This window comes from Somniosus microcephalus, unplaced genomic scaffold, assembly GCF_052327205.1.
Source record: "Somniosus microcephalus isolate GS21.2 unplaced genomic scaffold, FLI_Smic_1.0 unresolved_chr1, whole genome shotgun sequence".
Lineage (NCBI taxonomy): Eukaryota > Metazoa > Chordata > Chondrichthyes > Squaliformes > Somniosidae > Somniosus > Somniosus microcephalus.
Window position 1 is genome coordinate 169216174 of NW_028225179.1, and position 65108 is coordinate 169281281.

The following is a 65108-nucleotide window of genomic DNA, read 5'->3' on the forward strand; positions in this document are numbered from 1 at the left end:
TGACCTCACTGCTCCCATTGTGTGAACAGTCCAAGTGATGACCTCACTGCTCCCATTGTGTGAACATTCCAAGTGATGACCTCACTGCTCCCATTGTGTGAACATTCCAAGTGATGACCTCACTGCTCCCATTGTGTGACCATTCCAAGTGATGATGTCACTGCTCCCATTGTGTGACCATTCCAAGTGATGACCTCACTGCTCCCATTGTGTGACCATTCCAAGTGATGACCTCACTGCTCCCATTGTGTGACCATTCCAAGTGATGACCTCACTGCTCCCATTGTGTGACCATTCCAAGTGATGACCTCACTGCTCCCATTGTGTGAACAGTACAAGTGATGACCTCACTGCTCCCATTGTGTGACCATTCCAAGTGATGACCTCACTGCTCCCATTGTGTGAACAGTCCAAGTGATGACCTCACTGCTCCCATTGTGTGACCATTCCAAGTGATGACCTCACTGCTCCCATTGTGTGACCATTCCAAGTGATGACCTCACTGCTCCCATTGTGTGACCATTCCAAGTGATGACCTCACTGCTCACATTGTGTGACCATTCCAAGTGATGACCTCACTGCTCCCATTGTGTGAACATTCCAAGTGATGACCTCACTGCTCCCATTGTGTGAACATTCCAAGTGATGACCTCACTGCTCCCATTGTGTGACCATTCCAAGTGATGACCTCACTGCTCCCATTGTGTGACCAGTCCAAGTGATGACCTCACTGCTCCCATTGTGTGACCATTCCAAGTGATGACTTCACTGCTCCCATTGTGTGACCATTCCAAGTGATGACCTCACTGCTCCCATTGTGTGAACATTCCAAGTGATGACCTCACTGCTCCCTTTGTGTGAACAGTCCAAGTGATGACCTCACTGCTCCCATTGTGTGACCATTCCAAGTGATGACCTCACTGCTCCCATTGTGTGACCATTCCAAGTGATGACCTCACTGCTCCCATTGTGTGACCAGTCCAAGTGATGACCTCACTGCTCCCATTGTGTGAACAGTCCAAGTGATGACCTCACTGCTCCCATTGTGTGACCATTCCAAGTGATGACCTCACTGCTCCCATTGTGTGAACATTCCAAGTGATGACCTCACTGCTCCCATTGTGTGAACAGTCCAAGTGATGACCTCACTGCTCCCATTGTGTGACCATTCCAAGTGATGACCTCACTGCTCCCATTGTGTGACCATTCCAAGTGATGACCTCACTGCTCCCATTGTGTGACCAGTCCAAGTGATGACCTCACTGCTCCCATTGTGTGAACATTCCAAGTGATGCCCTCACTGCTCCCATTGTGTGACCATTCCAAGTGATGCCCTCACTGCTCCCATTGTGTGACCATTCCAAGTGATGACCTCACTGCTTCCATTGTGTGACCATTCCAAGTGATGACCTCACTGCTCCCATTGTGTGACCAGTCCAAGTGATGACCTCACTGCTCCCATTGTGTGAACAGTCCAAGTGATGACATCACTACTCCCGTTGTGTGACCATTCCAAGTGATGACCTCACTGCTCCCATTGTGTGACCATTCCAAGTGATGACCTCACTGCTCCCATTGTGTGACCATTCCAAGTGATGACCTCACTGCTCCCATTGTGTGACCATTCCAAGTGATGACCTCACTGCTCCCATTGTGTGACCAGTCCAAGTGATGACCTCACTGCTCCCATTGTGTGACCATTCCAAGTGATGACCTCACTGCTCCCATTGTGTGAACAGTCCAAGTGATGACCTCACTGCTCCCATTGTGTGAACATTCCAAGTGATGACCTCACTGCTCCCATTGTGTGAACATTCCAAGTGATGACCTCACTGATCCCATTGTGTGACCATTCCAAGTGATGATGTCACTGCTCCCATTGTGTGACCATTCCAAGTGATGACCTCACTGCTCCCATTGTGTGACCATTCCAAGTGATGACCTCACTGCTCCCATTGTGTGACCATTCCAAGTGATGACCTCACTGCTCCCATTGTGTGACCATTCCAAGTGATGACCTCACTGCTCCCATTGTGTGAACAGTCCAAGTGATGACCTCACTGCTCCCATTGTGTGAACAGTCCAAGTGATGACCTCACTGCTCCCATTGTGTGAACAGTCCAAGTGATGACCTCACTGCTCCCATTGTGTGAACAGTCCAAGTGATGACCTCACTGCTCCCATTGTGTGACCATTCCAAGTGATGACCTCACTGCTCCCATTGTGTGACCATTCCAAGTGATGACCTCACTGCTCCCATTGTGTGACCAGTCCAAGTGATGACCTCACTGCTCCCATTGTGTGACCAGTCAAAGTGATGACCTCACTGCTCCCATTGTGTGACCATTCCAAGTGATGACCTCACTGCTCCCATTGTGTGACCATTCCAAGTGATGACCTCACTGCTCCCATTGTGTGACCATTCCAAGTGATGACCTCACTGCTCCCATTGTGTGACCATTCCAAGTGATGACCTCACTGCTCCCATTGTGTGACCATTCCAAGTGATGACCTCACTGCTCCCATTGTGTGACCATTCCAAGTGATGACCTCACTGCTCCCATTGTGTGACCATTCCAAGTGATGACCTCACTGCTCCCATTGTGTGACCATTCCAAGTGATGACCTCACTGCTCCCATTGTGTGAACATTCCAAGTGATGACCTCACTGCTCCCATTGTGTGACCATTCCAAGTGATGACCTCACTGCTCCCATTGTGTGAACAGTCCAAGTGATGTCCTCACTGCTCCCATTGTGTGAACAGTCCAAGTGATGACCTCACTGCTCCCATTGTGTGACCATTCCAAGTGATGACCTCACTGCTCCCATTGTGTGACCATTCCAAGTGATGACCTCACTGCTCCCATTGTGTGACCATTCCAAGTGATGACCTCACTGCTCCCATTGTGTGACCATTCCAAGTGATGACCTCACTGCTCCCATTGTGTGACCATTCCAAGTGATGACCTCACTGCTCCCATTGTGTGACCAGTCCAAGTGATGACCTCACTGCTCCCATTGTGTGACCAGTCCAAGTGATGACCTCACTGCTCCCATTGTGTGACCAGTCCAAGTGATGACCTCACTGCTCCCATTGTGTGAACATTCCAAGTGATGACCTCACTGCTCCCATTTTCTGACCATTCCAAGTGATGACCTCACTGCTCCCATTGTGTGACCAGTCCAAGTGATGACCTCACTGCTCCCATTGTGTGACCATTCCAAGTGATGACCTCACTGCTCCCATTGTGTGACCATTCCAAGTGATGACCTCACTGCTCCCATTGTATGACCATTCCAAGTGATGACCTCACTGCTCCCATTGTCTGAACAGTCCAAGTGATGACCTCACTGCTCCCATTGTGTGACCATTCCAAGTGATGACCTCACTGCTCGCATTGTGTGACCATTCCAAGTGATGACCTCACTGCTCCCATTGTGTGACCATTCCAAGTGATGACCTCACTGCTCCCATTGTGTGAACATTCCAAGTGATGACCTCACTGCTCCCATTGTGTGACCATTCCAAGTGATGACCTCACTGCTCCCATTGTGTGAACAGTCCAAGTGATGACCTCACTGCTCCCATTGTGTGAACCTTCCAAGTGATGACCTCACTGCTCCCATTGTGTGAACATTCCAAGTGATGACCTCACTGCTCCCATTGTGTGAACAGTCCAAGTGATGACCTCACTGCTCCCATTGTGTGACCATTCCAAGTGATGACCTCACTGCTCCCATTGTGTGACCACTCCAAGTGATGACCTCACTGCTCCCATTGTGTGACCAGTCCAAGTGATGACCTCACTGCTCCCATTGTGTGACCATTCCAAGTGATGACCTCACTGCTCCCATTGTGTGACCATTCCAAGTGATGACCTCACTGCTCCCATTGTGTGACCATTCCAAGTGATGACCTCACTGCTCCCATTGTGTGACCATTCCAAGTGATGACCTCACTGCTCCCATTGTGTGAACAGTCCAAGTGATGATGTCACTGCTCCCATTGTTTGACCATTCCAAGTGATGATGTCACTGCTCCCATTGTGACCATTCCAAGTGATGACCTCACTGCTCCCATTGTGTGAACAGTCCGAGTGATGACCTCACTGCTCCCATTGTGTGAATAGTCCAAGTGATGAGCTCACTGCTCCCATTGTGTGACCATTCCAAGTGATGATCTCACTGCTCCCATTGTGTGACCATTCCAAGTGATGACCTCACTGCTCCCATTGTGTGACCATTCCAAGTGATGACCTCACTGCTCCCATTGTGTGAACAGTCCAAGTGATGACCTCACTGCTCCCATTGTGTGACCATTCCAAGTGATGATCTCACTGCTCCCATTGTGTGAACAGTCCGAGTGATGTCACTGCTCCCATTGTGTGACCATTCCAAGTGATGACGCCACTGCTCTCATTGTGTGACCAGTCCAAGTGATGACCTCACTGCTCCCATTGTGTGACCATTCCAAGTGATGACCTCACTGCTCCCATTGTGGGAACAGTCCAAGTGATGACCGCACTGCTCCCATTGTGTGACCATTCCAAGTGATGACCTCACTGCTCCCATTGTGTGACCATTCCAAGTGATGACCTCACTGCTCCCATTGAGTGAACAGCTCGAGTGATGTCACTGCTCCCATTGTGTGACCATTCCAAGTGATGACCTCACTGCTCCCATTGTGTGACCAGTCCAAGTGATGACCTCACTGCTCCCATTGTGTGACCATTCCAAGTGATGACCTCACTGCTCACATTGTGTGACCAGTCCAAGTGATGACCTCACTGCTCCCATTGTGTGACCATTCCAAGTGATGACCTCACTGCTCCCATTGTGTGACCATTCCAAGTGATGACCTCACTGCTCCCATTGTGTGACCATTCCAAGTGATGACCTCACTGCTCACATTGTGTGACCATTCCAAGTGATGACCTCACTGCTCCCATTGTGTGACCAGTCCAAGTGATGACCTCACTGCTGCCATTGTGTGACCATCCCAAGTGATGACCTCACTGCTCCCATTGTGTGACCATTCCAAGTGATGACCTCACTGCTCCCATTGTGTGACCATTCCAAGTGATGACGTCACTGCTCCCATTGTGTGACCATTCCAAGTGATGACCTCACTGCTCCCATTGTGTGACCATTCCAAGTGATGACCTCACTGCTCCCATTGTGTGACCATTCCAAGTGATGACCTCACTGCTCACATTGTGTGACCATTCCAAGTGATGACCTCACTGCTCCCATTGTGTGACCATTCCAAGTGATGACCTCACTGCTCCCATTGTGTGAACATTCCGAGTGATGACGTCACTGCTCCCATTGTGTGACCATTCCAAGTGATGACCTCACTGCTCCCATTGTGTGACCATTCCAAGTGATGACCTCACTGCTCCCATTGTGTGACCATTCCAAGTGATGACCTCACTGCTCCCATTGTGACCATTCCAAGTGATGACGTCACTGATCCCATTGTGTGAACATTCCAAGTGATGACTGTGGTAAACCACTGTTTTACCTGTCTGTATGTGTATGTGTATTCCACTAGGTACAGGTCTGTACATGCCTCGGCTGACTCCTCCCACTATTCCAGGTATATAAGTGACTACCTCCCAGTCCCTTAGTATTCTGGACGGGTCGACCACTCGAGACAAGACCTTCATTGTTTAGTTAATAAAAGCCTGGTTGTTACTCGCTTAACCTCAGTCTTTTGAGTAATTGATGGCGCATCAATGACCTCACTGCTCCCATTGTGTGACCATTCCAAGTGATGGCCTCACTGCTCCCATTGTGTGAACAGTCCGAGTGATGACCTCACTGCTCCCATTGTGTGAACAGTCCAAGTGATGACCTCACTGCTCCCATTGTGTGACCATTCCAAGTGATGACCTCACTGCTCCCATTGTGTGACCATTCCAAGTGATGACCTCACTGCTCCCATTGTGTGAACAGTCCAAGTGATGACCTCACTGCTCCCATTGTGTGACCATTCCAAGTGATGATCTCACTGCTCCCATTGTGTGAACAGTCCAAGTGATGTCACTGCTCCCATTGTGTGACCATTCCAAGTGATGACGCCACTGCTCCCATTGTGTGACCAGTCCAAGTGATGACCTCACTGCTCCCATTGTGTGACCATTCCAAGTGATGACCTCACTGCTCCCATTGTGTGAACAGTCCAAGTGATGACCTCACTGCTCCCATTGTGTGACCATTCCAAGTGATGACGCCACTGCTCCCATTGTGTGACCAGTCCAAGTGATGACCTCACTGCTCCCATTGTGTGACCATTCCAAGTGATGACCTCACTGCTCCCATTGAGTGAACAGTTCGAGTGATGTCACTGCTCCCATTGTGTGACCATTCCAAGTGATGACCTCACTGTTCCCATTGTGTGACCAGTCCAAGTGATGACCTCACTGCTCCCATTGTGTGACCATTCCAAGTGATGACCTCACTGCTCACATTGTGTGACCAGTCCAAGTGATGACATCACTGCTCCCATTGTGTGACCATTCCAAGTGATGACCTCACTGCTCCCATTGTGTGACCATTCCAAGTGATGACCTCACTGCTCCCATTGTGTGACCATTCCAAGTGATGACCTCACTGCTCACATTGTGTGACCATTCCAAGTGATGACCTCACTGCTCCCATTGTGTGACCAGTCCAAGTGATGACCTCACTGCTGCCATTGTGTGACCATCCCAAGTGATGACCTCACTGCTCTCATTGTGTGACCATTCCAAGTGATGACCTCACTGCTCCCATTGTGTGACCAGTCCAAGTGATGACCTCACTGCTGCCATTGTGTGACCATCCCAAGTGATGACCTCACTGCTCCCATTGTGTGACCATTCCAAGTGATGACCTCACTGCTCCCATTGTGTGACCATTCCAAGTGATGACGTCACTGCTCCCATTGTGTGACCATTCCAAGTGATGACCTCACTGCTCCCATTGTGTGACCAGTCCAAGTGATGACCTCACTGCTGCCATTGTGTGACCATCCCAAGTGATGACCTCACTGCTCCCATTGTGTGACCATTCCAAGTGATGACCTCACTGCTCCCATTGTGTGACCATTCCAAGTGATGACCTCACTGCTCACATTGTGTGACCATTCCAAGTGATGACCTCACTGCTCCCATTGTGTGACCATTCCAAGTGATGACCTCACTGCTCCCATTGTGTGACCATTCCAAGTGATGACCTCACTGCTCACATTGTGTGACCATTCCAAGTGATGACCTCACTGCTCCCATTGTGTGACCATTCCAAGTGATGACCTCACTGCTCCCATTGTGTGAACATTCCGAGTGATGACGTCACTGCTCCCATTGTGTGACCATTCCAAGTGATGACCTCACTGCTCCCATTGTGTGACCATTCCAAGTGATGACCTCACTGCTCCCATTGTGTGACCATTCCAAGTGATGACCTCACTGCTCCCATTGTGACCATTCCAAGTGATGACGTCACTGATCCCATTGTGTGAACATTCCAAGTGATGACTGTGGTAAACCACTGTTTTACCTGTCTGTATGTGTATGTGTATTCCACTAGGTACAGGTCTGTACATGCCTCGGCTGACTCCTCCCACTATTCCAGGTATATAAGTGACTACCTCCCAGTCCCTTAGTATTCTGGACGGGTCGACCACTCGAGACAAGACCTTCATTGTTTAGTTAATAAAAGCCTGGTTGTTACTCGCTTAACCTCAGTCTTTTGAGTAATTGATGGCGCATCAATGACCTCACTGCTCCCATTGTGTGACCATTCCAAGTGATGGCCTCACTGCTCCCATTGTGTGAACAGTCCGAGTGATGACCTCACTGCTCCCATTGTGTGAACAGTCCAAGTGATGACCTCACTGCTCCCATTGTGTGACCATTCCAAGTGATGATCTCACTGCTCCCATTGTGTGACCATTCCAAGTGATGACCTCACTGCTCCCATTGTGTGACCATTCCAAGTGATGACCTCACTGCTCCCATTGTGTGAACAGTCCAAGTGATGACCTCACTGCTCCCATTGTGTGACCATTCCAAGTGATGATCTCACTGCTCCCATTGTGTGAACAGTCCAAGTGATGTCACTGCTCCCATTGTGTGACCATTCCAAGTGATGACGCCACTGCTCCCATTGTGTGACCAGTCCAAGTGATGACCTCACTGCTCCCATTGTGTGACCATTCCAAGTGATGACCTCACTGCTCCCATTGTGTGAACAGTCCAAGTGATGACCTCACTGCTCCCATTGTGTGACCATTCCAAGTGATGACGCCACTGCTCCCATTGTGTGACCAGTCCAAGTGATGACCTCACTGCTCCCATTGTGTGACCATTCCAAGTGATGACCTCACTGCTCCCATTGTGTGACCATTCCAAGTGATGACCTCACTGCTCCCATTGAGTGAACAGTTCGAGTGATGTCACTGCTCCCATTGTGTGACCAGTCCAAGTGATGACCTCACTGCTCCCATTGTGTGACCATTCCAAGTGATGACCTCACTGCTCCCATTGTGTGACCATTCCAAGTGATGACCTCACTGCTCCCATTGTGTGACCATTCCAAGTGATGACCTCACTGCTCACATTGTGTGACCATTCCAAGTGATGACCTCACTGCTCCCATTGTGTGACCAGTCCAAGTGATGACCTCACTGCTGCCATTGTGTGACCATCCCAAGTGATGACCTCAGTGCTCTCATTGTGTGACCATTCCAAGTGATGACCTCACTGCTCCCATTGTGTGACCATTCCAAGTGATGACCTCACTGCTCCCATTGTGTGACCATTCCAAGTGATGACCTCACTGCTCCCATTGTGTGACCATTCCAAGTGATGACGTCACTGCTCCCATTGTGTGACCATTCCAAGTGATGACCTCACTGCTCCCATTGTGTGACCATTCCAAGTGATGACCTCACTGCTCCCATTGTGTGACCATTCCAAGTGATGACGTCACTGCTCCCATTGTGTGACCATTCCATGTGATGACCTCACTGCTCCCATTGTGTGACCATTCCAAGTGATGACCTCACTGCTCCCATTGTGTGACCATTCCAAGTGATGACCTCACTGCTCACATTGTGTGACCATTCCAAGTGATGACCTCACTGCTCACATTGTGTGACCATTCCAAGTGATGACCTCACTGCTCCCATTGTGTGACCATTCCAAGTGATGACCTCACTGCTCCCATTGTGTGAACATTCCGAGTGCTAACGTCACTGCTCCCATTGTGTGACCATTCCAAGTGATGACCTCACTGCTCCCATTGTGTGACCATTCCAAGTGACGACCTCACTGCTCCCATTGTGTGACTGTCCCCGACCCGACCTGTCCTGATGGCCGAGACTGTCCCCGCCCCTCCCCGACCCGACCAGTCCTGATGGCCGAGACTGTCCCCGCCCCTCCCCCGACCCGACCAGTCCTGATGGCCGTGACTGGCCCCGCCCCTCCCCCGACCCGACCAGTCCTGATGGCCGAGACTCTCCCCGCCCCTCCCCCGACCCGACCAGTCCTGATGGCCGAGACTGTCCCCGACCCGATCCGACCAGTCCTGGTGGCCGAGACTGTCCCCGCCCTTCCCCCGACCCGACCAGTCCTGATGGCCGAGACTGTCCCCGCCCTTCCCCCAACCCGACCAGTCCTGATGGCCGAGACTGTCCCCGCTCCTCCCCCGACCCGACCGGTCCTGATGGCCGAGACGGTCCCCCGCCCCTCCCCCGACCCGACCCGACCGGTCCTGATGGCCGAGACTGTCCCCGCCCCTCCCCCGCCTGACTACTCCTGATGGCCGAGACTGTCCCCGCTCCTCCCCCGGCCCGACCGGTCCTGATGACTGAGACTGTCCCCGCCCCTCCCCTGACCAGACCCGACCAATCCTGATGGCCGAGACTGTCCCCGCCCCTCCCCCGACCCGACCAGTACTGATGGCCGAGACTGTCCCCGCCCCTCCCCCGACCTGACGCGACCCGACCAATCCTGATGGCCGAGACTGTCCCTGCCCCTCCCCCGACGCGACCCGACCAGTCCTGATGGCCGACACTGTCCACGCCCCTCCCCCGACCCGACCTGTCCTGATGGCCGAGATTGTCCCCGACCCGACCTGTCCTGATGGCCGACTCTGTCACCGCCCCTCCCCCTACCCGACCAGTCCTGATGGCCGAGACTGACCCCGCCCCTCCCCCGACCAGTCCTGATGGCCGAGACTGTCCCTGCCCCTCCCCCGACCCAACCAGACCTGATGGCCGAGACTGTCCCCGCCCCTCCCCCGACCCGACCAGTCCTGATGGCCGAGACTGACCCCGCCCCTCTACCGACCCGACCCGACCAGTCCTGATGGCCGAGACTGTCCCCGCCCCTCCCCCGACCCGAGCAGTCCTGATGGCCGAGACTGTCCCCGCCCCTCCCCCGACCTGACCCGACCTGTCCTGATGGCCGACACTTTCCCCGCCCCTCCCCCTACCCGACCTGTCCTGAAGGCCGAGACTGTCCCCGCCCCTCCCCCGACCCGACCAGTCCTGATGGCCGAGACTGACCCTGACCCGAGCCGACCATTCGTGATGGCTGAGACTGGCCCCGCCCCTCCCCCGACCCGACCAGTCCTGATGGCCGGGACTTTCCCCAACCCGACCAGTCCTGATGGCCGAGACTGTCCCCGCCCTTCCCGACCCGACCAGTCCTGATGGCCGAGACTGTCCCCGCCCCTCCCCCGACCCGACCAGTCCTGATGGCTGTGACTGTCCCCGCCCCTCCCCCGACCCGAACTGTCCTGATGGCCGAGACTGTCCCCGCCCCTCCCCCGACCCGACCTGACCAGTCCTGATGGCCAAGCCTGTCCCCGCCCCGCCCCCGACCCGACCAGTCCTGATGGCTAAGACTGTCCCCGACCCGACCAGTCCTGATGGCTGAGACTGTCCCCGCCCCTGCCCCGACCTGACCCGTCCAGTCCTGTTGGCCGAGACTGTCCCCGCCTCTCCCCCGACCCGACCAGTCCTGATGGCCGACACTGTCCCCGCCCCTCCCCCTACCCGACCAGTCCTGAAGGCCGAGACTGTCCCCGACCCGACCAGTCCTGATGGCCGAGACTGTCCCCGCCCCTCCCCTGACCCGACCAGTCCTGATGGCCGAGACTGTCCCTGCCCCTCCCCCGACCCGACCAGTCCTGATGGCCGAGACTGTCCCCGCCCCTCCCCCTACCCGACCAGTCCTGATGGCCGAGACTGTCCCCGCCCCTCCCCTGACCCGACCAGTCCTGATGGCCGAGACTGTCCCCGCCCCTCCCCCGACCCGACCAGTCCTGATGGCCGAGACTGTCCCTGCCCCTCCCCCGACCCGACCAGTCCTGATGGCCGAGACTGTCCCCGCCCCTCTACCGACCCGACCCGACCAGTCCTGATGGCCGAGACTGTCCCCGCCCCTCCCCCGACCCGACCAGTCCTGATGGCCGAGACTGTCCCCGCCCCCGACCCGACCAGTCCTGATGGCCGAGACTATCCCCGCCCCTCCCCCGACCCGACCCGACCAGTCCTGATGGCTAAGACTGTCCCCGACCCGACCAGTCCTGTTGGCCGAGACTGTCCCCGCCACTCCCCCGACCCGACCAGTCCTGATGGCTGACACTGTCCCTGCCCCTCCCCCGACCCATCCAGTCCTGATGGCCGAGACTGTCCCCGACCCGACCCGACCAGTCCTGATGGCCGACACTCTCCCCGCCCCTCCCCTGACCCGACCACTCCTGATGGCCGACACTGTCCCCGCCCCTCCCCCGACCCGAGCAGTCCTGATGGCCGAGAGTGACCCCGCCCCTCCCCGAGCCGACCATTCCTGATGGTCGAGACTGGCCCCACCCCTCCCCCGACCCGACCAGTCCTGATGGCCGGGACTTTCCCTGCCCTTCCCCCGACCCGACCAGTCCTGATGGCCGAGACTGTCCCCGACCCGACCTGTCCTGATGGCCGAGAGTCCCCCCGCCCCTCCCCCAACCCTACCAGTCCTGATGGCCAAGACTGTCCCCGCCCCTCCCCCGACCCGTCCTGATGGCCGAGACTGTCCCCGCCTCTCCCCCGACCCTACCCAAGCAGTCCTGATGGCGGAGACTGTCCCCGCCCCTCCCCTGACCCGACCAGTCCTGATGGCCGAGACTGTCCCTGCCCCTCCCCCGACCCGACCAGTCCTGATGACCGAGACTGTCCCCGCCCCTCCCCCGACCCTACCGACCCGACCAGTCCTGATGGCCGAGACTGTCCCCGCCCCTCCCCCGACCCGACCAGTCCTGATGACCGATACTGTCACCGCCCATCCCCCGACCCGACCAGTCCTGATGGCCGAGACTGTCCCTGCCCCTCCCCCAACCTGACCAATCCTCATGGCCGAGACTGTCCCCGCCCCTCCCCCAACCCGACGAATCCTGATGACCGAGACTGTCCCCCCCCTCCCCCGACCCGACCAGTCCTGATGGCCGAGACTGTCCCTGCCCCTTTCCCGACCCGACCAGTCCTGATGACCGAGACTGTCCCCGCCCCTCCCCCGACCCTACCGACCCGACCAGTCCTGATGGCCGAGACTGTCCCCGCCCCTCCCCCGACCCGACCAGTCCTGATGACCGATACTGTCACTGCCCATCCCCCGACCCGACCAGTCCTGATGGCCGAGACTGTCCCTGCCCCTCCCCCAACCTGACCAATCCTCATGGCCGAGACTGTCCCCGCCCCTCCCCCAACCCGACCAATCCTGATGACCGAGACTGTCCCCCCCCCTCCCCCGACCCGACCAGTCCTGATGGCCAAGACTGTCCCCACCCCTCCCCCAACCTGACCAGTCCTGATGGCCGAGACTGTCCCCGCCCCTCCCCCGACCACATAGAAGACTGGTTGGGTCATGGAATATGTGGGTCAGTGGCAGCTTGGATAAGGAATTGGCTTAAGGACTGAAAACAGCGAGTTGTGGTAAATGGCTGTTTTTCAAACTGGAGGATTGTAGACAGTGGTCTTCCCCGAGGGGCAGTGCTGGGGCCACTGCTTTTTTTGATAAATATAAATTACCTGGATATTGGAATACAGAGTAGAATTTCTAAATTTGCCAATGACACCAAACTTGGAGGTGTGGCAAACAGTGAGGATGATACCAATCCACTGCAACAGGACATAGAAGAATAGCAGAATGGGCAGACAAGTGGCAGATGGAATTTAGTACAGAGAAGTGTGAGGTGATGCATTTTGGCAGAAGGAACAGGGAGAGGCAATATACACTTAATGGCACAGTTTTAAAGAGTGTGCAGGGACAGAGGGACCTGGGAGTTAATGTGCGTAGGTCCCTGAAGGTGGCGGGTCATATTGAGAGTGTGGTTAACAAAGCATTTGGGATCTTGTAAGGGGTTTTGTCCTCGGTCTCTCCTGTGAGACCTCTCTCTTTTACACAGTAATTTACCGAGAGTTTCGACCCACTCACCCCTTAGGTTCTGTACACTGGACTTTGAGGCAGGAACTACAATGCAGAGAATACTCTGTAGGCCAGGTTTAATGAAACGAAGTGAAATTTTATTGCATGAAGAAAAATTGGATGTAAGCCAATAAGGTACATGGGAGGGGAAAACAAATCATAATACAGTACTGACCAATATATCCGCAGGCATATTATACTTTACAAGGTTCAACATGAAATATTGGAAACACACGGAACATCGAGGGACAACAACTCATTGTTAATTATCCCTTAAAATGCCCACCCCCTAAACCTAGCTAGGTTAGATTAGGAGGGGCCAGAAACATGCTCACCAGTCCCAGTTAGAAAATAGAGGTTTTGAAGTCTGCGTTTTGGTCCTCTCAGGCGTCCTGTCTCCACGTGGTCAGCGGAACGCAGCGGGTAGTGACACACTCTTTTCTCCCTCGAGGTGATGGACACGGACAGGCTGGATGTTAGCAGGCCTGGACGTCGGCGTGGAGAGAGCCCAACTGTTTGACCATTTTCTTATAGGTTTCTTTGTGGAGGGTCGCCGTCTTTTGTCTCGTCAACGGCCCGGGGTTTATCGATGATCTCCCGGTAGCTACCCCGGGTCTGGACGCAGACTCTGCCTGGACCACCAATGCCTCTACAAAGCTCTCTTTCGATCAACTCCGTCGGTCATCTCCCGGATGCTCTCCCTTCAAGAAGTGCTCCCGATGATCTCTGATGGCCTTGATGCTCCCGATCCTTCCCGATGGCCTCAATCTCCGATGATCTCGAATCAATAGCCCCCGATGCCTACCCCGGGTCTCCAGTTATACTTTTCATTGAGGCCCTTATCTCCCGCCATATCAAGGTTAGTCTTTGTTTAACTTTTGATGGGCTTGTAGCACAGCGGGGTAGTCATTGTGTTTGAAGTACCTTCAGGATGGCCGGTAACTGCCATCTCTGGTCTGGAATGACCTTGTATTGTCTTTAATGGGTCTTGATGTCCCCCTTCGAACTTGAAGCTGTTTCCCTTTGTCTGGGTAAACAGTTTGATGGCATTTATCTACAGGCCGATCTGATTGGATCTGCATCCAATCTATATGTATGGGGTTCTGTCTGGTTTCGCATTCTCCGAAATTGCATTCCAGAACTTACTGTGGGCTGAATCCACAAAAGCTGTCTGTGGACTGCAGGAACCATTTAAAAATGTCCCAAAAAGCTGGTCACGGGGTCTGGTGGCCATTTTGTGTGCCCCTTTTCCTGGGCTTTGCAAACAGTCTTTAAAAAATTAAGGCCTTTTCTGCCAATAGACCCTTATAGGACAATGTTCAATTTTGCGAATCCTACAATCTTGGGCTTAATAAATAGAGGTATTGAGTACAAAAGTAGAGAAGTTATACTGAACCTTTATAAAGCACTGGTTAGGCCACAACTGGAGTATTGCGTCCAGTTCTGGTCACCACACTTTAGGAAGGATGTGAAGGCCCTTGAGAGGGTGCAGAGGAGATTCACCAGAATGGTTCCGGGGATGGGGGATCTTAGCTACAAGGACAGCTGGATTTGTTTTCATTAGAGCAAAGGAGGTTGCGGGGTGATTTGATCGAGGTGTACAAGATTATGACGGGTTTGGATAGGCTAGACGGGGAAAGGCTGTTCCCACTAATGGATGGTACAAGGACTAGGGGACACAGATTTAAGGTTTTGGCCAAGAGATACAGGGGGGACGTGAGGAAAAACTTTTTTACGCAGCCAGTGGTGATGACTTGGAACTCGCTGCCGACAGAAGTGGTGGAAGTGGAGACACTCAATGTTTTCAAGGGGAGACTGGGTAGGCACTTGAGGGAAATAAACTTGCAGGGCTACGGGGATAGAGCGGGGGAATGGGACTGACTGGATTGCTCTACAGAGAGCTGGCACGGACTGGATGGGCCAAATGGCCTCCTTTTTTTGCCGCTGTGACTCTATGACCTCTACCACCTAGAAGGATAAGGGCAGCAGACGCAGGGGAACACCACCACCTCCAAGTTCCCCTCCATGTTACACACCACCCTGACTTGGAAGTATAGCGGCCGTTCCTTCATCGTCGCTGGGTCAAAATCCTGGCACTCCCTCCGAACAGCACTGTGGGAGTACCTTCACCACACGGACTGCAGCGGTTCAAGAAGGCGGCTCACTACCACCTTCTCGAGGGCAATTAGGGATGGGCAATAAATGCTGGCCTTGCCAGCGACGCCCAGATCCCATGAAAGAATAAAATAAAAACGACCTCCCTGATTTTGTCCGTATATTTTCTTTTCCTGCTCTTTCTCTTCCTGCCTTTCCTCTCCACATCTCTCTCTAATTGGCTGCTACATTACATTCCTACATGACCACACTTCAGAAGTCCTGTAATTGCTGCACAGCGCTTGGAGATGTCCTGAAATTGTGAAAGGTGCGATACATAGTCAAGATCTTTCTTCGTACTTACCTTCCCCTCTCCTGTCTGATTTTTGAAATGTCAATGTTTCTTATCATCACTCACTTTCTCCTCCAATTCTTCTCTTCTCATCTCCTTCGTTTGTCTCTTTCTTACTTTGATCTTTAGTTTTTCTTTCCTTGTCTCTCATTTATTTCTAATGTCTTGTTTCACTTCCCTTATTACTCTCACTATTACCTCAGTGCTAATCAATCGGGGGGAAACTCTCCACTGGCTGGAGTCAGACCGAGCACAAAGGAAGATGGTTGTGGTGGTTGGAGGTCAATCATCACAGCCCCAGGATATCGGTGCAGGAGTTCCTCAGGGCAGTGTCCTCGGCCCAACCATCTTCAACTGCTCCATCAGTGACCTTCCCTCCAACATAAGGTCAGAAGTGGGGATGCTCGCTGATGACTGCACAGTGTTCAGTTCCATTTGCAACTCCTCAGATAATGAAGCAATCCATGCCCGCATGCAACAAGACCTGGACAACATTCAGGCTTGGGCTGATAAGTGGCAGGTAACATTCGTGCCACACAAGTGCCAGGCAATGACTATCACCGACAAGCGAGCGTGTAACCACCGCCCCTTGACATTCAACAGCATTACCATCGCCGAATCCCCCACCATCAATATCCTGGGGTCACCATTGACCAGAAACTTAACTGGACCAGCCACATAAATACTGTGGCAACAAGAGCAGGCCAGAGGCTGGGTATTCTGTGGCAAGTGTCTCACCTCCTGACTTCCCAAAGCCTTTCCACCATCTACAAGGCACAAATCAAGAGTGTGACGGAATACTCTCCACTTGCCTGGATGAGTGCAGCTCTAACAACACTCAAGAAGCTCGACACCACCCAGGACAAAGCAGCCCGCTTGATTGGCATCCCATCCACCACCTTAAACATTCACTCCCTCCACCACTGGAGTACCGTGGCTGCAGTGTGTGCCATCTACAAGATGCACTGCAGCAACTCACCAAGGCTTCTTCGGCAGCACCTCCCAAACCCCCGACCTCTTCCACCTAGAAGGACAAGGGCAGCTGGTGCATGGGAACAACTGATAGAATACATAGGTCCCTGAAGGCAGCAGTACAGGTAGATAAGTTGGTTAAAAAGGCATATGGGATACTTGCCTTCATTAGTTGTGGCATAGAATATAAGAGCAGGGAGGTTATGATGGAGCTGTACAAAACGCTGGTAAGGCCACAGCTGGAATACTGTGTGCAGTTCTGGTCGCCACACCATAGGAAGGATGTGATTGCATTGGAGAGGGTGCAGCGGAGATTCAGCAGGATGTTACCTGGGCTGGAGCGCTTCAGCTATGAAGAGAGACTGGACAGGCTAGGGTTGTTTTCCTTAGAGCAGAGAAGGCTGAGGAGGGACCTGATTGAGGTGTACAACATTATGAGGGGCATAGATAGGGTAGATAGAAAGGAACTTTTCCCCTTAGTAGAGGGGTCAATAACCAGGGGGCATAGTTTCAAGGTAAGGGGCAGGAGGTTTAGAGGGGATTTGAGGAAAAACTTTTTCACCCAGAGGGTGGTTGGAATCTGGAACTCTGCCTGAAAGGGTGGTAGAGGCAGGAACTCTCACAACATTCAAGAAGCATTTAGATGAGCACTTGAAATGCCATAGCATACAAGGCTACGGACCAAGTACTGGAAAATGGGATTAGAATAGGCAGGGCTTGATGGCCGGCGCGGACACGATGGGCCGAAGGGCCTCTTTCTGTGCTGTATAACTCTATGACTCTATGACCACCACCTCCAAGTCAAACACCATCCCCACCTGCTTCAAGATGACATCGGTTATTCCAGTCCCCAAAAAAACAAAAGTAACCTGTTTAAACGACTACCGCCCCATAGCACTCACTTCTGTCATGATGAAGTGCTTTGAGAAGCTGGTCAAAACCCACATCGACTCCTTACTAACTGACACACTGGACCCACTCCAATTTGCTTACCGCCCAAAAAGATCTAGGGATGATGCCATCGCCACTGTACTGCACACTGCCTTATCACACCTGGATAAGAGGAACACCTATGTGAGAATGTTGTTCACTGATTATAGTTCAGCATTCAATACCATTATCCCCTCCAAGCTTGTCAACAAGCTCAGTGAGCTAGGACTTAACACCTCCTTATGCAACTGGATCCTGGACTTCCTGACGGGCAGACCCCAGGTGGTGAAAATAGGCAGTAACACCTCCTCAACACTGATCCTGAACACGGGAGCTCCCCAGGGTTGTGTGCTCAGCCCCCTTCTGTACTCCCTGTTTACTCACGATTGCGTGGCCACGCACAACTCCAACTCCATCATCAAGTTTGCTGATGACACTACCGTTGTAGGCCTGATCACAGATGGCGACGAGACAGGCTACAGGGAGGAGGTAAGAGCCCTAGCAGAATGGTGCAAGTATAACAACCTCTCAACATCAGCAAAACAAAGGAGATGATCGTGCACTACAGGAAGCGGCAGGGGAGGGACACACCCCAATCTACATCGAAGGGGCTGAGGTGGAGAGGGTCAGCAGCTTCAAATTCCTGGGTGTATTCATTACGGAGGACTTAACGTGGTCACATCACATCGATGTTGTAACCAAGAAGGCATGCCAACGCCTGTTCTTCCTCAGGAGACTGAAGAAATTTGGAATGGCCCCCCAGATTCTCACCAACTTCTACCGGTGCACCATCGAGAGTATCCTGTCCGGCTGCATCACGACCTGGTATGGCAACTGCACCGCCACAGACCACAAGGCTCTACAGATGGTGGTGAAAGCTGCACAACACACTATAGGAATTAAACTACCTGCTGTGCAGGATATCTACCCTGAGAGGTGCCGGGGAAGGCCCTGAGAATCATTAAAGACGCGAGTCACCCCAGCCACAACCTCTTCGCCCTGCTCCCGTCCGGTAAGAGATACCGAAGCATACGGTCTCGTACCAGCAGGTTTCGAAACAGCTTCTACCCCCAGGCCATAAGACTCATGAATGTATAATTTATTATTATTTATTACTGTTGTTTTATTTATTATTACTGTATTTCTATTAGTATTTTTATGCCATATTTATTCCAATGTTGGGAGGACTCGTAAAAATCAACATTTCATTGTGCAGTACACACGTCTGCTGCATATATGACAAGTAAAATTGAATTGAATTGAAGTATATCGGCCATTCCTTCATCGTCGCTGGGTCAAAATCCTGGAACTCCCTGACAGCACTGTGGGAGCACCTTCACCACACGGACTGCAGCAGTTCAAGAAGGCGGCTCACCACAACCTGCTCAAGGGCAATTAGGGATGGGCAATAAATGCCGGCCTTGCCAGCGACGCCCACATCCCATGAATGAATAAAAAAAACTTCATCCCATAACACAGGTCCAGGGGCTCAGTGCTGTTTAATTAATCAGAAAAAGACAAAGTACAACAACATACTGGTCAGATTAACAGAGTCTCATCATATTTATGAGGCCACAAACTTAAAATAGTCACTAATTGTGGTGATTATTTCCTATGTTTAATAAGAAGTATTGTGAATGGGGTGGTTGTTCTCTGTATTAGTAAGAAGTATTGTAATTGGTTGTTTGTTTCTACCTTGAGATATATGTTGTAAACTCACTGGTAGTGGATGTCAGGTGATTTGTGGTGGCCATCTTAAATTCAGTTCTCTCTAGTCATTGTTGGAGACTGGTGTTGAAAGATGTGCTACTGGGTTTTTAAAGTTAATAAAGCCTAGATTAGAAAGGCAAATCTATTCTTTATTTCAATTTATTAACTTTTTATCAGAATGGAGCGATATCTTCAACCGGAACGATTCAATGCTGACCCTAATTCTGCAGGAGTGGATGATAAATGGAAACATTGGTATTGTACATTTACAAACTTTTTGGGTGTGTTGGAACAAGAGTCTCTGAATAAGCTGAATATGCTGATCAACTACATTGCTCCGGATGTGTATAAGTATATTTTGGACTGTAAAACTTACGAATTGGCTATTTCTACATTGGAGAAGATTTTTGTTAAACCAAAGAATGAGGTATTTGCACGTTACCTTCTATCTGCCCGTAGGCAGCAGGTGGGAGAATCTTTGGATACTTATTTACAAGCACTTCGGCACCTTGGTGCTAACTGTAATTATAAAGCCGTGACGGCCGAAGAATATAAGGAAGAATTGGTACGGGATGCTTTTATTAATGGACTACTGTCTAGATCAATTCGTCAGCGGTTGTTAGAAAATAAGACTTTGGATCTCAAGAGTGCTTTTGAGCAAGCTTCTACATTGGATATGGCTCAGAGAAGTTCGGATTCTTATGCTCTTTCTAATCGGCCTGTGACTGTGGTTTCGGCAGTTCCGGACGAAAAGGAATTAGGTGGACTTAATGGGAGTGGTTTACTAGATTCTGAAATAGTTTCTACTCCAATAGCTCCACCTTTTACTTCGGCGGCTGTTGCCTCTAGGATTCAGAAGTGTTATTTTTGTGGGAATGTCCGGCATCCTCGTTTGAAGTGTCCTGCCCGGGAGGCTGTATGTAGTAAATGCGGCAAGAGAGGTCATTATGCACGTGTTTGTAAATCATTAGGTTCAATTACCTCCTCTTCTGCGACTATTCAACCTGTAGAGAGGGCGTTTATTGCATCAATTTCTGCTGCATTTGCTCATGGCCTAAACAAAGCTATAGTTATGGCCCAAGTTAATGGGTTAGAAGTGAAGGCTCTCATAGATACGGGCAGTACCGAGAGTTTTATAAGTCTTCAGTTTGTGAAGGAAAAGTGTTTGAAAATCTTGCCTGTTACTTATCAGGTGTGTGTGGCTCAGACGACCCTTACTTCACAAGTAGCTGGTTGTTGCCTTGTGAAATTGATTCTTCTAGGTAATACGTATACTGATATACGCCTATCTGTTTTGCCTAATCTTTGTGCAGATATTTTGATTGGTCATGATGTGCTTAAATTACACGAGAGTCTTAGTCTTTCGTTTGGAGGGACTAAGCCACCCTTATCCATTTGTGGATTAACTTCTTTATCCATTTCTCCATTATCACTTTTTTCCAATTTGATGCCGGAATGTAAGCCAATTGCTACCAAGTCAAGAAGGTATAGCAGTCAGGATAGAGAATTTATTAATTCTGAAGTCCAACGTCTTTTATTGGAAGGAATCATTGAACCTAGTTGTTCGCCTTGGCGGGCTCAGGTAGTTGTCACCACTAACGAGAGGCATAAGAAATGAATGGTGATAGACTACTCTCAAACTATTAATAGGTATACTCAATTAGATGCGTACCCTTTGCCTAAGATTGATGAGCTTATCAACAAAGTATCTCAGTATAAGTTTTATAGCACTATTGATTTAAAGAGTGCTTATCATCAGATTCCTATTGTTAAGTGGGATCAACCATATACAGCCTTTGAGGCTGGTGGAAAGCTGTATCAGTTTTGCCGAATACCATTTGGTGTTACTAATGGTGTTGCTTGTTTTCAATGGGCAATGGATGCTTTTATAAGTGATAACTCTCTCTCTGACACATTTTCATATTTAGATGATATCACGGTGTGTGGTAAATCAAGGGTGGAGCATGATTCTAATTTAGAAAGATTCCTTCAAGCTGCGGAAAAAGTTGGTTTAACTTTTAATAAAGAGAAGTGTATCTTTTCGACTACTGAGGTAAATCTACTGGGGTATATTATCTCGGGAAATAAGATTAAACCAGATCCAGAACGTCTGCGACCATTGATCGATTTACCTTATCCTACTAATTCTAAGGCTTTGCAACGAGTTGTTGGACTGTTTTCTTACTATTCTAATTGGATTGCAAACTTTTCGCAGAAGATCCGGCCCCTTATATGGGTTACGACATATCCTCTATCATGGGAGGCCAGGACATGTTTTGATAAATTTAAAAAGGATATCCTTGGAGCAGTTGTGCATTCTATTGATGAGCAGGTTCCCTTTGTGATTGAGACGGATGCTTCTGATTTTGCAATTGGGGCTACGCTGAACCAAAATGGAAGACCTGTGGCCTTTTTCTCACGTACTTTGAACAATAGTGAAAAAAGGCATTCTTCAATAAAGAGGCATATGCAACAGTAGAAGCACTGCGTAAATGGAGACATTATTTATCGGGGCGACATTTCACATTGGTAACCGATCAAAAATCTGTGTCCTTTATGTTTGATGTTAAACATTTTGGAAAGATCAAAAATGATAAAATAATGAGATGGAGGATTGAGTTGGCATGTTACCATTTTGATATAGTTTATCGTCCGGGGAAGCATAATGTTGCTGCTGATGCACTGTTGAGGGCTTATTGTTCTGTGATTCACAGAGATACGCTTATTAATCTTCACAATGCTTTATGTCATCCTGGGGTTACGAGGATGATACACTTCGTACGCAGTAAGAATTTGCCCTTTTCAATTGAAGACGTCAAGCGGATGACTTCATCATGTTCTATCTGTGCTCGGTGTAAACCGAATTTCTTTAAGCCTCAACGAGCTCATCTTATAAAGGCTACTTCTCCTTTTGAACATTTGAGCGTTGATCCAGGAGGGAATTCAGGAGAAATATCTTTACCCAGAGAGTGGTGAGAATGGGGAACTCGCTACCACAGGGAGTAGTTAAGGTGAACAGCACAGATGGATTTATGGGGAAGCCACATGAGGGAGAAAGGAATGGGAGGATATGTTGATCGGGTTAATTGAGGTAGGGTGGGTGTGGGACATAAACACTGGCATGGACCAGTTGGGCCGGATGGCCTGTTTCTGTGCTATACATTCTATGTAACACCATGAACAGTTAATCAAAGGTAATCATCAGCACAACAGTCTTAAAGATTAAACAGCAGTACAAGAATTTATAACACATTCATCCATTCCATGTTCATGTCACCCCAGCTGTCTACAGGGCCCTGTGCTACAGAACAGTGTGAACCCGCTGGTGTGTCAGCAGAGTCGAGGACTGAGAGAATCCCTTCCCACACACAGAGCAGGTGAACGGCCTCTCCCCAGTGTGAATTCGCTGGTGTCTCTTCAGCTCCCCAGAGCTTTTAAAGCTCTTACCACAGTCAGAACATTTAAATAGTCTCTCATCAGTGTGAACTTGCTGGTGTGTCAGCAGGTTGGATGACTGAGTGAATCCCTTCCCACACACTGAGCAGGTGAACATTCTCTCCCCAGTGTGAACTCGCTGGTGTCCGTTCAGATTCCTGGAACTTTTAAAGCTCTTCCCACAGACAGAACATTTAAATGGTCTCTCATCGGTGTGAACTTGCTGGTGTCCCTTCAGATCCCTAGAGGTTTTAAAGTCTTTCCCACAGTCAGAACATTTAAATGGTCTCTCATCAGTGTGATATCGCTGGTGTGTCAGTAGGTGGGATGACTGAGTGAATCCCTTCCCACACACAGAGCAGGTGAATGCCCTCTCCCCAGTGTGAACTCGCTGGTGCCCCTTCAGACCCCCAGAGGTTTTAAAGCTCTTCCCACAGTCAGAACATTTAAATGGTCTCTCATCGGAGTGAACTCGCTGGTGTCTCACCAGGCTTGATGGCTGAGTGAATCCCTTCCCACACACAGAGCAGGTGAACGGTCTCTTTCCTGCTGTCTCCAGCTGGTGGCCCTTCAGCTCCTGGGACCTTTTAAAGCTTTTCCCACAGTTGGAATGTTTTACCGGCCTGTCCCCAGCGTGAACTCGCTGGTGTGCCAGCAGACTAGAGGACCGAGTGAATCCCTTCCCACACTCCGAGCAGGTGAACGGCCTCTCCCCAGTGTGAACTTGCTGGTGTCTCTCATCGGTGTGGACAAGCTGGTGTCTCAACAGCATGGAGTGTGCAATTAATCCCTTCCCACACACGGAGCGGGTTAAAGGTCTCTCCCTAGTGTGATCCTGCTGGTGTGCCATCGGAGCGGACGACTGAGTGAATCCCTTCCCACACACGGGGCCGGTGAACGGGCTCTCCTCAGTGTGTAGCCACTGGTGTCGCTTCAGGTACTTGTAGATTTTGAAGCTCTTCCCACACTCAGAACATTTAAAAGGTCTCACATCATTGTGAACTCGCTGGGGTGCCAGCAGATTGGAGGAGCAACTGAATCAGGTCCTGATGAATCGAGCGACTCTGTCTGTTCTTGATGTGATGTTTGGTCTGAGCTTCCTGTCTGTAAATGCTCCACTTCTAAAACCCTGTAAAAGGAGTGTAGAAAGGGGTAAGAGGGAGAATGTTGCCTCATGTTCCCCTTTCCCAGCCCAGGGGCAGTGAAGCTGATTTTCAGGCCCCAGCTGCTGCACAGGTTACATACGAACATACGAATTAGGAGCAGGAGTCGGCCTCTCGGCCCCTCGAGCCTGCTCCGCCATTCAATAAGATCATGGCTGATCCGATTACGCCACATTCCTGCCTACCCCCGATAACCTTTCACCCCCTTGCTTATCAAGAATCTATCTACCTCTGCCTTAAAAATATTCAAAGACTCTGCTTCCACCGCCCTCTGAGGAAGAGAGTTCCAAAGAAGGCCATCAGGCCCCGGGGACTTGTCAGCCCGCAGCTCCAACAATTTGCTCAGTACCACTTCCCTGGTGATTGTCATTTTCACAGATCACAGAAATCACAGAAACCCCACAGTGCAGATAGAGGCCATTTCGGCCCATCGAGCCTGCACCGACACATATCCCACCCGATCCCCGTAACCCCTACACCGACACATATCCCACCCGATCCCCGTAACCCCTACACCAACACATATCCCACCCTATCCCTGTAACCCCACGTATTTAATCCCCCTAACACTAAGGGTCAATTTATCATAGCCAATCAACCTAACCCGCACATCTTTGGACTGTGGGAGGAAACCGGAGCACCCGGAGGAAACCCACGCAAACACGGGGAGAATGTGCAAACTCCACACAGGGAGGGAGGAATTTCTTGAATTCCTCCCTCCCTCCCATTTCCTGATTTACAGCTATTTCTGGGATGTTACTTGAATCCTCTATAATGAAGACCGATGCAAAATACCTGTTTAATTCAACTGCCATCTCCTTATTTTCCACTATTAATTCCCCAGACTCACTTTCTATAGGACCAATGCTCACTTTGTTAACTCTTTTTTAAATATCTATAGAAACTCTTACTATCAGTGTTTATATTTCTAGTTAGCTTTCTCTCATACTCTCATTTTTCTCTCCTTATTAATCTTTTAGTCATTCTTTGCTGGTTTTTATATTCTGTCCAATCTTCTGACCTGCCACCCATCTTTGCGCAATTATATGCTTTTTCTTTAAGTTTGATACTATCTTTAACTTTTTTAGTAAACCACGGATGGTGGGTCCTCCCCTTGGAATTTTTCTTTCTCGTTGGAATGTATCTATTCTGTGTACAGGAAACTTTCTGGTATCCAGCACTGATGGGACCGAGCTGGTGCCGTTAGATCAAAACTGCCATAGAAACCAGCGCTAATGTTAAAACATACGGAGCTTCTGAGCAGCTTGCAAGCATCTAGCTGAAGCTGTTGCTTAGCTACAGAGACGCTTGCAGAGCCAGGACTGGAGAAAAGAAGCAACGAAAAGAAAAAAAACTTATCTGTACCGACTCCTTAATTTTGCTAGTAGATAGAGTTTTCCGGACATTTAACCTCCGGATAAATGAAAGTTTCCTGTATTCTGAAATATCCGCTTAAATGTCTGCCACTGCAACTCTATTGACCCATCCCTTAACCTAATTGGCCAGTTCACTTTAGCTAGCTCTGCTTTCATACCCTCAGAATTGGCCTTATTTAAGTTTAAAATACTAGTCTGGGACCCACTCTTCTCTCCCTCAAACTGAAGGTAAAATTCAATCATATTATGATCGCTGTTACCTAGGGGCGCCTTCACTATGAGGTCATTAATTAATCCTACCTCGTTGCACAATACCAGGTCTGGTATAACCTGCTCTCTGGTTGGCTCCAGAATGTGCTGTTCAAAGAAACTATCCTGAAAACATTCTATGAACTCCTCATCTAGGCTACCTTTGCCCATCTGATTTTTCCCATCTATATGTAGAATAAAATCCCCCACAATTATTGCCGTACCTTTCTGACAAGCTCTCATTATTTCTTCCTTTGCACTCCATCCTACTGTTAGGGGGCCTGTACACCACTCCCACAAGTGACATTTTGCCTTTATCATTTCTCATCTCTACCCAAACCGCTTTGACATCCTGGTTTCCTGAACTTGGGTCATCCCTCTCTATTGTGCTACTACCATCATTAATTATCAGAGCCACCCCTCCACCCTTTCCCACCTTCCTGTCCTCCCTAAATGTCATGTACCCTTCAATATTCAGGTCCCAATCTATGTAACCCTGCAGCCATGTTTCTCTAATGGCGATCAGGTCGTACTTATTTATACCTATTTGCTCTATCAGTTCACCTGTTTTGTTTTGAATGCTTCGTGCATTCAGATGCAGAGCCTTTAGTTTTGTCCTTTTATTATTTTTGTAACCTCTAGCCTTATCTGTTGATTTACTCTTAGATTTGTCCTCTCTATCCCTTCCTGTCACGGTCTGTTTATCATTTCCCATATTAATACCTTTCTCTGTTGCCTTGTCTCCACTCTTTGATTTACCACATCTCAACAAGTTTGATCCCTTGCCCCCACTATTTAGTTTAAAACCCTCTCTACTGCCCCAGTTATATGACTTGCCAGAACACTGGTCCCAGCACGGTTCAGGTGAAGACCGTCCCAACGATACAGATCCCACTTTCCCCAGTGTAGTGCCAGTGCCCAGGAATCGAAACCCATTTCTCCCACACCAGTCTTTGAGCCACGCATTCATCTCTCTAATTTTATTTACCCTATGCCAATTTGCTCGTGGCTCAGGTAAGAATGCAGACATTATTATCCTTGAGGTTCTACTTTTTAATTGAGCCCCTAGCTGCTCACACTCTCTCAGCAGAACCTCTTTCCCAGTTCTACCTATGTCGTTGGTACCAACATGGACCGTGGCCACTGGCTCCTCCCCCTCTCACTGCAAGTTCCTCTCTAGCCCGGAAGAGATGTCCCGAACCCTGGCACCAGGCAGGCAACACAGCCGTCTGGACTCTAACTGGTTGAAAGGATCAACAGTAATGGCGGCTGCAATCCCCACAAGCTCCCACGCTCCAGCCGCCGCGCTGAGTTGTGGCTGACCCCGCGCATGCGCCCCATGGCCCCGCCCTCTCCTCCTTCACAGGTGCCCGGCCCGCACCGCGCATGCTCAGCACACACCCTGGGCCCCTGTCAATCATCCTCCCCCACGCCTGCACGCTGGGCCCCTGAGCTCCAGGCTGCCGCGCGGGGCTTTCTTTGTAAAGTCGGTGTTGGTGAAGAGCCGCAATCAGTGAGGGAAAGTGAGTTTTCCCCCAGATCCGATTGAGATCAGAGGAGGGGAGAGAATAAAGGGGAATCCAAACCTGAGAGTCCGAGGGCTCTGCAGGCACTGAATGGAGCGACTTCACTTGGGCGGAGCCAGAGAGCGCCTCAGGGGCACGTGACCGTGGGCAGTGGGCGAGATTGACGTGTCCGCCAACCAATAGGGAGAGAGATCGCGGGAGCAGTGGGCGGGTGGTGGGTGACGTGCACTTGGACGTCTTGATGTCATAAAAGGTGGAAACATCATGACGTCAATAGAACGTGTTCCTGCTGAGTGGTCTCTATTAATGATTTGGACTGGAATGTAGGAAGTATGATTAAGAAGTTTGCAGATGATGCAAAAGTTGGCCGTGTGGTTGATAATGAAGAAGAAAGCTGCAGACTGCAGGAAGATATCAATGGACTGGTCAGGTGGGCAGAACAGTGGCAAATGGAATTCAATCCAGAGAAGTGTGAGGTAATGCATTTGGGGAGGACAACAAGACAAGGGAATACACTATAAATGGTAGGACACTGAGAAGTGTAGAGGATCAGAGGGACCTTGGAGTGCATGTCCACAGATCCCTGAAGGTAGCAGGACAGGTAGATAAGGTGGTTAAGACGGCACACGGGATACTTGCCTTTATTAGCCGAGGCATAGAATATAAGAGCTGGGAGGTTATGCTTCAACTGTATAAAACACTAGTTAGGCCTCAGCTAGAGTACTGCATACAGTTCTGGTCACCACATTACAGGAAGGATGTGATTGCACTAGAGAGGGTGCAGAGGAGATTTACGAGGATGTTGCCTGGGCTGGGGAATTTTAGCTATGAGGAAAGATTGAATAGGCTGCGGTTGTTTTCTTTGCAACAGAGGAGGCTGAGGGGAGACCTGATTGAGGTGTATAAAATTATGAGGGACCAAGATAGAGTGGATAGGAAGGACCTATTTCCCTTAGCAGAAGGGTCAATAACCAGGGGGCACAGATTTTAAGTAATTGGTCGGAGGTTTAGAGAGGATTTGAGGAGAAATTCTTTCACCCAGAGGGTGGTGGGGGTCTGGAACTCACTGCCTGACAGGGTGGTAGAGGCAGAGACCCTCATCACATTTAAAAAGTACTTGGATGTGTACTTGAAGTGCTGTAACCTACAGGGCTACGGACCGAGTGCTGGAAAGTGGGATTAGGGTGGAGAGCTCTTTGTCGGCCGGCACGGACAGGATGGGCCGAATGGCCTCCTTCTGTGCTGTAAATGTCTATGATTCTATGAGTGAGGGAGTCTGGGGGTCAAGGTTGACTGACATTCTGTGCTGACCCTTGACCTCCCTGTCCCCCGCTCCCCAGGATAGGTTGCACATTCCAGCTGCTCACTGTGGGGGTGCTCAGCTGATCCCGGCCTGGGATGCAGTTGGGGAGACTGCAGTTAGCCTCAGTGCCCTGGGCTCCTGCTACCGATCACTGTCCAGTCACCCCGGCAGCAAAGGCCGAGTCTGCAAAGGGGGCTTGATTTTGTCTGTGATGCCCCCAAGGTTGAATAGGCTGCCAACAATCCCTGCAGACCCTCACACATTGGCCACTCGGAGGGGCACTAGAAGGCAACCAGTGACTGTGGGGCTGTATCCCAGCGGATACCCACCCTTCACAACAGAGGGAGGGAAACTTGAATGACAGTTTAAAAAACTAAAAAGGGCCGGGGGAGTTCTCCCTGTGTCCTGGGGCCAATGTTTATCGCTCACCCATCATCACCAATACAGATTATCCAGTCATTATCACACTGCTATCTGTGCGAGCTTGGTGTGAGTGAATTCACTGCCACGTTTCCTGCCTGAAACCCTCATCCAAACCTTTGTTACCTCCAGACTCGACTGTTCGTACCCTAACTCACACCAAGTCCCGTTCACCCTGTGCTCGCTGACCTACATTGGCTCTCAGTCCAGCGATCTCATCCTTGTTCTCAAATCTCTCCATGGCCCTCGGTCTCTCCCTATCTCTGTAACCTCCTCCAGCCCCACAACCCTCCCCGATCTCTGCGCTCCTTGATATACGATGATCAGCCATGATCTCATTGAATGGCGGAGCAGGCTCAAGGGGCCGAATGGCCTACTCCTGATCCTATCTTCTATGTTTCTATGTTTCCCACCCCTCCAGCCAAATCCTCTGGTAGTCTTCTAGCTCGTCCTGTCATTAATTCATAGGGGGTCAGTCCGGTCGTTCGTCCTGGGGTGGCTCGCAGCCTCATTTGTATGCTGGGTAATATTTCCGACCATCCCTTCCCTGTTTCTTGGATGACTTTTGTCAGTGTGTTTTTCAGTGTCCTATTCATTCTTTCTACCATCCCCGAGCTCTGGGGGTGATATGGTTTGTGATATTTTGTGTCACATGTAGCAGCTTACAGATTTCTTTCATTATTTTGCTGGTGAAATGAGTGCCGTTGTCTGAGTCAATTTGCAGAGGCACTCCCCAACGGGGTATAAGCTCGGTAGCCAATATTAGTGCAACTGTTTTTGCAGAGCAGTCTCGGGTGGCAAAGGCTTCCACCCACCTGGTAAATTGGTCAATTATTACCAGGCAATATTTCTTCCCCCGGTCCTGCGCTAAGGGGCCAGTAAAGTCAATTTGTAAGTTTTCCCAGGGTCCTTGGGGCCTGGGTTGGTTTGCTACTCTAACTCTACATCTCTGTCCTACATTATTCTTGCACATATTATACAGCGGTGGCAATATTTCGCTACTTCCCGACCCATCTTTGGCCACCACCAGTACTGTGTCAGTAGGTGCAACATGTTACTTCTGCCAGTATGTGTTACACCATGGTTTAGCGCCATCAGTTGTTGTCTACAACATTCCGGTGCCACCACCTGGTTACCTGGGCCCCATTTCCAAATTCCATCTTGTAATTGCGCGCCAGCTTGTCTCCATTTCTCCTTTTCCTCTTTACGAGTATTTTCTTGTAGCTCCATTATATTCACTTCCTGTACCCCACTGACTATCATGACCATATTTATTTCGTTTTTGAACGCGTCCTCTGGTTGCATTTCTCCCGCAGCTAGTTTTGCGGCTAGATCTGCATACCTATTCCCCATAGGGGCCTGGTCCTGGGGTTCATAGAAACATAGAAGGTAGGAGCAGGAGTGGGCCATTCGGCCCCTCGAGCCTGCTCCGCCATTCAATGAGATCATGGCTGATCATCCAAATTCAGTACCCTGTCCCTGCCTTCTCCCCATATCCCTTGATCCCTTTAGCCTTAAGAAATATATCCAACTCCTTCTTGAATATATTTAATGAATTGGCCTCAACTGCCTTCTGTGGTAGAGAATTCCACAGGTTCACCACTCTCTGGGTGAAGAAATTCCTCCTCATCTTTGTCCTAAATGGTTTACCCCTTATCCTTAGACTATGACCCCTGGTTCTGGACTCCCCGGCCATCGGGAACATCCTTCCTGCATCCAGTCTGTCCAGTCCTGTTAGAATTTTATAAGTTTCAATGAGATCCCCTCTCATTCTTCTAAACTCCAGCGAGTATAAGCCCAATCGACCCAATCTCTTCTCATACGTCATTCCTGCCATCCCAGGTATCAGCCTGGTGAATCTTCGCTGCATTCCCTCCATGGCAAGAACATCCTTCCTCAGATAAGGCGACCAAAACTGCACACAATACTCAAGGTGCGGTCTCACCAAGGCCCTGTACAACTGCAGCAAGACATCATTGTTCCTGTACTCAAACCCTCTCGCTACGAAGGCCAACATACCATTTGCCTTCTTAGCCGCCTGCTGCATCTGCATGCTTACCTTCAGCGATTGGTGCACAAGGACGCCCAGGTCTCATTGCACTTCCCCTTCTCCCAATCTATTGCCATTCAGATAATAATCTGCCTTGCTGTTTTTGACACCAAAGTGGATAACCTCGCATTTATCCACGTTGTATTGCATCTGCCATGCTTCTGCCCAATCACCCAACCTGTCCAAATCATACTGGAGTTTCTCGGCATCCTCCTCACAGCACACACGCCCACCCAGCTTTGTGTCGTCTGCAAACTTGGAGATATTACATCTAGTTCCCTCGCCCAGATCATTAATATATATTGTGAATAGCTGCGGTACCCCACGAGTCACTGCCTGCCACTCGGAAAAAGAGCCGTTTATTCCAACTCTTTATTTCCTGACTGCCAACCAGTTCTCTATCCAAGTCAATACCTTGCCCCCAATCCCATGTGCGTTAACTTTACACGCTAATCTCTTATGCGGGACCTTATCGAAAGCCTTCTGAAAGTCCAAATACACCACATCCACTGGTTCTCCCTTATCTATTTTACCAGTTACATCCTCAAAAAATTCCAGTAGATTAGTCAAGCATGATTTACCCTTTGTAAATCCATGTTGACTTTGTCCGATCCGGTCACTTGCTTCCAAGTGCTCTGCTATTACATCCTTTATAATGGACTCTAGCATTTTCCCCACTACCGATGTCAGGCTTACTGGTCTGTAATTCCCCATTTTCTCTCTACCACCTTTTTTGAACAGTGGGGTAACATTAGCTACCCTCCAATCCATGGGAACTGTTCCAGAGTCTATCGAATTTTGGAAGATGACCAGCAATGCATCTACTATTTCTGGGGCCACTTCCTTAAGTACCCGAGGATGTAGATTATCAGGCCCTGGGGATTTATCGGCCTTCAATCCCGTCAATTTCCCTAACAGCATTTCCCTACAAATATTGATTTCTTTCAGTTCCACCCTCTCATCAGACCCTATGTTCCCCGACATCTCTGGGAGGTTATTTGTGTCCTCCTTTGTGAAGACAGAACCAAAGTATGTGTTTAAGACCAGGACCAGTGCAAGATAGATTAAGGCGATACTTAATACAGCTAAATCAGGAGGTACAAGCACTAAATAAAGAAGTAAGGAACCAACAACAGATTAAAGATCTAGAAAGGCAGAATGCTGGACTTAAACCAGACGAGTTGTCCAGAATAGGTCAACAAGTAATGACGCAAGTTATCGGAAGAAAGGGAATGGGGCCCGTTGTATGGGGCCATGTACTGTATTAATGACAAGTGATACGTGTGTTTGTCTACAGGAACCGATGGGTATGCGATGGAAGCAATGGACCCAGGTCAAACCATTTAACACTAAAGACCCCCATTCTACCCTCTCCTCTAGGGGAAAGAGCTCGGAAGACGACCAGACCTCTGTTTAAATTACAGATAAACATGGATCCAGTCGACCCTTTATATCAGAGGGTCCGTCTCGGGGAGAAGAAGCTCTTCCGGTTTACCCTTACACCTGAGAACTCATTTTTAATGTGGAAGCAAGTCATCCTCGGTTCCGAGGGACTGCCTAAGAAGAAAGAAGATATAATTGGAGTAAGACTTCTTTACTCCTGTACTCAAATCCTCTTGTAATGAAGGCCAGCATACCATTTGCCTTCTTAACTGCCTTTCACGACCACCGGACGTCCCAAAGCGCTTTACAGCCAATGAAGTACATTTGAAGTGTATTCACTGTTGTAATGTGGGAAACGCTGCAGCCAATTTGCGCACAGCAAGCTCCCACAAACAGCAATGTGATAATGGCCAGATAATCTGTTTTTTCGTCATGTTGATTGAGGGATAAATATTGGGCTCAAAACACCGGGGATAACTTCTTCGAAATAGCACCACGGGATCTTTTACGTCCACCTGAGGGGGCAGGCGGGGGCCTCGGTTTAACATCTCACCCTTCGGACGGCACCTCCGACACTGCAGCGCCCCTTCATTACTGCCCCTCCGACAATGCGGCTCTCCCGTGACACTGCCCCTCCGACAATGCGGCTCTCCCGTGGCACTGTCCCTCCGACACTGCAGCGCCCCTTCATTACTGCCCCTCCGACAATGCGGCTCTCCCGTGACACTGCCCCTCCGACAATGCGGCTCTCCCGTGGCACTGTCCCTCCGACAGTGCAGCGCTTCCGCAGTACTGCCCCTCCGATGGCGCGGCGCTCCCTCAGTACTGCCCCTCCGACAGTGCGGCGCTCCCTCAGTACTGCCCCTCCGACTGTGCAGCACTCCCTCAGCACTGCACTGGAGTGTCAGCCTGGATTTTTGTGCTCAAGTCTCTGGAGTGGGACTATGAACCCACAACTTTCTGACTCAGAGGTGAGAGTGCTACCCACTGAGCCACTGGCTGACACTAAAGAGCAAGCAGTTCTGACAAAGGGTCATCGACCTGAAACGTTAACTCTGTTTCTCTCTTCACAGATGCTGCCTGACCTGCTGAGTATTTCCAGCATTTTCTGTTTTTATTAAAGAAACGAGGGAGTGATTGCTGACAGGAAGAATGTTGGGTCGTCCTGCGCATGCGCACCTCCCTGGCGGCTGAGACGAAACACCGACTCGCCCCCACCTGAGCCGCTCACGCGTACCAGATGTTGCGGCTCCGCATGCACGCCCGATGTTCCAACCGCGGGGTTTTGTGTGCTGGGCATGCGTGTTGTGGACCGATCGGGATGGGCGATTGTAGAGCAGGAGGGAGAGCGCGGGGCCATGAGCACATGCGCGGGACTCAGAGTCAACAGAGCACTTTCTGCAGAGCCGGGGCCTTGTGGGTATTACAGCCGCCATTACTGCTGATCCTTTCAACCAACCTGTGCAGCAGCTGAGGCCTGAAAATCAGCTTCACTGCCCCTAGGTTCGGAAAGGGGAAAATTAAACAACAGTTTGCCTCTGATCCTTTTCTGATCTCAATTTACAGGGTTATAGAAGTGGAGCAGTTACAGGCGGGAAGCTCAGACCAAACATCACGTCAAGATCTGACAGAGTCACTGGATTCATCAGGACCTGAATATCATCGGCCTTTGCACATGGAAGGAGAGAGCACGGATCGCAACGCAGACAAACCGCACACGTGTTCGGTGTGTGGACGCGGATTCAGCCGATCGCTTGACCTGGTGAGACACGTGCACCGTCAGACCAGGGAGAAACCGGGTAAAGGTGGGGACGGGGGGAATGGATTCAGTTCCCCGTCTGCATTGGAAGTTCAACGGCGCAGTCACACCAGAGACAGTCTGTTCACCTGTTCCGTGTGTGGAAAGGGATTTGTTTGTTCATCCCACCTGCAAACACACCAGCCAGTTCACACTGATGGGAGACCATTTCAGTGTTCTGACTGTGGGAAGAGCATTAAAAGCCTCGGGGAACTAAAGCAACACCAACTTGTCCACACTGATGAGAGACCATTTCAATGTTCTGACTGTGGGAAGAGCTTTAAAAGCGCTCAGTATCTGAAGGGACACCAGGGAGTTCACACGGATGGGAGACCATTTAAATGTTCTGACTGTGGGAAGAGCTTTAAAAGCCCCCAGGAGCTGAATAGACACTGGCTCCTACACACTGGGGAGATGCCGTTCACCTGCTCTGTGTGTGGGAAGGGATTCGCTGATTCATCCAACCTGCTGGTACATCAGCGAGGTCACACTGGGGAGACGCCGTTCACCTGCTCCGTGTGTGGGAAGGGATTCACTGATTCATCCCACCTGCTGGTACATCAGCGAGTTCACACTGACGAGAGACCCTTTAAATGTTCTGAGTGTGGGATGAGCTTTAAAAGCTCCGGGGGTTTGAAGAAACACCAACACCTACACACTGGGGAGAGGCCATTCACCTGCTCCGTGTGTGGGAAGGGATTCACTCAGTCATCCCGCGTGCTGGTACACCAGCGAGTTCACACTGGGGAGAGACCGTTCACCTGCTCTGTGTGTGGGAAGGGATTCACTCAGTCATGCCACCTGCTGACACATCAGCGTGTTCACACTAACGAGAGACCCTTTAAATGTTCTGAGTGTGGGAATAGTTTTAAAAGCTCCCGGGAGCTTGAGAGACACCAACACCTACACACTGGGGAGAGGCCGTTCAGCTGCTCTGTGTGTGGGAAGGGATTCACTGATTCATCCAACCTGCTGGTACATCAGCGAGTTCACACTGGGGAGAGGCCGTTCAGCTGCTCTGTGTGTGGGAAGGGATTCGCTCATTCACCCAACCTGCTGGCACATCGGGGAGTTCACACTGGGGAGAGACCGTTCACTTGCTCCGTGTGTGGGAAGGGATTCACTCAGTCATCCAACCTGCTGGCACATCGGCGAGTTCACACTGACGAGACGCCCTTTAAATGTTCTGACTGTGGGAAGAGCTTTAAAAGCTCCGGGGAGTTGAAGAGACACCAGCGACTTCACACTGATCATAGAATCTAACAGCACAGAAGGAAGTGATTCGGCCCATCGTGTCTTTGAAAGAGCTGTCCAATTTAGTCCCACACCCCAGCTTTATCCCCAGAACTCTGCAAACTAGTCCTCTTTAAGGACTCGTCCAATTACTGTTTGAAAGTTCATGTGGAACCTGATTCCAGCATCCTTTCAGATGGTGCGTTCCAGATCTTAACAACCCTCTGTATGAAAACAATTCTCCTCATTTCCCCTCTAGTTCTTTTAGCAACTATTTTAAATCTGTGACCTTTGGTTACCGACCCACTTGCCAAAGTGAACAGTTTCTCCCTACTTGCTCGATCAAATCCCCTCATCATTTTGAACATCTCTATTAGGGCTCCTCCTAACCTTCTCTGCTCTAAGGGGAACAATCCCAGCTTCTCCAGTCTCTCCACATAACTGAAGTCCCTCATCCCTGGTACCATCCTGGTCAACCTCCTCTGCACCCTCTCCAAGGCCTTGACATCCTTCCTAAAGTGTGGTGCCCAGAACTGTACACAAGACTCCAGCTGAGGCCAAAACCCTGCAGCTGTACAAAACCCGGGTTAGACCACACCTGGAGCACTGTGAGCAGTTCTGGGCATCACACCTTAGGAAGGATATATTGGCCTTGGAGGGAGTGCAGCGTAGGTTTACGAGAATGATACCTGGACCTCAAGGGTTAAGTTACGAGGAGGGATTACACAAATTAGGGTTGTATTCCCTGGAATTTAGAAGGTTAAGGGGTGATCTGATCGAAGTTTTCAGGATATTAAGGGGAACAGATAGGGTAGATAGAGAGAAACTATTTCTGCTGGTTGGGGATTCTAGGACTGGGGGCATAGTCTAAAAATTAGAGCCAGACCTTTCAGGAGTGAAATTAGGAAACACTTCTACACAAAGGGTGGTAGAAGTTTGGAACTCTCTTCCGCAAACAGCAATTGATGCGAGATCAATTGTTAATTTTAAATCTGAGATTGATAGGTTTTTGTTAACCAAAGGTATTAAGGGATATGGGCCAAAGGCGGGCGTATGGAGTTAGGTCACAGATCAGCCATGATCTCATTGAATGGCGGAACAGGCTCGAGGGGCTGAATGGCCTCCTCCTGTCCTATGTTCCTAACTAGTGATTTGTAAAAGTTTAGTGTAACTTCCTTGTTTTTGTATTCAATGGCACTATTTACAAAGCCAAGTATCCCATACACTTTCTGAACCGCCTCACCAACTTGCCGTGGCACTTTCAAAGACTTGTGAATATGGACCCCAGGTCCCTCTGCTCTTGCACCCCCTCAAACTAGTCCCATTTAGATTATACGGCCCCTCCCTGTTGTTTCTCCCAAAGTGCATCACTTCACACTTATCCTCATTTAATGTCATCTGCCTTGTGTCTGTTCATTTCACAGTCTGTCTCTGTCCTTCTGAAGTCTGCTACTACTACACTCACAAAACTTGGCAACACAGTAAATAGTATCATCCGTAAACTTTGAAATTGTTCACCTATACCCAAGTCCAGGTCCTTTATATATAACAAGAAAAGCAATGGTCCTAATTCTGACCCCTGGGGGAGCCCACTGCATACTTCCCTCCAGTCAGAAAAACATCCCTCAGCACTGCTCACTGCCTCCTCTCCCTTAGCCAATTATATACCCAAATTACCTTTAATTCCCTCTGCTTCTATTTTCAGAGTAAGTCTCTTATGTGGTACTTTATCAAATGCCTTTTGAAAGTCCATATATACAACATCTGCTGCACTACCTTCATCAACCCTCTGTTACTTCATCAGAGAACTCAATCAGTTTAATCAGACACGATTTACCTTTAACAAATCCATACTGGCTGCCCCTTATTAATCCATGCTTCTCCAAGTGAGAATTAATTTTGTCCTTGGCAATGGTCTCTAGTCGTTCACCCACCACTGTAGGATCGCAAAATCCCCTCACCCCCGAAGATCGGGAAATATTAATCCACATCATGGATGAAGACTTGTGTGATTTAAATTGTCTCTGGGTTGGACAATGTTTTAAAACATACCCAGAAGCGCAAAATGCTGCGTTAAAAAGCTCGTAAGCTAGGCAGCACTTGGACACTGGAATCAAAGAACTTTGTGAAAATCGCACACTTTAAGATTGTACATTTTATTAAAAGATGTACTCTTGAGTTTTGGACTGTTTAAATTGCCCAGGGCATAAAAATGGCTGAACAGACCTCATGGAAACAGAATTTTAAAAGGCAGCAGAAAAGGACAGACAGGCTGTTAGCATATGAAAAGCTCAGCGCTGCCCTGTAGTAAGTTTGAATGGAGCCCGAGCTGTCAGTCACCCTGTGGTATTGGGCGGGTCCGGTAACCTACAAGCTGCTTGTTTACACTGGGGAGTAGCCCGTTTGAATCAGCCAATCATCGGACAGCAAGCACAATGGGTTGTTTACACACATCCATTCACTGAAATTGACTACTACGTGATGTCTCCATGTATGAATGGAGGAAGTTAAAAGCCCTTCTCTTGTGTATTCGGACTTTTCGGCGCAAAATTGCGCACGGACCTTTTCGGCGCAAAAACAACAGGGACTTCCAGGGTATAAAGATTAAGCCCAGGAAGTCCTCTGCCCCCTTTTTTGTCTCTTACTCTTTGGACTGCAGGTGAACAAGGTTTTGACCCACTCGCAAGACAATCTAGTGAGAAGTAAAGGGGTGGTAATTTAAGGGAAATGTTGCTAAGATTGTAAGGTTAACATTGTAGCCATTTATCCCTCATTTTTGCCATCTGCCTTCCCCTGTTAAGCAATTTTACCGTGATTACTTTGATCGTGTGGTGTAGTTTCTTTAGTTTTAATAAAATGTCACTGTGGTAAACCACTGTTTGTTATTGTTGTTGTTGTTGTTGCACACTGTTGTGCCTATGCATGCCTCAGATGACTCCGCCCCTGGCTCCAACCACATGCCCGGGTATAAAGGTGACTGCTCTGCAGCCCCCTGCCCTTTTGGATACCAGGCAACCACGAGAGGCATGCTCTGTTCTTTGCTAATAAAAGCCTATTAATTAACTCTCTGTCTTTTATGAGGAATTGATAGCGCATCAATTTTATTAGCAAAACAAAATGTCGGGTCCAAATGCTGAACAGCAGGAGCTGCATCAACCAACGGTGCCAAACGCTGAGCAGCAGGCGCTGCTGCGAGCCCTCAGACCAACATGCCTGGACCTAGACCCCCAAGAAGCGGGTTCGGCTACCAAATTCGCTCAATGGCTGCGTTGCTTTGAGGCTTACCTGAAAGCCTCAACTGTGACCCTAGACGAAAACAAGCTGAAAATCCTGGCCTCAAAGGTGAGCCACCAAGTTTATACACTAATCCAGGACGCGACGACCTACGCGGCGGCTATCGATCTGCTTAAAGGGCAATACGCACGCCCGGCAAATACGGTCTATGCCAGGCACCTCTTAAGATCCCGCAGACAGCAGCCCGGGGAATCGGTGGAGGCTTTCCTACGGGCACTATGGATACTCGGCCGAGGCTGCGATTGCAAAGAAGTATCAGCCGCAGCACACACGGAGGGACTGATCCGAGATGCTTTCGTTGCGGGTCTAAGGTCCGACTACTCCCGGCAGAGACTGTTGGAGAAGGGAGAAATAGACCTGAAAAAGGCAGTGTCCCTCGCGCTCTCGCTCGACGCGGCCCACAGGAATATGGACGCTTTCTCCCCTAACCGCTCCGCACCGTGGACGCCGCAACCTTGGGTCATGGGACCGCCACCTCCAACTGCTGCAGCGATGTCCAAGGCACAGAAATGTTATTTTTGTGGCCAGGCAAAACACCCCAGAGCACGCTGCCCGGCGAAAAACGCTACCTGCTCCGGCTGCGGGAAGAAAGGACACTATGTCAACGCCTGCAAAGGTAAAACCGCTAACGCCAGCAGCGCCGCGTGCGAACCGTGGGGGCAGCCATCTTGTCCGCCATCTTGTGCTCCCCCAGCCGCGTGGGGATCGGGATCATGGGCGCCGCCATTTTGTCCGCCATCTTGGACGCCTCCAACTTCAATCACGGGGGACCCGGACTCAACCACCGCCTCATCTGACGACCACATCGACTCGCTTGACCATACGCTGGCCTCCATGACGCTGGACCAATCTCTCCCTCATCAACTGTCCAGGTCCATGATGGACATTACGGTAAATGGCCGCGCCACTACCTGCCTTTTTGACAGCGGGAGCATGGAGAGCTTTATCCACCCCAACACGGTGCGCAGTTACTCTCTCCCGGTCCTGCCGATGCGCCATCGGATCTCTATGGCTTCCAAAGCCCAGTCAGCGGACGTCGATGGCTACTGTGTAGTGACCCTTTCAGTACGGGGCACAGAATACAAAAATTTTAAACTTCTGGTCCTGCCCCATCTCTGCGCTGCCGTTCTACTGGGGTTGGATTTTCAGTGCCACCTTAAAAGTGTCACATTAGCGTACGACGGACCCCACCCCCCACTCACAGTCTGCAGCCAGCAGCTTTTAAATCACCCGCCGCGCACCATTTGCAGCCTCTCCACCCTTAAAGTCCCCCCCCCTCCTTGTTCGCTAACCTCACCCGCGACTGTAAGCCCATCGCTACCAAAAGCAGGCGTTACAGTGCCGGGGATAGGAGCTTCATTAAATCCGAGGTAGCGAGACTCCTGAAGGAAGGGATTATTGAAAGTAGCACCAGCCCATGGCGAGCACAAGTGGTGGTGGTGAAGACTGGCGGAAAACAGCGCCTAGTTATTGACTACAGCCAGACGATCAATCGCTACACCCAGTTGGATGCATACCCACTCCCCCGCATATCTGACATGGTCAATCAGATAGCACAATACCGGGTGTTCTCGGCGATTGATCTGAAGTCGGCATACCACCAGCTCCCCATCAGGGCTGAGGACCGCCAGTACACAGCTTTTGAAGCTGACGGTCGTCTCTACCACTTCTTCAGAGTTCCCTTCCGCGTCACCAACGGGGTTTCAGTCTTCCAACGGGAGATGGACCGGATGGTTGACCAGAACATGCTCCAGGCCACTTTCCCCTATCTAGACAACGTCACCATCTGCGGCCACGACCAGCAGGACCATGATGTTAACCTAGAGAAATTCCTCTGTACGGCCCAGCGGCTGAATCTAACATACAACAAGGACAAATGTATGTTTCGTACCACGCGCCTTGCCATTCTTGGCTGCGTAGTGGAGAACGGAGTCATCGGCCCTGACCCCGACAGAATGCGCCCCCTTATGGAGCTCCCCCTCCCCCACTGCCAAAAAGCACTGAAGAGATGCCTAGGGTTTTTCTCTTACTATGCTCAGTGGGTGCCCAACTATGCGGACAAAGCCAGACCCCTCATCAAGTCCGCCTCCTTCCCCCTGACAGCAGAGGCATGTGCAGCCTTCGCTCTCATAAAAAGAGATATTGCGAAGGCCACAATGCACGCAGTGGATGAGTCCATCCCTTTCCAAGTGGAGAGCGATGCATCCGACTTTGCCCTAGCTGCAACCCTTAACCAGGCAGGGAGACCCGTGGCCTTTTTCTCAAGGACCCTCCAGGGCCCCGAGATTCGACACTCCTCTGTCGAAAAGGAGGCCCAGGCCATTGTGGAAGCTGTGTGACATTGGAGGCATTACCTGGCCGGAAAACGATTTACCCTGCTCACTGACCAGCGGTCAGTAGCTTTTATGTTTAATAATAAGCAGAGGGGCAAAATCAAGAATGACAAGATCTTGAGGTGGAGAATCGAACTCTCCACCTACAATTACGATATCTTGTACCGGCCCGGAAAACTCAATGAGCCCCCAGATGCCCTATCACGAGGTACATGCGCCAACGTGCAGGTTGATAGACTGAAGACCCTCCACAATGACCTCTGCCACCCGGGCGTCACCAGGTTTTTCCATTTGATCAAATCCCGTAACCTGCCCTACTCCATTGAGGAGGTCAGGACCTTGACCAGGAACTGCCAAATCTGTGCCGAGTGCAAACCGCATTTTTATAGGCCAGACAGAGCGAGCCTGATCAAAGCCATGCGCCCCTTCGAGCGGCTGAGTGGCGATTTTAAAGGGCCCCTCCCCTCCTCTGACCGCAATGTGTACTTCCTCAATATAATTGACGAGTACTCCCATTTCCCGTTTGCCATCCCTTGCTCAGACATGACCAGTACCACGGTCATTAAATGTCTGAATGACCTCTTCGCATTGTTCGGTTTCCCTAGCTATATTCATAGCGACAGGGGCTCATCCTTTATGAGCGACGAACTTCATCAGTACCTGCTCGCGAGAGGTATTGCTACAAGCAGGATCATCAGCTACAACCCCCGGGGGAATGGCCAGGTGGAAAGAGAGAATGCGACGGTCTGGAAGGCAGTCCTTTCAAACTTGAAATCTAAGGGCCTTCCGACCTCTCGCTGGCAGGAGGTCCTCCCTGCGGCGCTCCATTCCATTCGGTCACTGCTCTGTACAGCCACCAATGCCACCCCTCATGAGAGAATGTTCTCCTTCCCCAGGAAGTCCACGTCGGGGGTCTCGTTACCGACATGGCTGACTTCTCCAGGACCCGTCCTACTGCGGAAGCACGTGAGGTCCCATAAGACGGACCCCCTGGTCGAGAGGGTGAGCCTCCTCCACGCCAACCCTCAGTATGCTTACGTGGTGTACCCGGACGGGCGGGAGGACACAGTCTCCATACGAGACCTCGCACCTTCGGGTGCTCCCGAAACACTTCCTTCGCCACCCACCACTACCCACGCCTACCCCCAGTATGCTTACGTAGCGTACCCGGACGGGCGGGAGGACACAGTCTCCACACGAGACCTCGCACCTTCGGGTGCCCCTGAGACACCACCATCGCCACCCACCACTACCCACACCCCGACCTCTGTAGACGGCATGCTGCATCCCCAGGACCTGCCATTGACTACACAACCTCTCAAAGGGACGCCAGGTTCGGCGTTGGATGCTGCACCATCACCGCCGCTGCTACGACGATCAGGACGGCATACAAGGCCACCTGATAGACTTAATTACATGAACTTTTAGGTTACACGACCTTTTAGTACACTTCACCCCGCCGGACTCAATTTTAAACAAGGGGTGAATGTGGTAAACCACTGTTTGTTATTATTGTTGTTGTTGTTGTTGCACACTGTTGTGCCTATGCATGCCTCAGCTGACTCCGCCCCTGGCTCCACCCACATGCCCGGGTATAAAGGTGACTGCTCTGCAGCCCCCTGCCCTCTTGGATACCAGGCAACCACGAGAGGCATGCTCTGTTCTTTGCTAATAAAAGCCTATTAATTAACTCTCTGTCTTTTATGAGGAATTGATAGCACATCAGTCACTTTCTTGCATCCAGACCATTTGTCCGTTTTTAATATATCATTAATTATCAGTTCCTCAAGTCAGAACTGGAGGGGGGCGGGGGTTTAGCGATTCAAAACCGCTGATTGGAATTGGTCACAGTGTAGTGGCAAAGGCTGCCTGACCAGGTAAATTACCGTAAACCAGGTAAAGGATGCCCACCTACACCACTGACATTAGACTGATTGGCCTGTAGTTACCAGGTTTATCCCTCTTCCCTTTTTTTAAACAGGGTGTAACATTTGCAATCCTCCAGTCATCTGGCACCACTCCCATATATCTGAGGGAGATTGAAAGATTGTGGTCGGAGCTTCTGCTATCTCCACCCTAGCTTCCCTCTGCAATCTAGGATGCATCCACCTGGACTGGGTGACTTGTTAACTTTGAGTGATGACAACCTATTTAGCACCTCCTTTCTATCCATTTTTATCCAATTTCTCTACTCCCCCCTCCTCTATTGCGACATTAACTTCATCCTCTTCTTTTGTGAAGACAGATGCTAAGTACTCATTCAGTACCTCAGCCACGCCCTCTGCCTCCGTATGATGAGCTCCTATTTGGTCCCTAATCGGCCCCACCATTCCTTTAACTATCCTTTTACTTTTCATATGTTTATAAAAGATTTTTGGGTTCCCTTTTACATTACCCACTAATCTTTTCTTGTATTCTCTCCCTTGTGCCAGCTGTGGCTCAGTGGGCAGCACACTTGCTCTCTGAGTCAGAAGGTTGCTCTAGTCCCACTCCAGGGACTTGAGCACATAAAGCTAGGCTGACACTCCAGTGCAGTGCTGAGGGAGTGCTGCACTGTTTCTGATGAGACTTTAAACTGAGGCCCCGTCTGCTCTCTCAGGTGGATGTAAAAGATCCCATGGCACTCTTTTGAAGAAGAGTAGGGGAGTTATCCCCGGTGTCCTGGCCAATATTTATCCCTCAACCAACATAACAAAAACAGATTACCTGGTTATTATCACAATGCTGTTTGTGGGAGCTTGCTGAGCACAAATTGGCTGCCGTGTTTCCCACATTACAACAATGACTCCACTTCAAAAGTACTTCATTGGCTGTAAAGAGCTTTGAGATGTCTGGTGGTTGTGAAAGGCGCTATATCAATGCAAGTCTTTCTTTCATATATCCTTTTTCAATTTCCCCCCACTCTCTCTATTTTCCTGGTTTTTGACTGCATTCTATACCTGACATTTGTCATAAACCTCCTTTTTCTGTTTTATTCTAACGTCTACATCCTTTGTCATCCAGGGAGCTTGAGCTTTGGACGCCCCATCTTTCCTCCTTATGGGAATGTGCTTGGTTTGTACCTGGTGTCAAATTTTGTTTTGTAACGTTCCCGTGAAGCACGTTGGGACATTTTACTACATTAAATACGTTCTATAAATACAAATTGTTGTTATTGTCGGAAACTAACAAATTCCACAGAGGAAAAACAACAGTATTTTTACTCCCAAATATTAAATATTTTGTTCCACGAGATTTATCTGCTTTTATTGATGAATTTAAAAAGTCTCTATTAAAACCTGAGCCAGTGTGTTGTGAGACAAAGAGCCTTGTGTCCAATGCGGGGAATAAAGGCCCACAGCCTCCCCGGGCCCCGGGCCCTGAACAAGGGACTGGAGAAAGGATGCCCCGGAGCATGGTACATCGGCGAGACCATGCAGACACTGCGACAACGGATGAACGGACACCGCGCAACAATCGCCAGGCAGGAGTGTTCCCTCCCAGTCAGGGAACACTTCAGCAGTCAAGGACATTCAACCTCCGATCTTCGGGTAAGCATTCTCCAAGGCGGCCTTTGAGACACACGACAACGCAAAATCGTCGAGCAGAAACTGATAGCCAAGTTCCGCACTCATGAGGACGGCCTCAACCGCGATCTTGGGTTCATGTCACGCTACATGTAACCCCACCTGACGTAGGGTCACCCAGAGTCAAGTCGTCGTTGGCTTGTTCTCTCTACACAGATGCGGCCGGACCTGCTGTGATTTCCAGCAGACCCCAGCATCTGCAACATTTCACCCCTTGTGACCCCACCTCATTGTTCTTTGATGTAATGTTTTCCTGACTAACCTGTTTGGACACCATTCACACCTTTGATCGCTGTGATTATCTCTCTGCCGTGGTGTGATAAATGGCAGTTAGAAAGATTACCTGTAATCATCTGGCATTATTCTCTGACTATATAAGCTGTGTCTTTATGCATCTCTCCTATTCTGCCCTTGCAGCGTGTTCCTATGCAGAGCTAGACAGGTAGCTAACAACTTGATATCTTCCCATAAAAATCACAAGGCTTGACTTTTCTTGTAAACTTTACTGAAAGATTGTTATTGTGAAACTGAAATACAACACAGAAATGGAAGCACACATTAGTATACAAGCACATAACTGATATACATACACAAATTTAGGTACGCCTGAGCAACACAGTACATGTGGCATGTAACTTACCAAAACACGTGGACACACAGCTTACTGTGAATATACATTTAGCAAACTGAAAGGCATTCTCTTTAAATGAGCCCTGTACATAGTGCATCAAAATACAGCTACAAGTTAACCAGCTAGACAGAGAGCGAGCACTTCACGGCTAGCTGTGTAAGTTTGCTTACAGAGAAAAGTTACAAACTAAACATTTTCTGCAAAATATAGTGTACACTAATCATCGAAAACATTCTCAAGTCCTTACAGACAAATAGTGTCCAAGGCTGGAGCGTGACAAGCATACAAAGGGATCTGGGGGTCCTGGTGCACGAAACTCAAAAAGTTAGTATGCAGGTGCAGCAAGTGATCAAGAAGGCCAATGGAATGTTGGCTTTTATTGCTAGGGGGATGGAATATAAAAACAGGGAGGTATTGCTGCAGTTGTACAAGGTATTGGTGAGACCGCACCTGGAATACTGCATACAGTTTTGGTGTCCATACTTAAGAAAAGACATACTTGCTTTCGAGTCAGTACAAAGAAGGTTCACTCGGTTAATCCCAGGGATGAGGGGGTGGTCATATGAGGAGAGGTTGAGTAGATTTGGACTCTACTCATTGGAGTTCAGAAGAATGAGAGGCGATCTTATTGAAACATATAAGATTGTGAAGGGGCTTGATCGGGTGGATGCGGTGAGGATGTTCCCAATGATGGGTGAAACTAGAACTAGGGGGCATAATCTTAGAATAAGGGGCTGCTCTTTCAAAACTGAGATGAGGAGAAACTTCTTCACTCAGAGGGTGGTAGGTTTGTGGAATTTGCTGCCCCAGAAAGCTGTGGAAGTTACACCATTAAATAAATTTAAAACAGAAATAGATAGTTTCCTAGAAGTAAAGGGAATTAAGGGTTTACAGGGAGCGGGCAGGAAATTGGACATGAGTCTAGGTTCGGAATGGTCATGGCCCTGTGGGTAGTGGAGTGGGCCCAGGGGCCGTGTAGCCTGGTTCTGCTCCTACTGTGTTCTAATTCTGTGTTAGATTTCAGGAGATGGTTTTATTCCTGTTCCTGGCTGGGGTGGAGATCGCCTTTACAGAAGGTAAGTACTGTAGAAAATATAGGGACAGAGTTGAATATAGGGACAGACTGGATGAATTTCGATCGCCTAGATGGGTCGGAGAGGAATTTCCCAGATTTTTTTCTCCCAAATTGGCCATTGGGTTTTTTATCTGGTTTTTCGCCTCTCCCGGGAGATCGCATGGGTTCGGGTGGATGGAGAGTGATAGAAGATTTGAGATTAGGATCAGATCAGCCATGATCTTATTGAATGGTGGAGCAGGCTCAAGGGGCCGATTGGCCTACTCCTGCTCCTATTTCTTATGTTATGTTCTTATAACTTCCCAGACCATGTGTGGATGCAGGTCTGTGATACACAGTAGTTTTCTTTACTGCACTTTACTGTGCTTTACTGCACTTTACTGCGCTTTACTGCACTTGCTAGGTACCAAATATCCACTAGGTGGCGGCACACAATGGAAATCGACCCAAATTACTCAAACCCCTGAATTAACTGGAAAACTAACATAAATTCCTAAAGGAAGGCAGCACATCTCCACTTCACCTGACGAAGGAGCAGCGCTCCGAAAGCTTGTGATTTCAAATAAAACTGTTGGACTACAACCTGGTGTTGTGTGACTTCTTACATTTGTCCACCTCAGTCCAACTCCGGCATCTCCACACCATTGAATACAAAAACAAGGAAGTTACACTAAACCTTTACAAATCACTAGTTAGGAACATAGGACAGGAGGAGGCCATTCAGCACGTCGAGCCTGTTCCGTCATTCAATGAGATCATGGCTGATCTGTGACCTAACTCCATACACCCGCCTTTGGCCCATATCCCTTAATACCTTTGGTTAACAAAAACCTATCAATCTCAGATTTAAAATTAACAATTGATCTCGCATCAATTGCTGTTTGCGGAAGAGAGTTCCAAACTTCTATCACCCTTTGTGTGTAGAAGTGTTTCCTAATTTCACTCCTGAAAGGTCTGGCTCTAATTTTTAGACTATGCCCCCAGTCCTAGAATCCCCAACCAGCAGAAATAGTTTCTCTCTATCTACCCTATCTGTTCCCCTTAATATCCTGAAAACTTCGATCAGATCACCCCTTAACTTTCTAAATTCCAGGGAATACAACCCTAATTTGTGTAATCCCTCCTCGTAACTTAACCCTTGAAGTCCAGGTATCATTCTGGTAAACCTACGCTGCACTCCCTCCAAGGCCAATATATCCTTCCTAAGGTGTGGTGCCCAGAACTGCTCACAGTGCTCCAGGTGTGGTCTAACCAGGGTTTTGTACAGCTGCAGGGTTTTGGCCTCAGCTGGAGTCTTGTGTACAGTTCTGGGCACCACACTTCAGGAATGATGTCAAGGCCTTGGAGAGGGTGCAGAGGAGGTTGACCAGGATGGTACCAGGGATGAGGGACTTCAGTTATGTGGAGAGACTGGAGAAGCTGGGATTGTTCCCCTTAGAGCAGAGAAGGTTAAGAGGAGACCTAATAGAGGTGTTCAAAATGATGAGGGGTTTTGATCGAGCAAGTAGAGAGAAACTGTTCACTCTGGCAAGTGCGTCGGTAACCAAAGGTCACAGATTTAAAATAGTTACTAAAAGAACTATAGGTGAAATGAGGAGAATTGTTTTCATACAGAGGGTTGTTCAGATCTGGAACGCACCATCTGAAAGGATGCTGGAATCATGTTCCACAGGAACTTTCAAACAGTAATTGGACGAGTCCTTGAAGAGGACTAGTTTGCAGAGTTCTGGGGATAAAGCTGGGGTTTGGGACTAAATTGGACAGCTCTTTCAAAGACACGATGGGCACAGACACGATGGGCTGAATCACCTCCATCTGTGCTGTTAGAGTCTATGATCAGTGTGAAGTCGCTGGTGTGTCAGCAGGTTGGATGACTGAGTGAATCCCTTCCCACACATGGAGCAGGTGAACGGTCTCTCCCCAGTGTGAACTCGCTGATGTAACAGCAGGCGGGATGACTGAGTGAATCCCTTCCCACACACGGAGCAGGTGAACGGTCTCTCCCCAGTGTGAACTCGCTGATGTACCAGCACGTAGGATGACCGAGTGAATCCCTTCCCACACACGGAGCAGGTGAACGGCCTCTCCCCAGTGTGTAGGTGTTGGTGTCTCTTGAGCTCCCGGGAGCTTTTAAAACTATTCCCACACTCAGAACATTTAAAGAGTCTCTCGTTAGTGTGAACTCGCTGGTGCCCCTTCAGCTCCCCGGAGCTTTAAAAGCTCTTACCACAGTCAGAACATTTAAAGGGCCTCTCATCAGTGTGAACTCGCTGATGTGTCAGCAGGTTGGGTAACTGAGTGAATCCCTTCCCACACACAGAGCAGGTGAACTGTCTCTCCCCAGTCTGAACTCGCTGGTGTACCCTCAGGTCCCTGGAGCTTTTAAAGCTCTTCCCACAGTCAGAACATTTAAAGGGCCTCTCGTCAGTGTGAACTCGCTGATGTGTCAGCAGGTTGGATAAATGAGTGAATCCCTTCCCACACACAGAGCAGGTGAACGGCGTCTCCCCAGTGTGACCTCGCTGATGTACCAGCAGGTTGGATGAATCAGCGAATCCCTTCCCACACACAGAGCAGCTGAACGGCCTCTCCCCAGTGCGTAGGTGTTGGTGTTTCTTGAGCTCCCCGGAGCCTTTAAAACTCTTCCCACAGTCAGAACATTTAAAGGGCCTCTCGTCAGTGTGAACTCGCTGGTGTCCCTTCAGCTCCCCGGAGCTTTTAAAGCTCTTCCCACAGTCAGAACATTTAAAGGGCCTCTCCTCAGTGTAAACTCGCTGATGATTCAGCAGGTTGGATGACTGAGTGAATCCCTTCCCACACACAGAGCAGGTGAACGGCCTCTCCCCAGTGTGAACTCGTTGATGTTCCAGCAGGTTGGATGACCGAGCGAATCCCTCCCCACACACAGAGCAGGTGAACGGCCTCTCCCCAGTGTGTAGGAACCAGTGTTTCTTCAGGTCCCGGGGGCTTTTAAAGCTCTTCCCACAGTCAGAACATTGAACTGGTCTCTCATCAATGTGAACAAGCTGGTGTCCCTTCAGATACTGAGCGCTTTTAAAGCTCTTCCCACAGTCAGGACACTGAAATGGTCTCTCCCCAGTGTGAACTCCCTGGTGTGTTTGCAGGTGGGATGAACAAACAAATCCCTTTCCACACACGGAGCAGGTGAACAGACTGTCCCTGGTGTGACAGCGCCGTTGAACTTCCAATGCAGACGGGGAACTGAAGCCCTTCCCGCCGTCCCCACCTTTACCCGGTTTCTCCCTGGTGTGACGGTGCACGTGTCTCACCAGGTCAGGCGATCGGCTGAATCTGTGTCCACACACTGAACACGTGTGCGGTTTGTCTGCGTTGCGATCCCTGCTCTCTCCTTCCATGTGCAAAGGCCGATGATATTCAGGTCGTGATGAATCCAGCGACTCTGTCAGATCTTGACGTGATGTTTGGTCTGAGCTTCCCACCTGTAACTGCTCCACTTCTATAACCCTGTAAATTGAGATCAGAAAAGGATCAGAGGCAAACTGTTGTTTAATTTCCCCCTTTCCGAACCTAGGGGCAGTGAAGCTGATTTTCAGGCCCCAGCTGCTGCACAGGTTGGTTGAAAGGATCAGCAGTAATGGCGGCTGTAATACCCACAAGGCCCCGGCTCTGCAGAAAGTGCTCTGTTGACTCCGAGTCCCGCGCATGTGCTCATGGCCCCCGCGCGCTCCCTCCTGCTCTGCAATCACCCGTCCCGATCAGTCCGCAACACGTATGCTCAGCACACAAAACCCCGCGGTTGGAACATCGGGCGTGCATGCGGAGCCGCAACATCTGGTACGCCTGAGCGGCTCAGGTGGGGGCGAGTCGGTGTTTCGCCTCAGCCGCCAGGGAGGTGCGCATGCGCAGGACAACCCAACATTCTTCCTGTCAGCAATCACTCCCTCGTTTCTTTAATAAAAACAGAAAATGCTGGAAATACTCAGCAGGTCAGGCAGCATCTGTGGAGAGAGAAACAGAGTTAACGTTTCAGGTCGATGACCATTCGTCAGAACTGCTTGCTCTTTAGTGTCAGCCAGTGGCTCAGTGGGTAGCACTCACGCCTCGGAGTCAGAAAGTTGTGGGTTCATTGTCCCACTCCAGAGACTTGAGCACAAAAATCCAGGCTGACACTCCAGTGCAGTGCTGAGGGAGCGCGGCACTGTCGGAGGTGCCGTCTTTCGGATGAGATGTTAAATTGAGGCCCTGTTTGCTCTCTCAGGTGGATGTAAAAGGTCCCATGGCATTATTTCAGGAAAGAAAGACTGCATTTATATAGTGCCACCAGATATCCTAAAGTGCTTTACAGCCAATGAAGTACTGCAATGAAGTAGTCACTGTTGTAATGTGGGAAAGAGCAGGGGAATTATCCCCAGTGTCCGAGCCAATGTTTATCCCTCAATCAACATAAAAAAATGATAGATTATCTGGTCATTATCACAGTGCTGTTTGTGGGAGCTTGCTGTGCACTAACTGACTGTCACATTTCCTACATTACAACAGTGACTACACTGCAAAAGTACTTCATTGGCTGTAAAGTACTTTAGACGTCCGGTGGTGAAAGGCGCTATATAAATGCAAGTCTTTCTTCCTTCACTGGTCTCACCAGCGACCTCTTCTGGCGGTTGGTTGATTGACAGCCGAGAGTTCGCGCATGCGCACACGGAGCGGCGGTTTGGGCCGAGTCCGGCACAGCGACCCCTCCCGGTCACCAAGGGTAATGACCGCGCATGCCCAGAGACCAACCCCCCCCACACTCGGAGCTGCGCCTGCGCACTCGGATGCTGCCGGACGAGCTTCCGGTCGCCTGTCATTTTAATTCACCGCTCCATTCCCACTCGGACCTCACCATCCTTGGCCTCTTGTATTGTTCCACGGAAGCTCAACGTAAACTCGAGGAACAGCACCTCATCTTCCGATTAGGCAGTCTGCAGCCTTCCGGACTCAATATCGAGTTCAACAATTTCAGATCATAAGCTCGGCCCCCATTTCATTTTCTCTTGTAATTGTTCCACTCCTTTTCCCCTCCCCCTTTCCTTTTGTTTCTCTCTCACACCTGGCAGCTATCTTTTGCCCTGCCAGTACACTTCACACCTAATCCCAGCCTATTACCATCTCGTCTAGCTTCTAATCTCTTTTACTTCTTTTGTTTCTTTTATTCTTTTGTCCGATCGCAGCCCTGCCTTCGCTCTAGTTTCTTTTCTTTCCAGTTTTGAAGAAGGGTCCAACCCGAAACGTCAACTCAAATTTCTCTCCACGGATGTTGCCTGACCTGCTGAGTTTTTCCAGCATTTTCTGTTGTTATTTCGGATTTCCAACATCTGCAGTATTTGGCTATCGTCCTGCTCCTATCTTCTATGTATCTATTATCCGAGGCACAGGTAGGCCCCACGGCAGCGGCGGACCTATGAGGAGCGGCGGTGGTGATATAAAGCGAGGTGGTGGAGCAGGTAAGCCCCACAGCAGCGGACCTGTGAGGAGCAGCGACGGTGATATAAAGAGCGAGGCGGCGGAGTTTATAGGGTGTCTGTAATTCTTGTGACACTTCCTGTGTCCCTGATAACCATGTGTGCGGGAAGTGTATCCAGCTGCAGCTACTGACAGACCGCATTGCAGCGCTGGAGCTGCGAGTGGATACATACTGGAGCATTCGCAATTCTGAGGACATCGTGGATAGCACATTTAGGGAGTTGGTCACACCGCAGGTAAAGGCTACACAGGCAGCAAGAGAATGGGTGACCACCAGGCAGAGCAGTAGATGCAGGCAGGTAGTGCAGGGTTCCCCTGTGACCATCCCCCTCTCAAACAGATATACTGCTTTGGATATTGTTGGGGAGGATGGCTTATCAGGGGAAGGCAGCAGCAGCCAACTTCCTGGCAACGTGGGTGGTTCTGCTGCACAGGACAGGAGGAAAAAGAGTGGGAGAGCTATAGTAATAAGGGATTCTATTGTAAGGGGAATAAATAGGCGTTTCTGCGGCTGCAAACGTGACTCCAGGATGGTATGTTGCCTTCCTGGTGCAAGGGTCAAGAATGCCTCAGAGCGGCTGCAGAACATTTTGGAAGGGGAGGGTGAACAACCAATTGTCGTGGTGCATATAGGTACCACCGATATAGGTAAAAAAACGGGATGAGGTCCTAAAAGCTGAATATAGGGGGTTAGGAGGTAAATTAAAAAATAGGACCTCCAAGGTAGTAATCTCAGGATTGCTACCAGTGCCACGTGCTAGTCAGAGTAGAAATAGAAGGATATTTCAGATGACTACGTGGCTAGAGGAATGGTGCATGGGGGAGGGATTCAAATTCCTGGGACATTGGAACCGGTTCTGGGGGAGGTGGGGCTAGTACAAACTGGACGGTTTGCACCTGGGCAGGACCGGGACCGCTGTCCTAGGGGGAGTGTTTGCTAGTGCTGTGGGGGAGGGTTTAAACTAAAATGGCAGGGGGTTGGGAACCTGAGCAGGGAAACAGAGGAAAGGGAAACCAGGATAGAAGCAAAAGACAGGAAGGAGAAAAACAAAGGCGGTGTTCAGAGAAATCAAGGGTTTAAATCAAACATGGCCACAGTAAATAATAATTCTAAAAGGTGTAAGAGTGTTAAAAAAAACAAGCCTGAAGGCCTTGTGTCTTAATGCGAGGAGCATTCGTAATAAGGTGGATGAATTATCTGCGCAAATAGAGGTAAACGGATATGATATGATTGGGATTCCGGAAACATGGCTCCAGGGTGACCAAGGCTGGGAACTCAACATCCAGGGGTTTTCAATATTCAGGAAAGATCGGCAAAAAGGAAAAGGAGGTGGGGTAGCATTGCTTTTTAAAGAGGAGATTAACACAATTGAAAGGAAGGATATTGGCTCTGATGATGTGGAATCTGTATGGGTAGAGCTGAGAAATACCAAGGGGCAGAAAACGTTAGTGGGAGTGTTATACAGACCTCCAAACAGTAATGCGGAGGTTGGGGATGGCATTAAATGGGAAGTTAGAGGTGCGTGCAATAAAGGCACAGCAGTTATCATGGGTGACTTTAATCTACATATAAATTGGACTAACCAAATTAGTAACCATACTGTGGAGGAGGGATTCTTGGAGTGTATACGGGATGGTTTCTTGGACCAATATGTCGAGGAACCAACTAGAGATCAGGCCATCTTAGACTGGGTATTATGTAATGAGAAAGGATTAATTAGCAATCTTGTGCAAGGCCCCTTGGATCAGAGCGATCATAATATGATAGAATTCTTCATTAAGATGGAGAGTGAAGCAGTTGACTCAGAGACTAGGGTCCTGAATTTAAATAAAGGAAACTACGATGGTATGAGGCGCGAGTTGGGTAGGATTGTTTGGGGAATGTTACTCAAAGGGTTGACAGTGGATAGGCAATGGCAAACATTCAAAGATCGCATGGATGAACTACAGAATTTGTTCATCCTTGTTTGGCATAAAAGTAAAACAAAAAGTGTGACTCAACTGTGGCTAACAAGGGAAATTAGGGATGGCGTAAGATCCAAGGAGAGGACATATAAATTGGCCAGAAAACGTAGTAAACTTGAGGATTGGAAGCAGTTTAGGATTCAGCAAAGGAGGACAAAGGGATTAATTAAATGGGGGAAAATAAAGTATGAGAGTAAGCTTTCAGGGAACATAAAAACTAACTGTAGATATGTGAAGAGAAAAAGATTGGTGAACTCAAGTATAGGTCCCTTGCAGTCAGAATCAGGGGAATTTATAATGGGGAACAAAGAAATGGCAGGCCAATTAAATACATACTTTGGTTCTGTCTTCACAAAGGAGGACACAAATAGCCTCCCAGAGATGTCGAGGAACATAGGGTCTAATGAGAGGGAGGAACTGAAAGAAATCAGTATTTGTAGGGAAATGGTGTTAGGGAAATTGATGGGATTGAAGGCCGATAAATCCCCTGGGCCTGATAATCGACATCCTAGGGTACTTAAGGAAGTAGCCCTAGAAACAGTAGATGCATTGCTGGCCATCTTCCAAAATTCGATAGACTCTGGAACAGTTCCCATGGGTTGGAGGGCAGCTAATATTACCCCACTATTCAAAAAAGGTGGGAGAGAGAAAACGGGGAATTATATGTGTGGGGAAAATGCTAGAGTCCATTATAAAAGATGTAACAGCAGAACACTTGGAAAACAGTGACAGGATTGGACAAAGTCAACATGGATTTACAAAAGGTAAATCGTGCTTGACTAATCTACTGGAATTTTTTGAGGATGTAACTGGTAGAATAGATAAGGGAGAACCAGTGAATGTGATGTATTTGGACTTTCAGAAGGCTTTCAATAAGGTACCGTATAAGAGATTAGCGTGTAAAGTTAAGGCACATGGGGTTGGGGGCAAGGTACTGACTTGGATAGAGAACTGGTTGGCAGACAGGAAGTAAAGAGTTGAAATAAACTGGTCTTTTTCCGAGTGGCAGGCAGTGACTAGTGGGGTACCACAGAGATCGGTCCTAGGACCCCAGCTATTCACAATATATATAAATGATCTAGACGAGGGAACTAGATGTAACATCTCCAAGTTTGCAGACGACACAAAGCAGGGTGGGCGTGTGTGAGGAGGATGCCGAAAAACTCCAGGATGATTTGGACAGGTTGGGTGATTAGGCAGAAGCATGGCAGATGCAGTATAATGTGAATAAATGCGAGGTTATCCACTTTGGTGGCAAAAACAGGAAGGCAGATTATTATCTGAATGGCAATAGATTGGGAGAAGGGGAAGTGCAACAAGACCTGGGTGTCCTTGTGCACCAGTCGCTGAAGGTAAGCATGCAGGTGCAGCAGGCGGTTAAGAAGGCAAATGGTATGTTGGCCTTCGTAGCAAGAGGGTTTGAGTACAGGAACAAGGATGTCTTGCTGCAGTTGTACAGGGCCTTGGTGAGACCACATTGTGAGTATTGTGTGCAGTTTTGGTCGCTTTATCTGAGGAAGGATGTTCTTGCCGTGGAAGGAGTTCAACGAAGATTTACCAGGCTGATACCTGGGATGGCAGGAATTACGTATGAGGAGAGATTGGGATGATTGGGCTTGTACTCACTGGAGTTTAGAAGAATGAGAGGGGATCTCATTGAAACTTATAAAATTCTGACAGGACTGGACAGACTAGATGCAGGAAGGATGTTCCCGATGGTCAGGGAGTCCAGAACCAGTGGTCACAGTCTAAGGATACGGGGTAAGCCATTTAGGACAGTAATGAGGAGGAATTTCTTCGCCCAGAGAGTGGTGAACCTATGGAATTCTCTACCACAGAAGGCAGTAGAGGCCAATACATTAAATATATTCAAGAAGGAGTTGGATATATTTCTTAAAGCTAAAGGGATCAAGGGGTATGGGGAGAAAGCAGGGACCAGGTACTGAATTTGGATAATCAGCCATGATCGCATTGAATGGCGGAGCAGGCTTGAGGGGCTGAATAATCTACTCCTGCTCCTATCTTTTTTGTTTCTATGTTTGTATGTTTCTATGTTTCAGTTTGAGCTGGAGTGGAGATGGAGGAGAAGCTGCTGGGCTTAACCCCCCAGTACTTCTGAGCCCAGGAGGACCCAACAATTTCCAATGTGAGACTGTCAAGGGAGGTGGATTCTAGGGGAGATTAGGTTGTTACACAGACACTGTCCGTACAATGTAAAAGAGTATTGTTTTAGGAACAAGTATTTCTGTACAGGCTTTTAATCCAGTTTACATCTACAGATTTGTTTTAATTCATTTTTGGGATGTGGGCGTAGCTCGCAAGAGCAGCAAATACAGGAAACTTTCTGGTATCCGGCACTGACGGGACCGAGCTGGTGCCGGTCGATCAACACTGCCGGAGAAACGAGTGCTATAGTTAAAAGATACGGAGCTTCTGAGCTCCGTCTGAAGCAACAAACCCTGTTGCTTAGCAACAGCTTCAAAACTGTCGGCGCAGCTTGCAAGCATCTCTGTAGCTAAGCAACAGCTTCAGCTAGATGCTTGCAGAGCCACAAATGGAGAAAAAAAGCAGCTAAAAGTAAAAAAAGTTATCTGAACCGACTCCTGAATTTTGCCGGTGGATAGAGCATTCCGGATATTTAACCTTCGTTTAAACGAAAGTTTCCTGCATTGCCAATCCCCAGTTTCCCGTTGAGAAGGGGGTGGTGAGTCACCTTCTTGAACTACTGCAGTCCGTGTGGTGAAGGTATTCCCACAATGTTGTTCGGTAAGGAGTTCCAGGATTATGACCCAGCAACGATGAATATATCTGAGTCAGGATGACGTGTGACTTGGAGGGGAACTTGGAGGTGATGGTGCTCCCATACAACAGCTGCCCTTGTCCTTCTAGGTGGTGGAGGTTGTGGGTTTTGGACGTTCTATCAAAGTTCTGGTCGAGTTGCAGATGTATAAAGTTCCTTTCCTTCGCCCCCTCCCCTTCCCACACCCACCTCTCTCTCTCTCTCCTCCCATAGAGGCCAGAGTCTTGTGTAGGCCCAGACCAGGTGGCGGATTCCCTTCCCTGAAGGACATCAGTGAACCAGTTGGGTTTTTATAACAATCCGGCAGCTTTCATGGTCACTTTTTTCTAGTGCCGGCCCCACAATTGACCAGATTCATTGAGCTCAATTTCACAACCTGCCTTTGTTTTCTTGTGGGTTGTCTCTCATGCTCCCTGTTTCAAATTAATTTTACAGGGCACTGGAAGGGGAGGATTTATAGACAGGAAACTCAAACCAAACATCACGTCAAGATCTGACAGAGTCACTCGACTCATCAGATCTGAATATCATCGGCCTCTGAACATGGAAGCAAAAAGCACCGTTCACAGCGGGGAGAAACCGTACACGTGTTCTGTGTGTGGACGAGGCTTCAGCCAACCCTTTGGCCTATCGAGACACAAGCGCATTCACACCGGGGAGAGGCCGTTCACCTGCTCTGAGTGTGGGAAGGGATTCACTCAGCCATCCATCCTGCTGATACACCAGCGTGTTCACAGTGGGGAGAGGCCGTTCACCTGCTCTGAGTGTGGGAAGGGTTTCACTCAGTCATCTGACCTGCTGACACACCAGCGAGTTCACACTGGGGAGAGGCCGTTCACCTGCTCTGAGTGTGGGAAGGGATTCACTCAGTCATCCCACCTGCTGACACACCAGCGAGTTCACACCGGGGAGAGGCCGTTCACCTGCTCTGAGTGTGGGAAGGGATTAACTCAGTCATCTGACCTGCTGAAACACCAGCGAGTTCACACTGGGGAGAGGCCGTTCACCTGCTCTGAGTGTGGGAAGGGATTCACTCAGTCATCCAACCTGCTGACACACCAGCGAGTTCACACTGGGGAGAGGCCGTTCACCTGCTCTGAGTGTGAGAAGGGATTCAATCAGTCATCCAGCCTGCTGAAACACCAGCGTGTTCACACCGGGGAGAGGCCGTTCACTTGCTCTGAGTGTGGGAAGGGATTCACTCAGTCATCCAAACTGCTGATACACCAGCGAGTTCACACCGGGGAGAGCCCGTTCACCTGCTCTGAGTGTGGGAAGGGATTTACTCAGTCATCCAACCTGCTGATACACCAGCGTGTTCACACTGAGGAGAGGCCGTTCACCTGCTCTGAGTGTGGGAAGGGATTCACTCAGTCATCTTACCTGCTGAAACACCAGCGTGTTCACACTGAGGAGAGGCCGTTCACCTGCTCTGAGTGTGGGAAGGGATTCACTCAGTCATCTTACCTGCTGAAACACCAGCGTGTTCACACCGGGGAGACGCCGTTCACCTGCTCTGAGTGTGGGAAGGGATTCACTCAGTCATTCAACCTGCTGACACACCAGCACATTCACACCGGGGAGAGGCCATTCACCTGCTCTGAGCATGGGAAGGGATTCACTCGGTCATCCCACCTCACTGATCATCAACTTGTTCACACTGATGAGAGACCTATTAAATGTTCTGACTGTGAGAAGAGTTTTAAAAGTGAAAGGAAGCTGATACAACACGAATGCACTCACACAGGGGAGAGGCCGTTCACCTGCTCCGTGTGTGGGAAGGGATTCACTCGCTCATCCCACCTGCTGACACACCAGCGAGTTCACAAGTGACTGCAGGGGGTGGATTCTGTTGTTATTGCTGCTGTTAATCACATCCAGGACTGAACCATGTTTATTCTGACAGGTGGGGATTGTTTCTGCTGATGTTAATAACTCCGGGAACTGGGCTGGAGTTTAATATTCTGAATATATGTCAAATAAATCAACTTTGTTTTAAACACATTGTTGTAGATTTTTGTCTTTCCCACCTGAGTGTTTAGCATCACCTGGCTGGAGCTCAGAAAGGATAATCTGGGGAGGATCGCATGGTGGGAACAGAACTCCAGCCTAGACACAGTCCTTCAGGGCCACACTGAGAGGGGCAAACGGCACTTTGGTCTTTCTTGTCTCTCTTCACTGACAGCAAAGTTGCTGTGCAGGTTAATCTGGAGGCGTGTGAGAAATATGTCCCAGCCGCTCTCTTCCATGGTTCAGAGCTCCTAGGCACGGAACAGAAGGCTCCTTTAGGATGTACCCCAGTGCTTTTTTTTTAATGGCCTTATTAACGTGTGTCGCTACTTTTAGTGATTTGTGTATCTGTATCCCGGGATCCCTCTGCTCCTCCAGCCCATTTAGACTCTTAGGGAGAAATTCGGTGGTGCCGGGGCTAATTTTAGCACCCCAAAAAAGTTAGCAGCCCTGTGCATTAAATTCAGTGGTAGCGCCCCAGGCAGGAGGCAGGGTGCTACTGGAAGCGCTCCCCTACCTCTTGAGGCGCTACCAGTGAATTTCACGGCGCTTCGTGTAACAGCGCCACGCCCGTTGGCACATAGCACCATGTCATAGCAGACATCCCTCCCTGATTAAAGGGGAGGAGCCTAGCACTGCGCACACCGGGGCCCTGCTGGACCACCGGGGAGTGGGGTGTCGGATCAAGAGGAGTGCCAGGCTGTGCGATCGCGGCCGACACACCGAAGAAGAAAGGGGAAGGGGGCAGGTGCTGGCAGTCGGCCAAAATAAAAAGTTGCTGCCCGACACCTGCCCTTTAAGTGGCGTCACCGTGGCTGCAGAAATGACCCCTGACCCTGTCGGACATATCGTCCGGCGATAGGTCAGGGGTCGCAACCCAAGGTTGCAGCCGGGGTGCTGCGCATGGCGATGACGTAATTGCCGGCGGTGCAGTGCTGCGGGGAGCTACCGACTACCTCAGCCGCTAACCTCCCGCTGAATATCGCGGGAGGCGCAAAGCAACCCAATTTCACCCCCTTGTCAAAGTAGTGAGTGGCCTCCTTATTCTTCCCACCAAAACACACCCCCTCACACTGATCTATAGTGAAATTCATTAACACACCGCCTCACACTGATCTATAGTGAAATTCATTAACACACCGCCTCACACTGATCTACAGTGAAATTCATTAACACACCGCCTCACACTGATCTATAGTAAAATTCATTAACACACCACCTCACACTGATCTATAGTGAAATTCATTAACACACCCCCTCACACTGATCTACAGGGAAATTCATTAACACACCACCTCAAACTGATCTATAGTGACATTCATTAACACACCACCTCAAGCTGATCTATAGTGAAATTCATTAACACACCACCTCACACTGATCTATAGTGAAATTCATTGACACACCACCTCACACTGATCTATAGTGAAATTCATTAACAGACCACCTCACATTGATCTATAGTGAAATTCATTAACACACCACCTCACACTGATCTACAGTGAAATTCATTAACACCACCTCACACTGATCTAGAGTGAAATTCATCAACACACCCCCTCACACTGATCTATAGTGAAATTCATTAACACACCACCTCACACTGATCTATAGTGACATTCATTAACACACCACCTCACGCTGATCTACAGTGAAATTCATTGACACACCACCTCACACTGATCTATAGTGACATTCATTAACACACCACCTCACACTGATCTACAGTGACATTCATTAACACACCGCTTCACACTGATCTATAGTGAAATTAATTAACACACCACCTCACACTGATCTACAGTGAAATTCATTGACACACCACCTCACACTGATCTATAGTGACATTCATTAACACACCACCTCACACTGATCTACAGTGAAATTCCTTAACACACCACCTCACACTGATCTATAGTGAAATTCATTAACACACCACCTCACACTGATCTACAGTGAAATTCATTTGCCAATTACATGCCCATTCTGAAATTTATTAATGTCTTCTTGCATTTTGTCTTCCTCAGTATTAACTCTACCTCCCAATTTGGTGTTATCGACAAACTTTGAAATTGTTCTTCTGATTCACGTGTCCAAATCGTTTATGTAAATGGTGAACAATAGTGGTCCCAGCGCCGATCCCTGTGGAACACCACTTCCCACCTTTTGCCAGTCTGAATAGCTACTCTTAACCCCTACTCTCTGTTTTCTGTTTTGTGACCAGCTTGCTATCCATAACAGTATGTAAGATCGACAAGATGACCAAGGTCAGGCCGTGTGGAGTGAAGGGCCAGGCAGCAGAATGGATGGAAAGCTGGCTACAAAACAGAAATCAGAGGGTTGGAGTTAAGGGTAGTTTGTTGCGATCTTTCCATTCATTCTGTTGCCTGGCCCTTGACTCCACACAGCCTGACCGTGGTCCTCTTGTAGACCGTACATACTGCAGACACAGTGCACCAGTGGTGGAGGGGGTGGATATTGAGTCCTGTGGCAGGGGCGCTGATGAAGTGGATTTCTCTGTCCGTGAGTTTTGAGGCATCGCTAGTTGCATTTGTCACCTCTTTCCACCTTTAAATAAAACCTTGCTGCCAGTTTATTAAAGCCATTAACAGCCGCTCGGGTGGGACACACCAATAAATGAGGCCTTGTTTCCCTCAGAATGACAGGCCTGAACCCGAGTTAGAAAACATTTAGTAATTAAACCAGACTGGGCGGGGCCTGAGGTGTGAGTTAGTAACGGAAAATTGGTGGCCAGCGTACTTCACACCAGGGCTGAGGACCCGGGGACTCGGGTTTCTGTGTCATTTATTGATTAATTTTGTTTATTGCCGAATCTCAATCAGGCTGGCGGGTCACCTTGCTGTCTGACGGAGGCGAGGGTCCCCAATGGAGGGCTCTCTGTGCGGGAGTCCTTCCCAGCACCATTGGGGATCTGGGGTGGAGACTGTTGCAGGGAGCTGTCGTGTGCAACAGTTTAAGCTCCTTTCCGGACTCCAAGGTCAGATGTGATGTTTGCGACCTAGACGAGTCCATGGGCCGTGTATATATTCAGTGTGAGAGGTTACAGCCCCTGTGTAGTTCCCTGAAGGGGCTGCTCCTCAACTCTTGGTTACACTTTAACCCCACACTCCTAATCTTTGGCCGCCCGGTGCGGAGTGGGGGTGGGTAAGTGGGAGGATCTTCTCCTGGACCTGCACTTGGGCCTGGTGAAAACAGCAATTTGTAGGCCCAGGATGGGCGGGGCCCATGGGGGGGGTCACTCTGGCTGCCTGCCTCTCTCCCATGGTCTTGTCACTGCCCGGGTGGCCCTGGAGAGGGAGCAGGCGGTGTCCACCGGTTCACTTGATACCTTCCTCGACTAGTGGACATGGAAGGTATCAAGATGCGATAATCGATCCTCACAATCACATTGTGATTTAATTATTAATTGTGTGTGTGTCACAAATACATTTCTTCTATTTTGATACAAAAGTTCTACTAGACATGTTAAACTACTAGTTATTTAATCCGGGCTGCAGCTGCTGAAAGGTTGACTGTACTGAGGTTTGTGGCCAGAGCTGGCAGACGTGTTGTTCTGAAGTCTGATGTCTCACACCTGACGAGTCTGTTTATGTCGTGTTGTAATGACCTTTTTCTGTTGCCTGGTGTCAGAAATAGAAATCAAAGGAAGATGATGCCCCACTCTGTTAATCAACTCTTTGACACATTTCCATTTCTTAATTTACAAAGATCACAACTCCATTAGTGGACAATGGATTGCCAGTCTGCCACTTTTTAGTGAGGCTTGAAAGGATTCGCTGTGAAGCTACACCTGCCCATCTGTCTGTGTGTCACTGTGTTTGGATTGTGTTAGACAACAGTCCTAATATCTCGCCTACATCCATTACAATTTTTGAAATGTTAGATTGTACTTGGAAGAAGTTGAGTTTGAATCTGACAATTCTGAAATTGGGAGCTGTTAATAATTTCTGTTTTTCACATAGCTATATAGTGATGTGATCAGTCAAAGCAAATTAACAGATGGTGCTATTTACTGAACACAACTGAATAATTCTACAAGGATGCTATCGCAGTCTTCCTCAGTATTAACTACACCCCCCAATTTAGTGTCATCAGCAAATTTTGAAATTGTACTTCTGATTCCCAAGTCCAAATCATTCATGTAAATGGTGAACAACAGTGGTCCCAGCACCAATCCCCGTGGAACACCACTTCCCACCTTCCACCCGTCTGAGTAAATACCTTTAACTCATCCCATCACTATAACTGGACTTGTCTCCATTCCCGTGCCGAGGGGATTGCTGTACCAGATGGGAGGGGTAACATTTGGGGACTCTCGATTCTCCACCAATTCCCATTCCCCTTCTTTCTGGTGGATAATGGAGGTGCCACTGTGTGTAATGTGCAAGTCAGTAAGAATTGTCAGCGAGGATTAATCAGCACTTTCTAATTGGAGATGATAATCAATGGAATCTTTCAGACAATGAATTGTAGATTTTATAGCAAAGATTAATATACGATTGAAGTAAAAGTTCCTAATTTTATTGTAAAATATTTCAGGAACACGCATCAGAAATTAAGGGGAAAGATCAGACAGCAGTACTTAAAGGGACACTGCAGCCCCAACAACTCAATCAGCTATATATCCAGAATATTAAAATCCAGCCCAGTTATAGGAGTTATTAACATCAGCAGAAACAAACCCCAACTGTCAGAATGAACATGGTTCAGTCCTGGATGTGATTAACAGCAGCAATAACAGCAGAATCAAACCTCTGCAGTTACTTGTGAACTTGCTGGTGTCTCAGCAGGTTGGATGACTGATTGAATCCCATCTTACACACTGAGCAGGTGAACGGCCTCTCCCCGGTGTCAACTCGCTGGTGTGTCAGCAGGTTGGATGACTGAGTGAATCTCTTCCCACACACGGAGCAGGTGAACGGCCGCCACCCCAGTGTGAGCTCGCTGGTGTGTCAGCAGGTTGGATGACTAATTGAATCCCTTCCCACACACGGAGCAGGTGAATGGCCTCTCCCCAGTGTGAATGCGCTGGTGTCTCAGAAGGTTAGAGGAATTAGTGAATCCCTTCTCACACACGGGGCAGGTGAACGGCCTCTCTGCAGTGTGAATGTGCTGGTGTATCAGCAGGGTGGATGAATTAGTGAATCCCTTCTCACACACAGGGCAGGTGAATGGTCTCTCCCCAGTGTGAATGCACTGGTGCTCAATGACGTGAGATGACTACCTGAACCTCTTCCCACAGTGAGAGCAACTGAATGGTCTCTCCTCGGTGTGAAGTCGCTGGTGTGTCAGAAGGTGGGATGACTGACTAAATCCCTTCCCACACTCGGAGCAGGTGAACGGCCTCTCCCCGGTGTGACTGCACGATGAGTTTCCAGCCAGGACGGGGAGCTAAATCCCTTCCCACAGTCCCCACATTCCCACAGTTTCTCCGTGGTGTGGGTGTCCTTGTGTCTCTCCAGGTTGGACAATCGGTTGAAGCCTCATCCACGCACACAACACGTGTACGGTTTCTCCCCGCTGTGAACGGTGCAATGTTTTTTCAGACTGTGTAACTGGTTAAAGCTCTTTAGTCAGTGCACTGGAACACTCTCACTCGGGTGTGTGTGTCTCAGTGCTTTTCCAGTCACACTGATCTTTGAAATCTTTTGCCACAGACAGAACAGGCAAACATTTCTCCTTCCACATTCAAAGGCCGATGATATTCCCTGTAAAAGCAGTTTACAAAAGACATCACTGTAAGTTCAGGATTAAAATTCAGAACAGATAATTCTAGTTTCTATGGAACATTCTCTCCTCTCTTATTACATAGAATTACACAGATTGTACAGCACAGAAACAGGCCAATCAGCCCAACTGGTCCATGTGGTGTTTATGCTCCACACGAGCCTCCTCCCATCTCTCTTCATCTCACCCTATCAGCATCTCCTTCTATTCCTTTCTCCCATGTGTTTATCCAGCTTCCCCTTAAATACATCCATGCTCTTCGCCTCAACTACTCCCTGTGGCAGCAAGTTCCTCATTCTCAGCACTCGCTGGGTGAAGGACTTTAATCTAAATAGGACTTCCCTGGGCAGCCAATCAGCACTGCTGCCTCTTTTGTGCAGTTCCTGGCGAGGCGAAACAGTTGATATTTTCTGATCAAAAAGAGCTGAGCTCGGCAGCATTAGTCCTGTTTCGCCTCCTTTGGAGACCAGGTGTACGAGCAGAGTGAGCGCAGCCTTGACAGCAACCGCAATAAAATTGTTACAGTTGTGAAGGAACTTTGTGTCAGTGCACTGGACCACAAACAAAATATGTGTGTTGATTGTTGTCTTATTACCCTACTGTAAAGTGCCTTGAGATGTTTTAAAAGCTCTATTTAAAGGTAAGTTGTTGTTGGTGTACAGAGAACTCTGTTGAAATTTAGTGAAATGATCAATAACCAAGGAAGATCATTTCTTTGTTTGGTTCTGTTAGTTTTTATAGAATCAT

At 49.3% G+C, this 65108-nt stretch overlaps 1 protein-coding gene across 1 annotated transcript; it reads left to right on the plus strand.

Moving 5' to 3' along the window:
• The first annotated feature begins 33719 nt into the window (after positions 1–33719).
• Positions 33720–58603, plus strand: LOC147096538 (uncharacterized). The gene is made up of 3 exons (XM_085973834.1): positions 33720–33752; positions 34664–35370; positions 57239–58603. The coding sequence occupies exons 1-3, from the start codon at positions 33720–33722 to the stop codon at positions 58434–58436; spliced, it is 1938 nt and encodes a 645-aa protein (XP_085829960.1). The 3' UTR covers positions 58437–58603.
• Positions 58604–65108: the final 6505 nt, after the last annotated feature.

Excerpts from the sequence above, each read along its gene's own strand:
- LOC147096538 (XM_085973834.1), top strand. The coding sequence starts at position 33,720 with ATGCGTGTTGTGGACCGATCGGGATGGGCGATT. Across the intron at positions 33,753-34,663 it reads ACCGATCGGGATGGGCGATT|GGATTCGCTGATTCATCCAA; the intron begins GTAGAGCAGGAG and ends GTGTGTGGGAAG. Across the intron at positions 35,371-57,238 it reads TCCAACCTGCTGGCACATCG|ACACAAGCGCATTCACACCG; the intron begins GCGAGTTCACAC and ends TGGCCTATCGAG.